This window comes from Oryctolagus cuniculus, chromosome 18, assembly GCF_051225735.1.
Source record: "Oryctolagus cuniculus isolate XC-2025 breed Fujian yellow rabbit chromosome 18, ASM5122573v1, whole genome shotgun sequence".
NCBI classification, from domain to species: Eukaryota; Metazoa; Chordata; class Mammalia; order Lagomorpha; family Leporidae; genus Oryctolagus; species Oryctolagus cuniculus.
The window spans coordinates 5545238-5617326 of NC_142884.1; the positions used below are offsets into that span (position 1 = coordinate 5545238).

A 72089-nucleotide genomic window follows, 5' to 3' on the forward strand; every position below is an offset into this window, starting at 1 on the left:
TAAGTGCACAGTGACTCCTGTTGTTGACTTTACAAATTGACACTCCTGTTCATGGCATCAGTAATCTCCCTATGTACCAGTCATGAGTTTCCAAAGCTATGGAAGCCTTTTGAGTTCACCGACTCTTATCTTTATTAGACAAGGTCATAGTCAAGTGGAAGTTCTCTCCTCCCTTGAGAAAGGTACCTCCATCTTTGAAGACCTGTTCTTTCCACTGGGATCTCACTCACCACTCACAGAGATCTTTCATTTAGTGTTTTTTTTTTTTTTTGCCAGAGTGTCTTGGCTTTCCATGCCTGAAATACTCTCATGGGCTTTTCAGCCAGATTGGAATGCCTTTAGGGCTGATTCTGAGACCAGAGTGCTGTTTACGACATCCGCCATTCTATGAGTCTGCTGAGTATCTCCCTTCTCATGTTGGATCACTCTCCCCTTTATTCTATCAGTTAGTATTAGCAGGTACTAGACTTGTTTATGTGCTCCCTTTGACTCTTAGTCCTTTCATTATGATCAATTGTGAACTGAAATTGATCACTTGGAATAGTGAGATGGCATTGGTACATGCCACCTTGATGGGATTAAATTGGAGTCCCCTGGTATGTTTCTAACTCTACCATTTGGGGCAAGTCAGCTTGAGCATGTCCCAAATTGTACATCTTTTCCCTCTCTTATTCCCACTCTTATGTTTAACAGGGATCACATTTCAGTTAAATTTCAACACTTAAGAATAACTGTGTATTAATTACAGAATTAAACCAGTCATATGAAGTAGAACAGACAAAAAAACTACTAAGAGGGATAATGTATTAAGTTGTTCATTAACAGTCAGGGCTATGCTGATCAAGTCACCGTTTGAAAGAGAGAATTTTAGACAAGCATATGATGATCTGTGGAAACACAGGCTGAATGAATTTATGGCAGACTGTTATATAGTAACAAATATAAGAGAATTACCAGATGCTTACCTTGGGAGGGGAAGCTGAACTGGAGCTAAGAGACAGCTTGGATCCTTTCTCTGAAGGAATCCTGTGCAGTGTTCCACCACCTCAGGAAAGTTGGAAGATCTTCAACCATTCAGCAGGAGAGAAAACACTTCATTCCTTGGCTTTAGAGTTTGCTCTCCATCATTACAAACCCACTCCCCTTTACTTCATGGATGAAACTGATGCAGCCTTTGATTTTAAAAATGTGTCCATTGTTGCATTGTATATATGTGAACAAAAATGCCCAGTTCATCATAATTTCTCTTTGAAACCACATGTTTGAGATTTTGGATAGACTTATTGGCATTTACAGGACATAAAATATAACAAAAAAGTGTTGCTGTCAACCCAAAAGAAATTGCATCTAAAGGACTGTGTTGAATTTGTTCCTACTAAAGACTTCCAATTAAGCTGGGATACATTTATTGTATTCTATTGATTTTCTAATTGTAGTGAATTATATAAAAATACATATTCCTAAACTGTGAACATGGTGCTGCGAGTGGCGTGGAGTGTGCGGGCCGCGACTTGTAGGCTGCTCACGGCCTCAGCGCCCGCTGCACCCTGCTCACCTCTGCCCTGGTGGCTGTGGGTGGGCGCCGTTCCGACACTGGGCACTGGACCCGCTCTGATCTTGGTGTGTAAACTCACAGAGAAACATGAATGGATAACAACAGAAAATGGTAGTGGAACAGTGGGAATCAGCAATTTTGCACAGGAAGCTTTGGGAGATGTTGTTTATTGCAGTCTGCCTGAAGTTGGGACAAAATTGAAAAAACAAGATGAATTTGGTGCCTTGGAAAGTGTGAAAGCTGCTAGCGAACTCTATTCTCCTCTATCAGGAGAAGTAACTGAAATTAATGAAGCCCTTGCAGAAAACCCAGGACTTGTCCACAAATCTTGTTATGAAGATGGTTGGCTGATCAAGATGACGCTGAGTAACCCTTCAGAACTAGATGAACTAATGAGTGAAGAAGCCTATGAGAAATACATAAAATCTATTGAGAAATTAAAGTGGAACCCTTACATGAACTAGTATGGAATAACTTATTCCATCACAGTTTTCTCTTAAATTAGTGGTGGACAGGACTTAAAATTGCAACTTTTAGCAATCTTGATGGAAGAAATACTACTTTCAACTCTGCTACTGGAAGAAAATATACCCTAACTTTGTAATGATTGCAGATAAACTTAATATGCATCTTTTTCACAGTACCTTGTGATATTTATACTAGGCTCTAGGCACTGGTATTCAGAATCCATGAAGTGATCTGTGGTAAAAAGTAGTTTTACAAATAATGTAATTCAGGGGTGGAGCCAAGATGGCGGAATAGTGAAGGCGCGCACCGATAGTCCGGGAAAATTTAGTTTAATAAAAGGGGAGTTACGGTAGCCTCAGAAAAAAGAACCAGGAAAATATTGCAGAGGAAACCCTTCTGGATTGAGTGGTCGTGAATCGGAGGACCTACTGGGAGAACAAGGTCGCCCACCACGCGGAAGCCGAGCCCTGGGACTGAGCTGCGCAAGCCGAGCCATGGGACCGAGCCGCTGGAACGCAAGGTGAGCCGAACCTCAATAGCCCAAGACACCGGCAGGCAAGCGGAGAGAGGAGACTAGAGGGAACGACCCCCGGGGGGGGGAACTTCACCAGGCTAACTGGAAGAGAGAGAGGGTGACTGGCATGGACACGGGTTTCTCTCTCTCCGCTCACCTCTCAAGGGCGAACAAGACAAAGAGCAGGCGCCATCTTGGACATACGTCATAAGCAGAGCGACCTCAGGTCTGCACTGGCCCTGAGCCTAGCAGAAAAACCTGACTCTGGGCGGGGCGAATTAACAGGAGATTAGGACCTAGTAAATTTGTGGTGCTACTGAACTGAGACTGTGAAAAAAGAGACGGTGGGGGAGAGAACTCACGGAATTCACGTGAGCACTCTCCAGAGACGCTATAATTCCGTAACTTTGGCAACCCAGTGGGAGACTGAAGGAGAATTTGAGCCCACTCTGAGGGCCGAACAGATTCCCTGTGTGGTCCTTGGGAAAGAGCTTCTGATCTCTGGCTCCTGTGGGTATATCATTTGCCTGCTAACTACCTCCAACTTCGTTCACCTGTGCAGAATAACGTCCCTTTTGAATCAAAAAAAAAGAAAAAGAAAGAGAGAGAGAGAGAGAGAGGTTTACCACGCCTAACCTGGGAGTGTCACCTTTGGCACACCAAACAGAGCTCTCAGGCCACACCCATCTCAAGCCCTAAGGCTCCATCAAAAACAGATAGTCCACTTAATCTAGAGTCATAGTATAACAAGAAAAAGCACCACAGTGAAGAAACCAAATATCTCCAATATGCCAAATAACAAACGCAAAAACCAAGGTAATAAAAACAAGGAAGTCACCATGAAGCCCTCAAATGAAAAAGACACCCCAATTCAAGATTATGAGGATGATGACATAGAAGAAATGCAAGAAGCAGATCTCAAAAAATTGATAAGAACATTAAGAAGTTCTCAAAAACAAATTCTTGAACTACAGAAATCCTTAATGGACAAGATAGAAAATCTCTCTCGTGAAAATGAAATATTAAGGAGGAATCAAAATGAAACGAAACAACTAGTACAACAGGAAACTGGGATAGTGACTGAAGTGAAGAATTCAATAGATCAAATGAAAAACACACTAGAGAGCCTTACAAACAGAATGGGTGAAGCAGAAGAGAGAATATCGGACTTAGAAGACAGAGAACAGGAAAGGATACAGTCAGACCAAAGAAAAGAAGAGGAAATTAGAAATCTAAAACATATTGTCGGGAATCTTCAGGATACTATTAAAAAACCCAACATTCGGGTTCTAGGAGTTCCTGAAGGCATGGAGAGGGAGAAAGGATTAGAAGGCCTTTTTAGTGAGATATTAGCAGAAAATTTCCCAGGTTTGGGGAAGGACAGAGAAATCCTAGTACAGGAAGCCCACAGAACCCCTAATAAACACGACCAAAAGAGATCCTCACCACGACACGTTGTAATTAAACTCTCCACAGTGAAACATAAAGAAAAGATCCTAAAATGTGCAAGAGAGAAACGTCAGATTACTCTTAGAGGATCTCCAATCAGACTCACAGCTGACTTCTCATCAGAAACTCTACAAGCTAGGAGGGAATGGCGAGATATAGCCCAGGTACTAAGAGAGAACAACTGCCAGCCCAGAATATTATATCCTGCAAAGCTATCATTTGTGAATGAAGGTGAAATAAAGACTTTTCATAGCAAACAGAAATTGAAAGAATTTGTTGCCACTCGTCCAGCCCTGCAAAAGATGCTTAAAGATGTGTTACACACAGAAACAAAGAAACACGGTCATCAATATGAAAGAAGGTAAAGGAAGGAAACCAAGGAAGGAAAGCTCACAGCAAAAGATCACAGGGAATTCAAAGCATATATTAGAACTTATCTTTGGCAAATGGCAGGGCAAAGTTACCACTTATCATTAGTCACATTGAACGTGAATGGCCTGAACTGTCCACTTAAAAGACACCGATTGGCTGATTGGGTTAAGGAACAAAACCCATCTATTTGCTGCTTACAAGAAACTCATGTTTCCAACAAAGATCCATACAGACTGAAAGGGAAAGGCTGGAAAAAGATATACCATGCCAACAGAAATGAAAAAAGAGCAGGCGTAGCCATCTTAATATCAGACACCATAAACTTTACCACAAAAACCGTTAAGAGAGACAAAGAGGGACACTACATAATGATTAAGGGATCAATTCAACAGGAAGATATAACAATTATCAATGTATATGCACCTAACTACAGGGCACCGGTTTATCTAAAAGATTTGTTAACGGACTTAAAGGGAGACTTAGACCCCGATACAATAGTACTGGGGGACTTCAATACTCCACTCTCAGAAATAGACAGATCAATAGGACAGAAGATCAACAAGGATACAGTAGATTTAAACGACACTATAGCCCAAATGGATCTAACAGATATCTACAGAACTTTCAATCCTACAGCTAAAGATTTTACATTCTTCTCAGCAGTACATGGAACCTTCTCTAGGATTGACCACATACTAGGCCATAAAGCAAGTCTCAGCAAATTCAAAAGAATTAGAATCATACCATGCAGCTTCTCAGACCATCAAGGAATGAAGTTGGAAATTAGCAACTCAGGAATCCCTAGAGCATACGCAAACACATGGAGATTGAACAACATGCTCCTGAATGAACAATGGGTCATAGAAGAAATCAAAAGAGAAATCAAAAACTTTCTGGAAGTAAATGAGGGTAACAGCACAACATACCAAATCTTATGGGACGCAGCAAAAGCAGTGTTAAGAGGAAAGTTTATATCAATAGGTGCCTACATCAAGAAATTGGAAAGGCACCAAATAGATGAGCTTTCAATTCACCTCAAGGATCTAGAAAACCTACAGCAAACCAGACCCAAATCTAGTAGGAGAAGAGAAATAATTAAAATCAGAGAAGAAATCAACAGGATTGAATCAAGAAAAACATTCCAAAAAATCAGCCAAACGAGGAGCTGGTTTTTGGAAAAAATAAACAAAATTGACAGGTCATTGGCCCAACTAACTAAAAAAAGAAGAGAAAAGACCCAAATCAATTACATCAGAGATGAAAAAGGAAATGTAACAACAGACACCACAGAAATAAAAAGAATCATCAGAAATTACTACAAGGACTTGTATGCCAGCAAACAGGGAAACCTATCAGAAATGGATAGATTCCTGGACACATGCAACCTGCCTAAATTGAACCAGGAAGACATCGAAAACCTAAACAGACCCATAACTGAGACAGAAATTGAAACAGTAATAAAGGCCCTCCCAACAAAGAAAAGCCCAGGACCAGATGGATTCACTGCTGAATTCTACCAGACATTTAAAGAAGAACTAACTCCAATTCTTCTCAAACTATTCAGAACAATCGAAGAAGAGGGAATCCTCCCAAATTCTTTCTATGAAGCCAGCATCACCTCAATTCCTAAGCCGGAAAAAGATGCAGCACTGAAAGAGAATTACAGACCAATATCCCTGATGAACATAGATGCAAAAATCCTCAATAAAATTCTCGCCAATAGAATACAACAACACATCAGAAAGATCATCCACCCAGACCAAGTGGGATTTATCCCTGGTATGCAGGGATGGTTTAATGTGCGCAAGACAATCAATGTGATACACCACATTAACAGACTGCAGAAGAAAAACCATGTGATTATCTCAATAGATGCCGAGAAAGCATTTGATAAAATACAACACCCGTTCATGATGAAAACTCTAAGCAAACTGGGTTTGGAAGGAACATTCCTCAATACAATCAAAGCAATCTATGAAAAACCCACAGCCAACATCCTATTGAATGGGGAAAAGTTGGAAGCATTTCCACTGAGATCTGGGACCAGACAGGGATGTCCACTCTCACCACTGCTATTCAATATAGTTCTGGAGGTTCTAGCCAGAGCTATTAGGCAAGAAAAAGAAATTAAAGGGATACAAATTGGGAAGGAAGAACTCAAACTATCCCTCTTTGCAGATGACATGATTCTTTATTTAGGGGACCCAAAGAACTCTACTAAGAGACTATTGGAACTCATAGAAGATTTTGGCAAAGTAGCAGGGTATAAAATCAATGCAGAAAAATCAACAGCCTTTGTATACACAGACAATGCCATGGCTGAGGAAGAACTTCTAAGATCAATCCCATTCACAATAGCTACAAAAACAATCAAATACCTTGGAATAAACTTAACCAAGGACGTTCAAGATCTCTACGATGAAAATTACAAAACCTTAAAGAAAGAAATAGAAGAGGATACCAAGAAATGGAAAAATCTTCCATGCTCATGGATTGGAAGAATCAATATCATCAAAATGTCCATTCTCCCAAAAGCAATTTATAAATTCAATGCAATACCAATCAAGATACCGAAGACCTTCTTCTCAGATCTGGAAAAATTGGTGCTGAAATTTATATGGAGGCACAAGAGACCTCGAATAGCTAAAGCAATCTTGTACAACAAAAACAAAGCCGGAGGCATCACAATACCAGATTTCAGGACATACTACAGGGCGGTTGTAATCAAAACAGCATGGTACTGGTACAGAAACAGATGGATAGACCAATGGAACAGAATTGAAACACCAGAAATCAACCCAAACATCTACAGCCAACTTATATTTGATCAAGGATCTAAAACCAATTCCTGGAGCAAGGACAGTCTATTCAATAAATGGTGCTGGGAAAACTGGATTTCCACGTGCAGAATCATGAAGCAAGACCCCTACCTTATGCTTTACACAAAAATCCACTCAACATGGATTAAAGACCTAAATCTACGACCTGACACCATCAAGTTACTAGAGAACATTGGAGAAACCCTTCAAGATATTGGCACAGGCAAAGAGTTTCTGGAAAAGACCCGGGAGGCACAGGCAGTCAAAGTCAAAATCAACTATTGGGATTGCATCAAATTGGGAAGTTTCTGTACTGCAAAAGAAACAGTCAGGAGAGTGAAGAGACAACCGACAGAATGGGAAAAAATATTTGCAAACTATGCAACAGATAAAGGGTTAATAACCAGAATCTACAAAGAGATCAAGAAACTCCACAAAAACAAAACCAACAACCCAATTAAGAGATGGGCCAAGGACCTCAATAGACATTTTTCAAAAGAGGAAATCCAAATGGCCAACAGGCACATGAAAAAATGTTCAAGGTCATTAGTAATCAGGGAAATGCAAATCAAAACCACAATGAGGTTTCACCTCACCCCGGTTAGAATGGCTCACATTCAGAAATCTACCAACAACAGATGCTGGCGAGGATGTGGGGAAAAAGGGACACTAACCCACTGTTGGTGGGAATGCAAACTGGTCAAGCCACTATGGAAGTCAGTCTGGAGATTCCTCAGAAACCTGAAGATAACCCTACTGTTCGACCCAGCCATCCCACTCCTTGGAATTTACCCAAAAGAATTTAAATTGGCAAACAAAAAAGCGGTCTGCACCCTCATGTTTATTGCAGCTCAATTCACAATAGCCAAGACCTGGAACCAACCTAAATGCCCATCAACGGTAGACTGGATAAAGAAATTATGGGATATGTACTCTTTAGAATACTATACCGCAGTAAGAAACAACGAAATCCAGTCATTTGCAACAAAATGGAGGAATCTGGAACACATCATGCTGAGTGAAATAAGCCAGTCCCAAAGGGACAAATACCATATGTTCTCCCTGATCAGTGACAACTGACTGAACACCAAAAAGGAAACCTCCTGAAGTGAAATGGACACTATGGGAAATGGTGACTTGATCAGCATAGCCCTGACTGTTAATGAACAACTTAATACATTATCCCTCTTAGTAGTTTTTTTGTCTGTTCTACTTCATATGACTGGTTTAATTCTGTAATTAATACACAGTTATTCTTAAGTGGTGAAAATTAACTGAAATGTGATCCCTGTTAAACATAAGAGTGGGAATAAGAGAGGGAAGAAATGTATAATTTGGGACATGCTCAAGCTGACTTGCCCCAAATGGTAGAGTTAAAAACATACCAGGGGATTCCAATTCAATCCCATCAAGGTGGCATGTACCAATGCCATCTCACTATTCCAAGTGATCAATTTCAGTTCACAATTGATCATAATGAAAGGACTAAGAGTCAAAGGGAGCACATAAACAAGTCTAGTACCTGCTAACACTAACCGATGGAATAAATAAAGGGGAGAGTGATCCAACATGGGAAGTGAGATACTCAGCAGACTCATAGAATGGCGGATGTCCTAAATAGCACTCTGGCCTCAGAATCAGCCCTAAAGGCATTTGGATCTGGCTGAAAAGCCCATGAGAGTATTTCAGGCATGGAAAGCCAAGACACTCTGGCAAAAGATCTAGATCTCTGCGAGTGAGATCCCAGTGGAAAGAACAGGTCTTCAAAGAAGGAGGTACCTTTCTCTGAAGGGAGGAGAGAACCTCCACTTTGACTATGAGCTTGTCTAAACAAGAGAAGAATCGGAGAACTCAGAGGGCTTCCATAGCCTTGGAAACTCATGACCGGAGCATAGGGAGACTACTGATGCCATAGACAGGAGTGTCAATTTGTAAAGTCAACAACAGGAGTCACTGTGCACTTACTCCTCATGTAGGATCTCTGTCCTTAATGTGCTGTGTATTGAGATTTAATGCTATAATGAGTACTCAAACAATATATTTCACTTTGTGTTTTTATGGGGGTGCAAACTGTTGAAATCTTTACCTAATGTATACTAAACTGATCCTCTGTAAAAAAAAAAACAAATTATCAACTCCCAACTTGACTCTCACTGGGATTAAACATGACAATAGGTCTGATCTGATTTCATAATCATTTAAAAAAAGTCATCTATTATTTTTCACTTTTTGTTTTTGTGTGAGGAAACTGTTGAAATCCTTACTTAATGTATACTAAGCTGATCTTCTGTATATTAAGATAATCGAAAATGAATCTTGATGTGAATGGAAGGGTAGAGGGAGTGGGAAAGGGGAGTGTAGTGGGTGGGAGGGACGGTATGTGGGGGAAGCCATTGTAATCCATAAATCGTACTTTGGAAATTTATATTCATTAAATAAAAGTTAAAAAAAAAACAAATAATGTAATTCAAGGATCACATTGTTATCTTAAGCCTTATGTAATATTGTAACTTGCTTATACTCATCCCTGGATTGGAGTCAAAATATGTAATGATCTTTCCATTGGAAGTAACTGGGAATACACAACAGTTTTTGTTAGTTGTACGGTGCCAGAGAAAGAACAATACTATTTTAATTTTTGCAATATACTGCATTTGCTGGTGCTGTTTTATGCAGTGAAGCAGTAGCTCTACAGCAAAATAAGAAACAGAAATAAAATTTCAACTTCCTCATATCATGTTTTGATGTTAATAGTTGATTAAGTGACTTGGCTAGTATCTATGAAGATGCTAATTTTAACTTATAGAAAGTTATGTTTTAAAAGAAAGTTTAAACTGTAACAATGAAAGGTTCCAAGAAATGTTTCCTTTTAGTTGCAAATTAATCCTGGTAGAATCAAACACTTGTCATCTTTAATATAGGCAAAAAGAAATCACTGATTTTTCATCACGCTAGGTTAGAAATGAGAAGAGGAAAAACAAGGAAATGTGAACCTTTTTTGATCAGCATAGCACATGGTATTCTTAAGAAGGTTAAATTGGCAAACAAAAAAGAGGTCTGCACCCTAATGTTTATTGCAGCTCAATTCACAATAGCTAAGACCTGGAACCAACCTAAATGCCCATCAACGATAGACTGGATAAAGAAATTATGGGATATGTACTCTTTAGAATACTATACCGCAGTAAGAAACAACGAAATCCAGTCATTTGCAACAAAATGGAGGAATCTGGAACACATCATGCTGAGTGAAATAAGTCAGTCCCAAAGGGACAAATACCATATGTTCTCCCTGATCGGTATGCTTTTCAAATAATGATTTCCTTATTTTATATGCTTTGAAGAGCCTTTTTTTTTTAAAAAAAAGGATTTATTTATTTATTTGAAAGACAGAGTTACAGAGAGAAAGAGAGAGAGGGAGAGGGAGAGAGAGAGAGAGAAAGGGAATCTTCCATCTGCTGGTTCATTCCCTAAATGGCTGCAATGGCTAGGGCTGGGCCAGGCCAAAGCCAGGAGGCCAGGAGCTTCTCCCTGGTCTCCTATGTAGGTGCAGCACTTGGGCCAACGTGCTTTACATCTGAAGTCCTCCTTTCATGTTCCTTCTTCCTTACATGAAAACATTGCAAGAAATAATCATCACCAATACTTTTTTGGATATAATGCAATGTTGAAACACCATAGATAATTCACAGCACATTTATTTGTAAGATACTAGAATAAAGCTAATTAAGTGTTCTCATCAATTATCCCTTGCCCAATGCCAGTTTGCTCTCCAGATGGAGTATTCTGCATCATGTTGACATGCAGCCCCATTTCTATGCAATTCAGATATCACATGGTGCTCCATGGTGATGCATACCAACATTCTTTGGAAAATTACTTAACTTCCATCCTCTGGTTTACTCCCCCGATGGCCACAACAATCAGGGCTGGGCCAGGCCAAAGCTAAAAGCCAAATCCTTGGGCCATTTTATACTGCTTTTCTGAGGCCATTATCAGGGTGTGGATCAGAAGTGGAGCAGCTGGGAGCTGAACTGGCACCCATATGGAATGCTGATGTTGCAGTTGGCAGCTGTATCTGCTATGTCACAAAGCCATCTTGAAACCTTTTTCTTTAATTAGAAAAGGTATATAGCATATCCATTCCTAATTTTATAAAACACTATGTTATGAAGATGGTGCTTGTTTTATTCTATAGAGTAAGTAATTAAAAAGGACTATCACATGTAAATAGTGATAATTCCTTTTACGAGCCATCCTGAAATATAAGTAAAACTGTGGTGACAATAATAAAATACAAACAGTTAACAAAATAGAGGGATGCCTTTATGATCAAATTTCCAACAGTCAGAAGCATAATGAGGAATATAATAAACATAATATCATAAGTTCATAATCTCATTTAGTTCAGAGAGAAAACTGACCATTTTGTTTTTTTATTCATTTTTTAAAAGATTTATTTATTTATTTGAACCTCAGAGTTACACAGAGAAGGAGATGCAGAGAGAGAGAGAGAGAGAGAGAGAGAGAGGTCTTCATTCACTTGTTCACTCCCCAGATGGCTGCAACGGCAGGAGGTGCACAAATTTGGAGCCAGGAGCCAGGAGATTCCTCTGGGTATTCCCATGTAGGTGGCAGGGACCCAAGAACTTGAGCCATCTTCCACTGCTTTCCCAGGCCATAGCAGAGAGCTGGATTGGAAGTGGAGCAGCCAGGACTTGATCCGGTGCCCATATGGGATGCCAGCACTGCAGCAGGCAGCTTTCTCTGCTATGCCACAGCACTGGACCCAAACTGTGCATTTTAACTTGCAATCAAGGCCCTATGTCAGGGCCAGCATTGTGGCTCAGCAGGGTTATGCCACCACCTTCAATGCTGAAATCCCATGTGAGCACTGGTATGAGTCCCAGCTGCTCCACTTTCTATCCAGTTCCTGAGTAAGGTGCTTGGGAAAGCAGCAGAAGATGGCCCAAATGCTTGGGCCCCTGCACCCACGTGGGAGACCCGGATGGAGTTCCAACCTCCTGGCTATGGACTGGTCCAGCCCTAGCTGTTGCAGCCATTGGGAGTGCATGGAAGATCTCTCTCTCTCTCTGTAACTCTGCCTTTCAAATAGGTAAATAAATCTTTAAAAAAAAAAGTTATGGCAGAAAGAACAAGCATACTGAACAAATGTCAAGAGGTGCACACGGTAATTAGATAAATCCAATCTCAAATATATGCAGTGTTATTTTAAAACAAACAGACTGACTATTCTTGTTAAACATTGTTTGACTATACTTAATCAGTTATAAATATATGCACCTAAAATATAAGGCTTAAAGTAGAAAAATGAAAAATCAATTTCATGTGACTTAATTAATGACTGTATAAATGTCAAATAAAATAGGCTGTAGATTTAAAACAGTTTATTATTGTGACTAATATTTTTATATTTCTAAGTATATATTATCCTACTATGATTGCTTGATAACAAATGTAATCTAATAGTGTGTATTACACCCTATATACATACACACATGTGTGTAAGCATGAGTACAGGGTCTTGTAATATGGCTACCAAATAACTGTGCCTATACTATTGTACAACAAGTATTATAAAGCAAATACAAGGTACATGTTTCTGATAATGTTGGGGGATTTTGTATTCCTTATCGAGGCAAAGCAGAGCCTGGGTACCCTGGAGTCACAGCTCATGAGAAGATAGGGGCTAAGAGTTGGGAAACAGCCAGCAAATAATGCAGAGATGTTCACTGTCAATCGACTGGGCTTACTAAAATGAGCCAAATACACTTGGAAAGTGGAGGAGACCATGTAAAAAAATACAAATGTGCTCACCAGAGCAAGGATGCTCCGAGTAGCTCTGGATTCAGGGGAAGTCCTGGGGGAAGCATGCGTCCCATGAATGTGCTGCACCTGCTGCTTGTGTCTGTGCAGGATGAACACCATGGAGCTGCTGGCCAGGAGCATGAGCCCCAAGGACACAGCATCAGGCAACAATAGTAGTGCCAAGAAGAGCGAGCCTGTGAAGGTGTCTTGGAAGACAGCGTTACAGTACCCATAGTCTTTTCTCTTTGTGATGCTTGTGTTGATCCACTTACTAGTCACATAGATGGGGGAAATGGTGTTTATTAACATGTTCAGGATCCAGCACAGCATGGAGGAGAGGCCTATGTACCTGGGAGCTTTGACTTTAAGCTCTGCCCACCAAGAGTTCCTGGGGCTGATGGTGATGGCCTGGAAGATACTCAAGAAGCAGGTGCTTTCGATGGACACGGCCCTGGACACTCTCCGTACATAGAAAAGAAGGTTGCACTCAGCATCGCTGGGGAGAAATTTCCCCCTTAAAGCTGTCACTGCCTCTGGCACTCCATAGGAGAGAATGACCAAGCAGTTGGCTACAAGGAGGTGCCTCAGAATCAAATCTGTGCATCTTGCCTTGAATCCAGTCAAGGAAAGGAAGACATGATGGGAAAGAAGAGAGAAGTTCCCCAGAATTCCACATATGACCTGAGCTAAGAAGAGCGTTCCTGTGGCCACCTCCCAGGAAGCCATTCTGCTAGCTCCTGGTGACTGACATGTATCTTCACACCAGGTACCTGCATGAGAAGACCAAGAGTGAGATGCATGTACAGCACCAGCTGAACCCCAACCTTCTCCAGGAACTGTGATTCAGCCACAGAGAAATCCTGAGAGCTCTTCTTCTTTTAAGAGATCTGTCCCTGCCCCCAAAATGAAATCCTCTCTTTCACAATAAAATAGATACAACTGGAAACCATTGCACTTAGGAAAATAAGCTGGTCCTCCAAAAACAAATACCTTATGTTCTCTCTCATCTGTGGTAACTAATAGAGTACCTAAAAGGTAATCTATAGGTGTCAAGTTGACACTCTGTGATGTGATGATTTTGAACAGCCCTTGTCTTGACTGTTGAGGAACAATGCTTTTTTGCTTGTTTGCTTTTTTTGTTTTTTTGTTTTCTTCATACTATTTTTTGAACTATCCACTAAGAATAGGGTTAATTTTATGAATTTAAAGTTAGGTTACAATAGATCTTGTGAAAAATAAGAATAGGAATGAGAGAAGGAGGAGGAAGAAGGGTAGGAATATTGTCTGGAGGGAGGAAGTGTGGGAAGAATCACTATGTTCCTAAATTTGTATATATGAGATGCATGAAGTTTATTTTCCTCAAGTAAGAAAACAAAAGATTTCCAAGAGTTTAGTGTGTAACCTGCAGACAAGACTTACAGTGTATGAATCACTGCAGTGAAGAGCACACACCGGCACCGTCTCTGCTTTCACAAACATGTGAAGCGCTCCCTGCTATTACTTACATTATAAAGAAGTGGGGAACTCAGAGAAGGAAAAGGTCAATGTTTTGTGTGAATTCATAAACACGCTGGGGTACTTGGACAAGTGAGGACTTGAAACTGCCTGGACTGGCACTGAAGACATGAAAGCACCACACAGGTGAAAACCTGGTTAGTGGTGGTCCCCAAAGAGCCTAGATATATGAGGGAACTTTAAAAAAGTCCTTGGACAATTTTAATAATAGATAAGCTTATTATAGTGCAGAGATTTCAAAATCCATGTATCATGTTTTCCATAATATGCATCTCCATGATCTTTTTGAAGAACACTTCATATGCATGAATTTTAAAAAAATGTTTTGGACTAAAATAAACTTACCTTTTAATTCCACTTCCCAGTCACTTCTCTGAAGTATCCTCACACATTTGTTTTTGTTTTCATAACTTGTTATCTTATTTTGGATTGGGGAATACTTTATTTGATGCTATTGGTTGTTAACAAGTCCCTATTTATGTCTGCAGATCAGCAAATAGGCCAAAATCAACGAGGACTGGAAGATGAGAGATTTTCACCAGTGGAGGTGCACTGAGAGCCGTGAAGACCGCAGAAGCCTGCCCCACATCTGGTTGGAGTCAATGAAAGGAAGAAGGCCTCCACAGGAAGAGGGAAAGTTTAACCTGCTGTCATGCTAAAAACACAAATACAAGGACACCTATGATAGGAACTATTAGTCCAGGCAATTCCATAAATTTTGGGATGGGAAACAATATTGCATTACACAGCTTTGTGAAACCCATAGTTATACAATTTATTTTATTTAAATGACATTTCCCCAACTTAAAGAGGGGAAATAATCAACCATAATCCAAAGACCACAGATGCTTTCAGTATAAACATAATCACTGTCTTCATTAGTGGTATCATACACCAAAGTTAGAGAACACATTCCCAACAACTGTCATTCAGTACACAGGAAAATATGATCCATGTTGATTAATCCCATCTTTATTTATATACATGGAGGTATTACAGGCACACCGCTAGGCATCCTAAAATTTGTACCGCAATTCTGTAAAGCTGGTTCAGTAGCAGATTGATCTTGGAAGTACAAATGTACTCCAAAAAGTTCTTGGAACAGTCCTGAAGTACCTTAAAGTCAGATTTTTATTATCATTTATATCAAATGCCAATAGTCACTGCCATTGATTATTATACCAAATTGCTTTAGGAATTACCTAGAATTCCATTTAATTCTTTCATAGCTTAGCTCATACCTCAGGAATTATTCTTCCTCCCTGTGAGGGTTGACTTTGGATGCGGTTCATACATAGACACCCAGGAACATCATCCTTTCCTCTGACATACTCTGCTTCATGACTCTGCCTCTCAAATCAAAATAGAACTCATCCAGCTTCTTCCCAGTGGCATCACATGCGCTCAGTGAGAGGGTCCAGCAGACAGTACAAGTGCAGAGGGAAGGCTGTCAGATCCTGAGATATGGGTTTGTGATTCCATGACCTCACCTCCCCACAGACAGAACATAAATTATTATCCACTTGGAGCAGCAATTAGAGTGTAGAGTTGGGACTGGAGACTGATTATGAAAGTTTTTTCCCAGCTGCTAATTACTACTGCAACCAGTAGAAGTTTCTAGTTAGCTTCTCCAAAGGCAACTTTGATGTGTTTGAAAAGGCTTTTTAGACAGTCATTGCAATAGTGCAATGGGGTAAGAAGGGACAGTGGAGATCTGGCACATGAGGGACTGGCAGCAAAGGATGGGAGTCTCACTGCATTTCTGGATCCACCAGAAGTCACTTTTATAAAAAAAAAAAGTGCAGCTTCCTAATCTGTAGACCATTGAGCTACACTGTAACTTAGGAGCTGAAAAACAAGATGAGACAGAGTAAGTGAGCAGGCTTTTTGAAGATATACAAGAAAAGGTAGAAAATGATGCTAACAATTTAGTTAGAAACCACTGGATGTATTTGTACAACTGTGTTCCATGAATTTCATCTCATAGACAATTCAATGCCAACTGATTCAGAAATGTTGTAGGAAAATAAATTTAACAGTATGGCTTCCACTCAGGATAGGAATTACCAACAGAAATAATATCAATGGAAGTGAGAAGATATAAAAGAGGCACTGAGAAATCAAAGTATGGGGGTCAGATGTTTGAGAGGTATATCCTGGCTTACTTTTGATTTTACAAGAAAAGCTAATACCACTCACCAAATTCTACAGTATGGAATGGTTACCACAGTTCTCCACGTGTTTTTTGGTTATTTTTCATCAATAAGCACTGCTTGGCCTTATAGTTAAGAAATACTGCATTGTAAAATCCACCTTTAAGTTTAAGAGTATGGGGGGAAATTGTACCAGGAAGATAAAGGTATAGCAATATTGTGTTCTGGTGGGATAAGTGGTAGTTGGAGTCATAGGAATGAAGAGAATAATGAGTAGTGAAAGTTAACGTTCAGGGACCATGCTGTGGCATAGTGGGTAAAGATGCTGCCAGTTCCAGTCCTGACTGCTCCAATTCTGATCCAGCTATGGCCTGGGAAAGCAGTGGAAGATGGCCCCATTTAGATGGCTGACATTTAGATTTCAAATTTTAATTACAAAATGACCAGCAGCAGATGTAAGCATTTAAACAACGCTGACAGGTTCCACTCTGCTGACACAGTTATTATTATTCCATGTTCACCAAGTGAGACCTGGCTGAAGAGAGCCTTGCTGTCATCCACACGCCCACTGCTCAGGATCCGTTCACAACTGTGTCTTCCATCTCCTCTTCAGCTTCACGAGTGGGCCCTGACCTGGGTTCTCTGCTAGGTATCTGACTGGACTGCACCTGCTCCTTCAGCCCCTCTGCTCCAGCCAGAGACGATGCATGCACAATAGCGCTCATTATTGCTACTGAGTCTCCTGGAGATGGCCCATCTTCCTTTTTGTCAGTTGGCAACCAGCACCCAGATTAAAAGTGTCACTTCTCCTGGCAATATCCTTTGCAAGCTGTGCACCCCGTTTGCTCTTGAACATTTTCTCTGCTTCCTGACGCTCTTTTAGTTTTTCTTTCTGGAAATCCAGTACTTTGACTTGTGGAGCCCTGTAAATTACACACAGTCTGCAATGCCTTCTGTTTGTTTCAGGATTTCTTAGAATACTTAGGTAAGTCAGAGATCTGAGTGAGGTCAGAGGGTCCTGATCACCCAGTTCCACAAGACTGTTGTTGGTGAGAGTGAGTTCTGTCAGTGTGGAGCCTGGTCAAGCCCCTTACCCATTTGGCATATGCTGTTCACTAATAATGTTATCAGTCTTCTCAATAAAGGGAAACCATGCAGTTTCCTGATCTCATTATCATAGTGGCACCTAGGTTTTCAATGACAGGAATTTTATATCCACAAAGGTCCTGCTCGTGGTCCTGCCCAGCGTTCGTGCACTGCACTGCTGGCTTCATCAGCCCTGCCTCAGCTTCCCCATTCTGCAGCTGGCACCCACCTACTGGGACACAGTTTTTAAAAATAATCTCTTGGCTGGCGCTTGGCTAACTTGGCTAATCCTCTGCCTGTGGCACCGGCACCCCGGGTTCTAGTCCTGGATGGGGTGCCTGATTCTGTCCTGGTTTCTTCTCTCCAGTTCGGCTCTCTGCTGTGGCCTGGGAAGGCAGTGGAGGATGCCCCAAGTGGTTGGGCCCTGCACTTGCATGGGAGTCCAGGAGGAGGCACCTGGCTCCTGGCTTTGGATCGGCGCAGCGTGCCTGCAATAGCAGCCATTTGGGGGGTGAACCAATGGAAAAGGAAGACCTTTCTCTCTGTCTCTCTCTGTCTAACTCTGTCAAAAAAAATCTCTCATGATGCCACTAGCCATTTTTGCCATCACTGAACGGGCCTTAAACCCTTAACAACTTACCCACTTGTATCCTCAACCTAACAATGCCCTTCAATCACATTAAGAAATCTAACAAGGTTTTGAGTTATACTCCGCTCCCTACAATTTTCTCCTCCTCTTTAGTTCCTCAACAACTCAAGGTCTGGATCCCCATCTTGTCCCTGCAGCCTCCTTCTCCTGTGATCCCTTTCTTATCCTCTCCTTACCACAATCTTCCACTTCCCTACCATGGGTCTTATTCTCAGGTGGTAACGCCTATGGCAACATTTAAGGCTATGAATTGTAAATGTTGTTCTGTCTCCTCCTGTCACTAACAGGGCTCCATAACTGTAAAGTCGATTCCCTACAAGGCTTTGCTACTACTTGACACTGAACTGTGCTAGGGAGTCCAGACTGACTGGGATTCACGCAAATGAGTCCAGCCACTTCTAGTGTGAGTGACAAATACCATGCCCTGCCTTTTAGTTGTCTCTCCAAAAAACCTTCCAGACATTTCTCATCCTGTTCTGTAATTACTTCAGTGATGGTGCCACTCAGTGAAATGCAGACCAGGAAAGAGCTAGCTTGGGGACAGAAAACTTCACAGGAATGCAATCAACACAAGCATACAACCCCAGTGCCATCCCCTAGTCACACCTAAGTATTTCCTGACACCCAGTCTGTCTCTAGGATTTAAGGAAAATAAAGAGCTTCTCAATAGTCACTTCAGAGATGCAGGCCAAAGACTTCAACTGTTCTTGATAATCGGCAACTGGGAAATAGGGTTATCAGACACACCCCCAGCACTTCTACAGGTGACATGACGATGGAGGCTCTGAGGGTAGGGGAGGTCTGGCTCCACCATCAACTCACACAGGGAGCATGTTGACCACCACATAGAGCTCACCATCCTGGAAGGGCATGAGCTGGGCAGGTGTTTCCCATTTCAGTTGTAGAGACAGCTGGTAGGGAAATTACATATGAAAGTCTGGGTGAGTGAGCAAAGGAATTCTTCTGGGTGGGATTGGGCAGATTGCCAAAGCTACACAGGAAGAAGAATCAATTCCTGAGGAATGGGCTCAGCTGGCAAAGAGAAACGGGGATCTTAGACCCTCTACCAACTCCTGAAGGTTGTAATTTAATTTGATGTATCCTGCACTAATGTACACAGTAGCTAACTCCTGTAGTTACTGTTGGGGCTTAATCCAAGTACTAATATGACTGATTTTTAAGGTGCTAAGGATGCTGTTCTAACACCCATCTGCCACTCAGCCTACATTACAGGAATTGTACACTCAACTTCCAGGATAGCTAGAGAAGGGTCTGTATTCTCCCCATGTGTGTAGTAAAGAGTAGGAAGAGTCTACAGGAATCTTCTAGTCCTGTGTAGAAGGTGTGTTTGGGTGATAATCGCCAGAACAGAAGGTTTCATCAAACTGTGGACACTTGATGCAAGCAAGAAAGACAGTAATTGTATGAATCCTGAAAACACCAGTAGCCTATGATTATGGTAAGGCTATTTTCTTACACAATTTAGGTAATTAACATTTAAAGCAAACTTAACATAACCATTATGGGTTTTCTAGGAAACATGTCACATATCTCGTTTTTGCCTCTTCAAAAGGTATTCTCTGAAATGAGAATTTGATCATGGAGAAGGCTATGCCTATGCAAGGGTATATGGGAAATCTCTTGAACTGCTGATCAATGAACCTGAAATAGCTCTACACGGTGTGTCTATTTCAGAGATACATTATATGCATATAAACAACAGCCCCAAACTTCCTATTCAATTTCTTCAATGCAGTAAATTTCATGGAATACATGAAATTTACAGGTATACTCTAAAAAGTTCATGAGAAATTGAATTAAAAGATAAATTTATTTTGGTAAAAACACTTTGAAATCCATGCACATGAACACTCCTTAAAAAGTTTACAGAGGGGCTGGCTCTGTAGCATAGTAGGAAGCCTCCCCATGTAGCACCAGCATCCAGCTGCTGCGCTTCCAATCCAGCTCTCTGCTGTGGCCTGGGGGGGGGCAGTGGAGGATGGCCCAGGTCCTTGGGCCTCTGTATTTCTGTGGGAGACCCAGAGGAGGCTCCTAGCTCCTTGCTTCAGATGTGCACAGCTCTGGCCATTGTGGTCAATTGGGGAGTGAACCAGCGGATGAAAGATCCCTTCCTCCTCACCCTGCCTTCCTTCTCTGTGTAACTCTTTCAAATAAATAAATGGATCTACAAAAACAGAAATTCTTTTTCTAGGTGGATGTTAAAGAACACAAATAAGTGCTGGAAAACTACATTTACAATAAATAACTTTTAGTTCATGGCTGCTTTCACTTTGATTAAAACATAAAATGTGATCAGTTACAACCATAGGTAGGACTGTCTTATTAACATGTGTGATCAGCTGTAAGTGTAGGCAAAACTGACTTGCATGTGTGCTGGCTGTAATTGTAGGCAAGGCTGACTTACACATGTGTCAGCTCTACTCACGGGCAAGGGTGACCTACACCTTTATTTCGAGTGAAATCCAGCTGTTCCAGTGTCAAGGAAGAGCTGCCACTGGGAACATGGAATGAAACAGGCACTTGCACAGTTGTTCTGGAGACAGTGAGAGAAACAGAGAGAAAGGTCTTTCTTTGTCGTTGGTTCACCCTCCAGTGGCCGCCGCGGCTGGTACGCTGTGGCCGGCTCATCACGTTGATCTGAAGGCAGGAGCCAGGTGCTTCTCCTGGTCTCCCATGCAGGTGCAGGGTCCAAAGACTTGGGCCATCATCCACTGCATGGAGTGCATTTCTTAAAATCTAATTTCCTTGTAAGTACCGAACACAGCCACAACTCCGTGAACATTTCTTATGCACAGCCAGGTGAGGCTCTAGTGAGTGGAAGGTGGAGGAACCTTTTCTGCCAATGGGAGCAGGGCACACCCATCTATGAGCTCATATAGGGAGGCCACTCAAATCAAACTGCATGGTCTACAAGCTGAGCTTCCAGATTACATCTGGGGCAGGTGACCCAGATCCCCCCTGTTACTCCCTTCAGTACTCAGCAGACTAGCCCTCCTTCTTCTTACCTGAAACTTAAGAGAGGTGTTCCAATGGAGAAGAACTGAGGAAAAAGGCAAGTCATTTCACATTCCACTGAGAGCCAAATCCACACGTAAGGTAGGGAATTGGGCTGTTCGTCTGGACACTGGAAGGAGGGTTGTGATTAGGAATGCCAAGTCAGTTGTATTTCATTGTGTTGTATTTATGCGTGGGGGAGGCAAATGGGTTTTAGATCCCAGAGAGGTTTTTTTTTTAAGTTTTATTTAATGAATATAGATTTCCAAAGTACAGCTTATGGATTACATTGGCTCCCCCCTCAATGACTTCCCTCCCACCCCCAACCCTCCCCTTTCCCTCTCCCTCCCCCTTCCATATATATCAAGATTCATTTTCAATTTTCTTTATATACAGAAGATCAGTTTAGCATACATTAAGTAAAGATTTCAACAGTTTGTACCCACATAGAAACACAAAGTGAAAAATACAGTTTGAGTACTAGTTATAGCATTAAATCTCAATGTACAGCACATTAAGGACAGAGATCCTACATGAGGAGTAAGTGCACAGTGACTCCTGTTGTTGACTTTACCAATTGACACTCCTGTTTATGGCTTCAGTAGTCTCCCTATGCTCCAGTCATGAGTTGCCAAGGCTATGGAAGCCTTTTGAGTTCACTGACTCTTATCTTATTTAGACAAGGTCATAGTCAAAGTGGAGGTTCTCTCCTCCCTTCAGAGAAAGGTACCTCCTTCTTTGAAGACCTGTTCTTTCCACTGGGATCTCACTCACAGAGATCTTTCATTTAGGTGGTTTTTTTTTTTTTTTTTTGCCAGAGTGTATTGGCTTTCCATGCCTGAAATACTCTCATGGGCTTTTCAGCCAGATCCGAATGCCTTTAGGGCTGATTCTGAGGTCAGAGTGCTGTTTAGGACATCTGCCATTCTATGGGTCTGCTGTGTATCTCGCTTCCCATGTTGGATCGCTCTCCCCTTTATTTATTCTATCGGTTAGTATTAGCAGGCACTAGACTTGTTTATGTGCTCCCTTTGACTCTTAATCCTTTTATTATGATCAATTGTGAACTGAAATTGATCACTTGGACTAGTGAGATGGCATTGGTACATGCCACCTTGATGGGATTGAATTGGAATCCCCTGGTATGTTTCTAACTCTACCATTTGGGGCAAGTCAGCTTGAGCATGTCCCAAATTGTACATCTCTTCCCACTCTTAATCCCACTCTTATATTTAACAGGGATCACAATTCAGTTAAATTTCACCACTTAAGAATAACTGTGTGATAATTACAGAATTAAACCAGTAGTATTAAGTAGAACAGACAAAAAAAATACTAAGAGGGATAATGTATTAATTTGTTCATTAACAGTCAGGGCTATGCTGATCAAGTCACCGTTTCTCATAGTGTCCATTTCACTTCAGGAGGTTTCCTTTTTGGTGTTCAGTCAGTAGTCACCTATCAGGGAGAACATATGATATTTGTCCCTTTGGGACTGGCTTATTTCACTCAGCATGATGTGTTCCAGATTCCTCCATTTTGTTGCAAATGACTGGATTTCATTTTTTTTTTTTTACTGTGGTATAGTATTCTAAAGAGTACATATCCCATAATTTCTTTTTTTTAATAAACCATAGGATATCCATTTTATTTTTATATTTTTTGTATTCTGTATAAATTACCACATATCAGAGAAAACATACAATATTTGTCTTTCGGGGATTGGCTTATTTCACTTTTTTATTTTTTTAATTTTTTTTAATTTTTGACAGGCAGAGTGGACAGTGAGATAGAGAGAGAGAGACAGAGAGAAAGGTCTTCCTTTGCCGTTGGTTCACCCTCCAATGGCCGCCGCGGCCAATGGGCTGCAGCCGGCGCGCTGCAGCCGGTGCATCGCGCTGATCTGAAGGCAGGAGCCAGGTGCTTCTTCTGGTCCCCCATGGGGTGCAGGACTCTAGCACTTGGGCTATCCTCCACTGCACTCCCGGGCCATAGCAGAGAGCTGGCCTGGAAAAGGGGCAACCGGGACAGAATCCGGCACCCCGACTGGGACTAGAACCCGGTGTGCCGGCGCCCCAAGGCGGAGGATTAGCCTATTGAGCCACGGCGCTGGCCCTTATTTCAATATTATGCTTAGTAAAGTAAATATATATATATATATTTATATACACACATATATATGTGTGTGTGACTTTTTTTTAACTTTTATTTAATGAATATAAATTTCCAAAGTACGATTTATGGATTACAATGGCTTCCCCCACATACCGTCCCTCCCACCCACAACCCTTCCTTTTCCCACTCCCTCTCCCCTTCCATTCACATCAAGATTCATTTTCGATTATCTTAATATACAGAAGATCAGCTTAGTATACATTAAGTAAGGATTTCAACAGTTTGCTCCCACACCGAAACATAAAGTGAAAAATAATAGATGATTTTTTTTAAATGATGATGAAATCAGATCAGACCTATTGTCATGTTTAATCCCAGTGAGAGTCAAGTTGAGAGTTGATAATTTCTTTTTCTTTTTACAGAGGATCAGTTTAGTATACATTAAGTAAAGATTTCAACAGTTTGTACCCACATAGAAACACAAAGTGAAATATATTGTTTGAGTACTCATTATAGCATTAAATCTCAATACACAGCACATTAAGGACAGAGATCCCACATGAGGAGTAAGTGCACAGTGACTCCTGTTGTTGACTTTACCAATTGACACTCCTGTCTATGGCATCAGTAGTCTCCCTATGCTCCGGTCATGAGTTTCCAAGGCTATGGAAGCCCTCTGAGTTCTCCGATTCTTCTCTTGTTTAGACAAGCTCATAGTCAAAGTGGAGGTTCTCTCCTCCCTTCAGAGAAAGGTACCTCCTTCTTTGAAGACCTGTTCTTTCCACTGGGATCTCACTCGCAGAGATCTAGATCTTTTGCCAGAGTGTCTTGGCTTTCCATGCCTGAAATACTCTCATGGGCTTTTCAGCCAGATCCGAATGCCTTTAGGGCTGATTCTGAGGCCAGAGTGCTATTTAGGACATCCGCCATTCTATGAGTCTGCTGAGTATCTCACTTCCCATGTTGGATCACTCTCCCCTTTATTTATTCCATCGGTTAGTGTTAGCAGGTACTAGACTTGTTTATGTGCTCCCTTTGACTCTTAGTCCTTTCATTATGATCAATTGTGAACTGAAATTGATCACTTGGACTAGTGAGATGGCATTGGTACATGCCACCTTGATGGGATTGAATTGGAATCCTCTGGTATGTTTTTAACTCTATCATTTGGGGCAAGTCAGCTTGAGCATGTCCCAAATTATACATCTCTTCCCTCTCTTATTCCCACTCTTATGTTTAACAGGGATCACATTTCAGTTAATTTTCACCACTTAAGAATAACTGTGTGATAATTACAGAATTAAACCAGTAGTATTAAGTAGAACAGACAAAAAAACTACTAAGAGGGATAATGTATTAATTTGTTCATTAACAGTCAGGGCTATGCTGATCAAGTCACCGTTTCTCATAGTGTCCATTTCACTTCAGGAGGTTTCCTTTTTGGTGTTCAGTCAGTTGTTCTGCACGTGGAAATTCAATTTTCCCAGCACCATTTATTGAATAGACTGTCCTTGCTCCAGGAATTAGTTTTAGATCCTTGATCAAATATAAGTTGGCTGTAGATGTTTGGGTTGATTTCTGGTGTTTCAATTCTGTTCCATTGGTCTATCCATCTGTTTCTGTACCAGTACCATGCTGTTTTGATTACAACTGCCCTGTAGTATGTCCTGAAATCTGGTATTGTGATGCCTCCGGCTTTGTTTTTGTTGTACAAGATTGCTTTAGCTATTCGAGGTCTCTTGTGCCTCCATATGAATTTCAGCACCAATTTTTCCAGATCTGAGAAGAAGGTCTTCGGTATCTTGATTGGTATTGCATTGAATTTATAAATTGCTTTTGGGAGAATGGACATTTTGATGATATTGATTCTTCCAATCCATGAGCATGGAAGATTTTTCCATTTCTTGGTATCCTCTTCTATTTCTTTCTTTAAGGTTTTGTAATTTTCATCGTAGAGATCTTGAACGTCCTTGGTTAAGTTTATTCCAAGGTATTTGATTGTTTTTGTAGCTATTGTGAATGGGATTGATCTTAGAAGTTCTTCCTCAGCCATGGCATTGTCTGTGTATACAAAGGCTGTTGATTTTTCTGCATTGATTTTATACCCTGCTACTTTGCCAAACTCTTCTATGAGTTCCAATAGTCTCTTAGTAGAGTTCTTTGGGTCCCCTAAATAAAGAATCATGTCATCTGCAAAGAGGGATAGTTTGAGTTCTTCCTTCCCAATTTGTATCCCTTTAATTTCTTTTTCTTGCCTAATAGCTCTGGCTAGAACCTCCAGAACTATATTGAATAGCAGTGGTGAGAGTGGACATCCCTGTCTGTTACCAGATCTCAGTGGAAATGCTTCCAACTTTTCCCCATTCAATAGGATGTTGGCTGTGGGTTTTTCATAGATTGCTTTGATTGTATTGAGGAATGTTCCTTCCAAACCCAGTTTGCTTAGAGTTTTCATCATGAACGGGTGTTGAATTTTATCAAATGCTTTCTCGGCATCTATTGAGATAATCATATGTTTTTTCTTCTGCAGTCTGTTAATGTGGTGTATCACATTGATTGTCTTGCGCACATTAAACCATCCCTGCATACCAGGGATAAATCCCACTTGGTCTGGGTGGATGATCTTTCTGATGTGTTGTTGCATTCTATTGGCGAGAATTTTATTGAGGATTTTTGCATCTATGTTCATCAGGGATATTGGTCTGTAATTCTCTTTCAGTGCTGCATCTTTTTCTGGCTTAGGAATTGAGGTGATGCTGGCTTCATAGAAAGAATTTGGGAGGATTCCCTCTTCTTCGATTGTTCTGAATAGTTTGAGAAGAATTGGAGTTAGTTCTTCTTTAAATGTCTGGTAGAATTCAGCAGTGAATCCATCTGGTCCTGGGCTTTTCTTTGTTGGGAGGGCCTTTATTACTGTTTCAATTTCTGTCTCAGTTATGGGTCTATTTAGGTTTTCGATGTCTTCCTGGTTCAATTTAGGCAGGTTGCCTGTGTCCAGGAATCTATCCATTTCTGATAGGTTTCCCTGTTTGCTGGCATACAAGTCCTTGTAGTAATTTCTGATGATTCTTTTTATTTCTGTGGTGTCTGTTGTTACGTTTCCTTTTTCATCTCTGATTTTATTGATTTGGGTCATTTCTCTTCTTTTTTTATTTGGTTTGGCCAATGGGGTGTCAATTTTGTTTATTTTTTCAAAAAACCAGCTCCTCGTTTGGCTGATTTTTTGTAATGTTTTTTCTTGATTCAATCCTGTTGATTTCTTCTCTGATTTTAATTATTTCTCTTCTCCTACTAGATTTGGGTCTGGTGTGCTGTAGGTTTTCTAGATCCTTGAGGTGAATTGAAAGCTCATCTATTTGGTGCCTTTCCAATTTCTTGATGTAGGCACCTATTGATATAAACTTTCCTCTTAACACTGCTTTTGCTGCGTCCCATAAGTTTTGGTATGTTGTGCTGTTATCCTCATTTACTTCCAGAAAGTTTTTGATTTCTCTTTTGATTTCTTCTATGACCCATTGTTCATTCAGGAGCATGTTGTTCAATCTCCATGTGTTTGCGTATGCTCTAGGGATTCCTGAGTTGCTAATTTCCAACTTCATTCCTTGATGGTCTGAGAAGCTGCATGGTATGATTCTAATTCTTTTGAATTTGCTGAGACTTGCTTTATGGCCTAGTATGTGGTCAATCCTAGAGAAGGTTCCATGTACTGCTGAGAAGAATGTAAAATCTTTAGCTGTAGGATTGAAAGTTCTGTATATATCTGTTAGATCCATTTGGGCTATAGTGTCGTTTAAATCTACTGTATCCTTGTTGATCTTCTGTCCTATTGATCTGTCTATTTCTGAGAGTGGAGTATTGAAGTCCCCCAGTACTATTGTATCGGGGTCTAAGTCTCCCTTTAAGTCCGTTAACAAATCTTTTAGATAAACCGGTGCCCTGTAGTTAGGTGCATATACATTGATAATTGTTATATCTTCCTGTTGAATTGATCCCTTAATCATTATGTAGTGTCCCTCTTTGTCTCTCTTAACGGTTTTTGTGGTAAAGTTTATGGTGTCTGATATTAAGATGGCTACGCCTGCTCTTTTTTCATTTCTGTTGGCATGGTATATCTTTTTCCAGCCTTTCCCTTTCAGTCTGTATGGATCTTTGTTGGAAAGGTGTGTTTCTTGTAAGCAGCAAATAGATGGGTTTTGTTCCTTAACCCAATCAGCCAATCGGTGTCTTTTAAGTGGACAGTTCAGGCCATTCACGTTCAATGTGACTAATGATAAGTGGTAACTTTGCCCTGCCATTTGCCAAAGATAAGTTCTAATATATGCTTTGAATTCCCTGTGATCTTTTGCTGTGAGCTTTCCTTCCTTGGTTTCCTTCCTTTACCTTCTTTCATATTGATGACCGTGTTTCTTTGTTTCTGTGTGTAACACATCTTTAAGCATCTTTTGCAGGGCTGGACGAGTGGCAACAAATTCTTTCAATTTCTGTTTGCTATGAAAAGTCTTTATTTCACCTTCATTCACAAATGATAGCTTTGCAGGATATAATATTCTGGGCTGGCAGTTGTTCTCTCTTAGTACCTGGGCTATATCTCGCCATTCCCTCCTAGCTTGTAGAGTTTCTGATGAGAAGTCAGCTGTGAGTCTGATTGGAGATCCTCTGAGAGTAATCTGACGTTTCTCTCTTGCACATTTGAGGATCTTTTCTTTATGTTTCACCGTGGAGAGTTTAATTACAACGTGTCGTGGTGAGGATCTCTTTTGGTCGTGTTTATTAGGGGTTCTGTGGGCTTCCTGTACTAGGATTTCTCTGTCCTTCCCCAAACCTGGGAAATTTTCTGCTAATATCTCACTAAAAAGGCCTTCTAATCCTTTCTCCCTCTCCATGCCTTCAGGAACTCCTAGAACCCGAATGTTGGGTTTTTTAATAGTATCCTGAAGATTCCCGACAATATGTTTTAGATTTCTAATTTCCTCTTCTTTTCTTTGGTCTGACTGTATCTTTTCCTGTTCTCTGTCTTCTAAGTCCGATATTCTCTCTTCTGCTTCACCCATTCTGTTTGTAAGGCTCTCTATTGTGTTTTTCATTTGATCTATTGAATTCTTCACTTCAGTCACTATCCCAGTTTCCTGTTGTACTAGTTGTTTTGTTTCATTTTGATTCCTCCTTAATATTTCATTTTCACGAGAGAGATTTTCTGTTTTTTTTTTTTTTTTTTTTTTTTTTTTTTTTTTTTTTCCTGACAGGCAGAGTGGACAGTGAGAGAGAGAGACAGAGAGAAAGGTCTTCCTTTGCCGTTGGTTCACCCTCCAATGGCCGCCGCGGCCGGCGCGCTGCGGCCGGCGCACCGCGCTGATCCGAAAGCAGGAGCCAGGTGCTTTTCCTGGTCTCCCATGGGGTGCAGAGCCCAAGCACTTGGGCCATCCTCCACTGCACTCCCTGGCCACAGCAGAGGGCTGGCCTGGAAGAGGGGCAACCGGGACAGAATCCGGCGCCCCGACCGGGACTAGAACCCGGTGTGCCGGCGCCGCTAGGCGGAGGATTAGCCTAGTGAGCCGCGGCGCCGGCTAACGAGAGAGATTTTCTATCTTGTCCATTAAGGATTTCTGTAGATCAAGAATTTGTTTTTGAGAACTTCTTAATGTTCTTATCAATTTTTTGAGATCTGCTTCTTGCATTTCTTCTATATCATCATCCTCATAATCTTGAATTGGGGTGTCTTTTTCATTTGAGGGCTTCATGGTGACTTCCTTGTTTTTATTACCTTGGTTTTTGCGTTTGTTATTTGTCATATTGGAGATATTTGGTTTCTTCACTGTGTTGCTTTTTCTTGTTATACTATGACTCTAGATTAAGTGGACTATCTGTTTTTGATGGAGCCTTAGGGCTTGAGATGGGTGTGGCCTGAGAGCTCTGTTTGGTGTGCCAAAGGTGACACTCCCAGGTTAGGCGTGGTAAACCTCTCTCTCTCTCTCTTTCTTTTTTTTGATTCAAAAGGGAAGTTATTCTGCACAGCTGAACAAAGTTGGAGGTAGTTAGCAGGCAAATGATATACCCGCACGAGCCAGAGATCAGAAGCTCTTTCCCAAGGACCACACAGGGAATCTGTTCGGCCCTCAGAGTGGGCTCAAATTCTCCTTCAGTCTCCCACTGGGTTGCCAAAGTTACAGAATTGTAGCGTCTCTGGAGAGTGCTCACGTGAATTCCGTGAGTTCTCTCCCCCACTGTCTCTTTTTTCACAGTCTCAGTTCAGTAGCACCACAAATTTACTAGGTCCTAATCTCCTGTTAATTTGCCCCGCCCAGAGTCAGGTTTTTCTGCTAGGCTCAGGGCCGGTGCAGACCTGAGGTCGCTCTGCTTATGACGTATGTCCAAGATGGCGCCTGCTCTTTGTCTTGCTCGCCCTTGAGAGGTGAGCGGAGAGGGAGAAACCCGTGTCCGTACCAGTCACTTTTTTTTTTCCTCTCTCTCTCTTCCAGTTAGCCTGGTGAAGTTCCCCCCCCCCCCCGGGGGTTGTTCCCTCTAGTCTCCTCTCTCCACTTGCCTGCTGGTGTCTCGGGCTATTGAGGTTCGGCTCACCTCGCGTTCCAGCGCTGGTGTGTTGAGTCTGCCGCTGGTGTCCCGAACTGTGGGCTCCCACGCTCTCCACGCAGGTCCACTCCCCTTCCAGCGCCGATGTGTGGACTTGGAGCCCTGGACATCCCAAGTCTTTCCGCTGTTGTCTGTGTGGCACGCACTCCCCTTCAAGCACTGGCGTGCAGAGCCTGCGGCTTGCACAGCTCGGTCCCGTGGCTTGGCTTCCACGCGGTGGGCGACCTTGTTCTCCCAGTAGGTCCTCCGATTCACGGCCACTCAATCCAGAAGAGTTTCCTCTGCAATATTTTCTTGGTTCTTTTTTCTGAGACTACCGTAACTCTCCTTTTATTAAACTAAATTTTCCCAGACTATCGGTGCACGCCCTCATTATTCCGCCATTTCATCATGAAAGGGTGTTGAATTTTATCGAATGCTTTCTCTGCATCTATTGAGATAATCATATGGTTTTTCTTCTGCAGTCTGTTAATGTGGTGAATCAGATTGATTTGCGAATGTTGAACCATCCCTGCATACCAGGGATAAATCCCACTTGGTCTGGGTGGATGATTTTCCTGATGTGTTGTTGTATTCTTTTTTTTTTTTTTTTTTTTTGGACAGGCAGAGTGGACAGTGAGAGAGAGAGACAGAGAGAAAGGTCTTCCTTTTGCCGTTGGTTCACCCTCCAATGGCCGCCGCGGTCGGCGCGCTGCGGCCGGCGCACCGCGCTGATCCGATGGCAGGAGCCAGGAGCCAGGTGCTTTTCCTGGTCTCCCATGGGGTGCAGGGCCCAAGCACCTGGGCCATCCTCCACTGCACTCCCTGGCCACAGCAGAGAGCTGGCCTGGAAGAGGGGCAACCGGGACAGAATCCGGCGCCCCGACCGGGACTAGAACCCGGTGTGCCGGCGCCGCAAGGCGGAGGATTAGCCTAGTGAGCCGCGGCGCCGGCCTGTTGTTGTATTCTATTGGCAAGAATTTTATTGAGGATTTTTTGTCTATGTTCATCAGTGATATTGGTCTATAATTTTCTTTCAATGCTGCATCTTTCTCTGGCTTACGGATTAAGGTGATGCTGGCTTCATAGAAAGAATTTGGGAGGATTCCATCCTTTTTGATTGTTCTGAATAGTTTGAGAAGAATTGGAGTTAGTTCTTCTTTAAATGTCTGGTAGAATTCAGCAGTGAATCCATCTGGTCCTGGGCTTTTCTTTGTTGGGAGAGCCTTTAATACTGTTTCAATTTCTGTTTCAGTTATGGGTCTATTTAGGTTTTCTATGTCTTCATGGTTCAATTTAGGTAGATTGCATGTGTCCAGGAATCTATCCATTTCTGATAGATTTTCCTGTTTGCTGGCATACAAATCCTTGTAGTAATTTCTGATGATTCTTTTTATTTCTGTGGTGTCTGTTGTTACGTTCCCTTTTTTCATCTCTGATTTTATTGATTTGTGTCTTTTCTCTTCTTTGTTTAGTTAGTTGGGCCAATGGGGTGTCAATTTTTTAATTTTTCAAAAAACTAGCTTCTTGCTTGGCTGATTTTTTGTAGTTTTTTTTTTTTTTTGGATTCGATCCTGTTAATTTCTTCTCTGATTTTAATTATTTCTTTTCTCCTACTGGATTTGGGTTTGGTTTGCTGCAGTTTTTCTAGGTCCTTGAGATGCGCTGAAAGCTCATTTATTGGGTACCTTTCCAATTTCTTGATATAGGCACCTATTGCTATAAACTTGCCTCTCAATACTGCTTTTGCCGTATCCCATAAGTTTTGATATGTTGTGTTGTTATCCTCATTTACTTCCAGAAAGTTTTTGATTTCTCTTTTGATTTCTTGAATGATCCAGTGTTCATTCACGAGCATGTTGTTTAGTCTCCATGTGTTTGCATACTTTCTATGGTTTCCTGAGTTGCTGATTTCCAGCTTTATTCCACTGTGGTCTGAGAAGCTGCATGGTATGATTCTAATTCTTTTAAATTATCTGAGACTTGCTTTATGGCCTAGTATGTGATGAATCCTAGAGAAGGTTCCATGCACTGCTGAGAAGCATGTGAAGTCTTTAGATGTAGGATCGAAAGTTCTGTAGATACCTGTTCGATCCATTTGAGCAATATTGTCGATTAAATCTCCTGATTCCTTGTTGATCTTCTGTTCTGATGATCTGTCTGTTTCTGAGAGTGGAGTATTGAAGTCCCCCAGTACTATTGTATTGGAATCTAAGTCTCTCTTTAAGTCCCTTAACATATCTTTTAAATAGACCGGTGCCCTGTAATCAGGTGCATCTACATTTATAATAGTTACATCTTCCTGTTGAATTGAACCCTTAATCATTATATAGTGTCTCTCTTAACAGTTTTTGTGTTAAAGTTTATTTTGTCTGATATTAATATGGGTACACCTGCTTTTTTTGGTTTCTGTTGGCATGGAATATCTCTTTCCAACCTTTCACTTTCAGTCTGCATGCCTCTTTGTTAGAGAGATGTGTTTCTTGTAGGCAGCAAATAGTTGGGTTTTGTTCCTTAAGCCAATCAGCCAATCGGTGTCTTTTAACTGAAGAGTTAAGTCCATGAATGTTTAATGTGACTATTGATACATAGTGACTTTGCCCTGCTATTTTCCCAGAGATATTTTCTAGTATATGCTTTGAGCTTCCTGTGCTCTTTTACTGGTAGGGTTTCTTCCTTTACCTTCTTTCATATTGATGGCCGTGTTTCTGTGTTTCTGAGTGTAGCACATCTTTAAGTATCTTTTGCAGGGCCAGATGAGTGGCAGCAAACTCTTTTAATTTCTCTTTGCTGTGAAAGGTCTTTATTTCACCTTCATTCACAAATGAGAGCTTAGCAGGATATAATATTCTGGGCTGGCAATTTTTCTCTCTTAGCACCTGTGCTATGTCTCGCCATTCCCTCCTAGCCTGTAGTGTTTCTAATGAGAAGTCTGCTGTGAGTCTGATTGGAGATCCTCTGAGAGTAATCTGACGTTTCTCTCTTGCACATTTTAGGATCTTTTCTTTATGTTTCACTGTGGTGAGTTTAATTGCAACGTGCTGTGGTGAGGATCTCTTTTGGTCATGTTTACTAGGGGTTCTATGAGCTTCCTGTACTAGGATGTCTCTGTCCTTCTCCAAACCCGGGAAGTTCTCTGCTAGTATCTCACTAAAAAGGCCTTCTAATCCTTTCTCCCTCTCCATGCCTTCAGGAACTCTGAGAATTCGAATATTGTTTTTTTTTTTTTAATAATATCCTGTAGATTCCCAACGATATTTTTTGGATTTCTAATTTCCTCTGCTTTTCTTTGGTTTGACTGTATCTTTTCCTGTGCTCTGTCTTCTAAGTCTGATATTCTCTCTTCTGTTTCACTGACTCTGTTTTTTGGACTTTCTAATGTGTTTGTCATTTGATCTATTGAGCTCTTCATTTCGTTTTGATTTCTCTTCACTATCACACTTTCCTATTCTACTAGTTTCTGCCTTTCATTCTGATTCTTCCTTAAAATTTCATTTTCATGAGAGAGATTTTCAATCCTGTCCAATAAGGATTTCTGTAGTTCAAGGATTTGCTTTTGAAAACTTCTAAATGTTTTTATCATAAATTTTTTTAAATCCATATTTTGCCTTTCTTCTATCTCATCATCTTCATAATCTTGGCTTGGGGTGTTTTGTTTATTTGGAGGCGTCATAGTGTCATTGTTGATCTTGTTCCCTCAATTTTTGTGTTTGTTGCTTGGCATTGTTAATTCTTCTTCCCTCACTGTGAGTTTTTTTTATACTATGTCTGTGTTAAGTGGACTGTCTGCTGTTGGAGGAGCCTTGGAGGCTTGAGATGGGTGTGGCCTGAGAGCTCTGCTTGGTTCTTCCTGGTTACGGGTGTGCAAATGTGACACCCTTAGGTTATGCATGGTAAATCTCTCTCTCTCTCTCTCTCTATTTATTTATTTATTCATTTATTTATTTTATTCAGGAGGTAAGTAATACTGCACGGCTGAGCAGAATTGATGGTATTTAGCTTCCAATCTCTGGTTTCTACCCAAAGAGTCTGTGCAGGCTCACTTTCTCCTGTGGACTCCCTCTGGGTTGCCTAGGCTACTGAATTGTAGCGCCTCAGTTCCTTAGCTCTCTCCTTTTGTCATGTATATCCAGAGTGGGGCCTGCTCTTTGTCCCTTGCTCCCCTTTGCAAGGTTGGCAGAGAGAGAAACTCATCTGTACCAGTACCCCCCCCACCTATTTATTTTCCTTCTCTCCTGTATTCAGTCTGGTGAACCTTCCCACCTCAAGCCCGCTTCCCTCTAGATTCTGACCGCCATTTCCCAGCCAATGTCTTTGGTTACTGAGCTCACCTCCCCTTCCAGCGCCGATGTGTGGACTCGGAGCCCTGGGCATCCCTGCTCTCCCCGCTGGTCATTTGTCGATCCCAGAGAGGTTTAAGAAATATGATTCTATATTGAATGGGGGAAGAGTTGGAAGCATTTCCACTAAGATCTGGAACCAGACAAAGATGTTGTCCACTTTCACCATTGCTATTCAGTATACTTCTACACTTTTGGCCAGAGCCATTAGACAAGAAAAAGAAATCAAAGGGATATAAATTGGAAAGGAGGAAGTCAAATTATCCCTGTTTGCAGATGACGTGATTCTATAGATATGGAAACCAGGGTTCATGGGGTGTGGTTCAAAACATTATCTTAAACTCTGTCTACAGAATCAGAACGCCACTGAAATGGAAAGGACTCTAGAAAGAGGAAATCAGTTTCCATGACATAAAAAGGAGGATTTTTTTGTCTTTGCTTTTGTTTTTGTTTTGTAACTTTTTTTTTTTTTTTGGTCCCAAGTGAATCATCAAATCGGTAACTGATTGATTAAGGGAATGGAAGGAACTGCTTAATGGATTAAAAGTGTTTGTGGAGCCTAAAATCCAGGGCTAATTTGGTGGAGGGCGACTGGGCATGGCCATATCTACTAGAAGATATTAAGGATCTTAGATGGGAGAGAAAGTGATCAAGTTCATGAGAAGGTCATGGTGACAGCCCCTGTGGTCCTTGGGAGCTGCTTTGGGAGTTTCTCACTCATATGCTTCATCTGCAGGATCCTCACGTAGCAGAGAGTGCAAAATTAAGTTTAGAAAATGAAATGAAGTCACTTGATACTAAAGATATACTGAGACTTACGAAGCCTGCTAGCGGGGACCTAGGCAGGACCCCTGTGAGGGCAGCCAGCAATACACGTTCTAGTCTCCCGGGCAGGAGGCTCCATCCTTTCCAAACTCAGGACATGTTCTAGGGCAGTCCTAGAAGGTACATTGCTCCTCTGGCCCGAGAGCAGCTGTTGGATTTCACTCATGTCCTTGGGCCCCAGGGTACCACGGTATGGACTTTCTACCCATGACCACTCAGGCAGGCTGGGTGATTTGCTAGTATTTTGTTGATGATTTTTCATCTGTGTTCATCAGGATTATTTTGTGTTTTTTTTTTCCCTTGTTTAGTTGTGGTATCAGGATGATGCTGATTTCATCGAAAGCACTGGGAATAATTCCTTCTTCTTCCACTTTCTGGAATACACTGAAGACAGCTGGTATTAGTTTTTCTTCAAATGTTTTGTGAAGATTGGTAGAGAAATAGCCCCCAGGATTTTCTTTGATGTGTGTATTAGTCAGCTTTTTATTTTTTTAAGATTTATTTATTTATTTGAAAAGCAGTTGTAGAGAGGTAGAGAGGTAGAGAGGTAGAGAGGTAGAGAGAGAGAGAGAGAGAGAGACAGGATGGTCTTCATTCCACTGGTTCACTCCCCAGATGGCTGCGATGGCCAGAGCTGTGCTGATCCAAAGCCAGGAGCCAGGAGCTTCTTTTGGATCTCCCACACAAGTGCAAGGGCCCAAGGACTTGGGTCATCTTCTACTGCTTTCCCAGGCCACAGCAGAGAGCTGGATCAGAGGTGGAGCACCTGGGAATCAAATTGGCACCCACTTTGGATGCTGGATCTGTAGGTGGCGGCTTTACCTGCTATGACATAGCACCGGCCTGTCTGCTTTTCACTACTATGACAAGTTTCTTATGAAAGAGCGAGGTCTATTTGGCTCATGGTTTTGGAGGTTTACAGTGCAGTATCATCTGGGCCTATTGGTTTGGCCACCTGGTAAGCTTGGGGTCTGGTAATGGCAAGAAGGTGTGCAAAGGAAAGAGAGGCTTGGTTCTACTAGGCTTTTATAACCAATACTCTCAGGAGAACTGTCTTCTGAGGGCATGGTCCCCCTCAGGGACCAGGGACCTTCCATCCAACTGAAGTCACCTCCACAACACCATAATTGGATTAAGTTTCCAGTTGTTATGTCTGTATTTGCTCAGAAGTCATATCCTATTCAAATCATAGGATTCTCCCCCTGGCTCCCCTTACATGCCTCATACAGTCATTCCATGCCCCATAGTTACTAAGTTTCAAATCAGTCCAGCATTAATTCAAAAGTCCAAAGTCTCAGTTGAGATCCAAGACAAACTCCTCCAGTTGTGAACCTGTAACAATTGCAAGGTACATACTTTCAAGATAAAGTGGGGGTCAGGCACAAAGTGTACATTTCCATGCCCAAAGGGAGCTAACAGGCAAGTATAAAGGTTTAATAGACCAAAGAAAGCCCAAACACTAGCAGGGCAAGCATTAAGTTCTAACGTTCTGTGTGATAGCCTGTGGTGGGTGAGTTTCCAGAGGCTTGGGCAGCTCTGCCCCTGTGGCTTTGCCAGTCACTCCTCATGCTGCAGGTCTTGCAGGTGGGTATTTTATCTCTGCAATTCCTCTAGGTGCTGCCCTGGAAGAGTCTTGGCAGCATCCCTGACCCATATTTCCACTTCGGGGCTACCTTCAGTGGCTCCATCCCTGGGACAGGTCTCTGCCTGTAGCCTCAGCTTGTCTGAGTTACCTTTGAAATCTGGGTGGAGAACTCCATGCATCTGGGGCTCTTTATCTGATCCTACACCTGTTCCAATCTCTGCCTGTATACTGATGCTGGTGGCTTTCCCAGGTTGCACAGCACACTGCTTTCAGCTTTCCTGGGTGGTCATCTCATTGTGCCCCTAGCTCTCCCTCCCTGTGGTTGGTACTGCAGCTTTACTCCCACAGTTTGCTAAGTGCTACTCCATCAGGGGCTCCCATCTTGTGGCCATGCTTTCATTTGACAACTCAGTGGAAGGTGCTATGACATCATAACTCTTGTATTCTGAGTACCTTCAAAACCAGCACCATATGGATGCCAAAGGCAATGCATCTCACAGTCACACCCGGCCCCCTGATTGAATGAGGCTCAGCCCTGGAGTGTTTCACTGACTTCCAAATAGAATGAAAAATCACTGTTAAAAGGAGAAGGAAAAAGTTTGACTCAAGGACAAGAAGTAAACAAGATAAGGATATGAGACTGTACAACCTTGGGTGAACACAGAGGCTGTTTGGGGGAATAGAGGGCACCCTCTGTTCTTCAAACAATGTTCTAATCAAATCATGTGGGAATATGGCCCTGGCCAGGGCAGTTCACGGACAATTTTAAAAACATCTGCCTCTGGCTGATTGGCAAGTACTGCTAAGGTTAAGGTCAGGTAAGGGATTACATAAGGAAAGATATAAAAGTAAGAAGAAAAACAAATGAAGGTGGTATGATTGCTTCCCAAATGCTACATGCATTGCCCATGATGCCTTATTCCGGTGCAAGATGGGAGTCTTTGTAAATAAATCTTATCTTTCTACTTTCATGGGTATGTGGATGTTTATTTGTGAATTGAGCCTCTAATATTGAAGTCTGTGCATAGCTCTTGGCCATATCACTATCTTTAAAAACATGACTGCAGGGATAAAAACCTGAGGCAGTTTTGGGAGAGCTCTCAGAAAGTGTCTGGGGGTTTAACAAAACAAGTGAGACTTTCCAGGCTTCTGGGCCTATGATGTGGGGGGAAACTTGAAGGTCTTTCTACCTTTGTTTTTGCAGATTAGCAAATAGCTTCCTTTTATTTCTGCTCATCTCTTTATTTTTTATTTATTTTCTTAGCTTTTATTTATTAATTTATTTGAGAGGTAGAGTTATAGACAGTGAGGGGAAGAGACAGAGAGAAAGGTCTTCCTTCCATTGGTTCACTCCACAGTTGGCCACAATGGCTGGAACTTCGCTGATCTGAAGCCAGGAGCCAGGAGCTTCTTCCCAGTCTCTCATGTGGGTGCAGGGGCCCAAGGACTTGGGCCATCTTCTACTGCTTTCCCAGGCCTGAGCAGAGAGCTGGATTGGAAGAGGAGCAGCCGGGACTAGAACCGGTGCCCATATGGGATGCCGGTGTTGCAGGCAGAGGATTAACCTATCGTGCCACAGGTGCCGGCCCCCTCTGCTCATCTGTTCAAGAAGTAGTTTCTGCACCTCACTTCCTGACCCAAGGTTTTTCTTCCTTTGCTGACTTCCTTCCTTTGTCTCTCTCTCTCTCCTTCCTTTTCCTTAAAAATTTAAAGGTTTATTTATTTATTTGAAAGACAGAGTTACACAGAGAGACAGAGAGAGAGAGAGAGAGAGAGAGAGAGAGAGAGAGAGAGATTTTTCTGTCACTGGTTCACAATCCCAAAATAGCTGCAATGGCTGGGGCTGGGCCAGGCTGAACCCAGGAGGCTGGAAGTCCATCCAGGTCTCCCACGTGGGTAGCAGCCAGGTACTTGGGCCATTTTCTGCTGCCTTTCAGGCACATTAGCAGGAACGGAAGTGGAGCCGCTGGGACTCAACATAGCACTTGCTGTAGACAGTGGCTTAACCCTCTGAGCCAAAATGCTGGCCTGAGGCTGCAAATTTTCCAATCCTGTCTGTTCTGCTGTATTTTCTGATTCTAACTGTAAGACAGACTGAAGGCAGCCAATAACAACCATGGTGCAGACTGAATACATTGCTGTTTTGAAATCTCATGTGCTGGGGCTGGCGCTGTGGTGTAGCAGGTAAAGCTGTTGCCTGCAGTGATGGCATCCCATATGGGCGCTGGTTCGAGTCCCGGCTGCTGCACTTCCAATACAGCTCTCTGCTATGGCCTGGGAAAGCAGTAGAAGATGGCCCAAGTCCTTGGGCCCCTGCACCTGCATGGGTGACCTGGAAGAAGCTCCTGGCTTCAGATTGGTGCAGTTCCGGACTTTGCAGCCATCTGCAGGGTGTACCAGCGGATAAAAGTCCTCTCTGTCTCTCTGTCTGTGCCTCTGTGTAGCTCTGACTTTCAAATAAAATAAATTTTTTAAAAGAAATATCATCTGCCAAATAAACCAGTCCACCATTTTTAAGTACAGTCTTCCATATAGTCTAAGGACAGGGACACAAGGCTCTGCCACAGCATTAAAAGGGTGTTAAGACTGAGTTTTTAAACTTCCATGTATGAGGCAGAACATACGGTATTTGTTTTACTCCTACTGGCTTACTTCACTTAACATTCTATCCTCAGATTCCACTCATTTTGCTGCAAATGTCAGGGTTTCATTTTTTATGGCTGAATAATATTCCCTTGTGTCTATGAACAACACATTTTCTTTACCTGTTCATCTGATGAGGGGCAGCTTGGCTGAGTCCACATCCTGACCCCTGTGAACAGTGCTGCACTGGGAGCACTACACACATTTACATGTATGTGCACTGGGTGTGCTGTGCAGACTGCAGCCTTTTGCTCCCCATGGTGAGTTGCCCTCACTAAGGCGTCCAGTAAAGTGTTCAACAGTAGAGGACATATGGGTCCCCAGTACTTTTTCTGACTTTACAATGTATCCATTTCAACTAGACTTTTGCAGTTTGCACAACGTATCACACATTATCTCCAATGAGTTTTAAGTATCAGTTCTTGCTCTTCCTTTCCCTTGTCACTCTCTCTTCATAGCACTCTTGGTGGTGCAGTTTAGGAGTCTGTGAATGAGGCTTGTGAGACAAATAACTTCTCAGGGCAGTGCAGAATCCACTGGGACTGTCAGTCTCAGTCCCTTCAGGCTCAGACCTCAGTGTTCCTGTCTCACCCATGGGAGCCCCTTTCTGCCCCAGGGATGATGGGGAAGGGGGTGCCTCCACTAACACTCCACCTGTCTCTTTGGAGATGCTGACTCTGAACCAGAAACTTTTAATTGTTTAAGGGAATTTGGAACTGGTAAAACTTTTTCAGACATACTAAAGCTCTTTAGCCTGCCATGTCATTGTCACTACAGGAGAACTTGGTGACTGTAGTCCTGTGGGAGGTGAGGTTACAGAATCACCAATGATATTTCTGGGACTTCTGGCCAGTATCCTCCTACATTCATGATAGCTAAGGTGCCTGTCAACCTGAGGTCCCCATCCCAGCAGAAGGAAGGATACCAGGCAGTATTTCCTCCCTCAGCCAGAGGGGCAGCATCTGTCAGGGCAGCAGGAGCAGGATTCTTGGTAAGTACTCTTGCATGGAAATGGGAAGCTTCTGAGGCAGTACATGATGTAGTGTCTAAGTCACAGACAGGAGGAAGAATTCCCGAGGTGCTGGCAGATTGCAGGCACAGACCGGACACACAGCCCCTATACTGAACACTTAATGTTTGCTCTTCTAACTCAACATAAACTTTACTGATAATTATTGCTGGAATTAGAGCCAATCTGTAAAGATATCTGCTTTTCCTGATGTGAAGGGCTCTAATTTGAAGATTAGTCTGATTTGACATTATCATAAAGAAAGTACAGAGAAATTTTCATGATTAATGCAGTTTCTCTATGAAATTCTGTGCATCTGCTAATGAATATGCTAGATATAACTTAATCACCCAGCTCTGCATAAAATATCAAGTAATTGGTAGTTTATGAGATAAAATGATCTTTCTCGAACAAGGATGTGTTGAAATTCACTGAATCAGTTTAATTATAGCTCTACATGAAAACCTTGGTGGTCTGTTGACATTGGTGGCAATTTTTCTTCTTGAAATTACTGAAAGAGCCTTTCTGACAATTAAGCTCCCTCTTGAAGGTAGAGGATGGCAGGAAAAAATATTTAGCCTTTTCCAGTGTTAAATACACGGGATATTCAAAATGTTCATGGAAAAAAGCACATTATCTTTCAATCAATTTTTCATAAATTTTTTGAAGTCACCCCATAAATCATGTAATGTTTTTGCTTGTTTAAAAATGCTCTAAGGTCTTTTGTATCATTTTTCCACTTTAAATTATTCCATGAACATGTCTCCAGTATCCACTTGAATACTTAAATTGTATTTTATTATCATTACTAAACCACACATTGAGCAGAGAGTCAGTGTTTTTCTAAAATATTGAACATAACTATATGCTTTCTAAAGAATATTAATTGATTTTCTCTTCAGTATCTTTTCACTTACTTATATCTCATGTCACATAGCTTAGGACAAATCCCACTATGGTATAACTTAAATGGTTGCAATAATTGGCAACAAATGAAACATTAACTTTTACTGTTACCCTAATGTGGATCCATTCTCAAAATTATTCAGTGTATCTGAATTTTATTAGAACATCATAATAATTCATGTTATACTTTTCTGTAGAATAAGACATAGATGACAATAAAGTTAAAATGATAAAATATGTAAAATAAAATAAATTTAAGACAAGGTACACATATATTTGCATTATTTAAAGTCCCCAGACTGGGAACCAGGGTAACAAAGTGATGGTAATGTCAACTTTACAACATTAAAAAATGTTACAATGTTACAACTAAAGGCTATGTTAGTTCAAAGCCAGACTCTACCAAAATTTACATAAGCCATAAATATCTCAGTGAGTACAACCTCCTGTAGTTTAAAAGACAAAACCATAGCAGTGCTTAAGTCACACAGTTATGAAAGTTACATTAATAGGGATATATATATATATATATATGTATGTATATATGCATCAGTGACACAGACCTCCACACTGTAAGTGGTATTTAAAGATATGAATTAGTCTTGGGAATGATCTTAACACTAGAGAACAACTATGAGAAAAAAGTTCTTATGGGAAAATAATGTGGTATTTTCTCATTTAATCCTCTATGAGGAAATATTCACATCTCGTGTTTTTATAGAGAATCCTCTATAAAATATTCATATTCATATTCTTAATAGAATATGAATATTGAGCCTAGAAAATAACTGAATGTCTTAATGAAAGTTGGAATAATCTACCTTTTCCATATTACCATTAGGACACCAGTAAATTTCTCCTTAATTCACTACTCAGTGGATACATGATAGCATTTAGGTGACTTCTTGAATCCAAAGATGCACAGAACCTCACAGTTCTTCCACTCTCCATCTTCCTTCTTTTCTCATTTTTTCATAATATGCACTTTCCATTAACTTTTAGAAACCCCTTATATACATTTAACTGAATGCTCAGCTCTATTTGACAATATGTAATTTTAATGAAACATCTTATGAAATTTAGTAAAATCACACACACATATATATACATACATATATATTATCCAGCTGTTCATATTATATAACCCATGCTTTCATACTTCAGCAAAATGTATGAGAGTGCTTCAAGATGTTCACAGAAAACTAAATTAAAAGATAAACTGTGCAGTGGGCATTTACCCTAGTGTTAATGATTATATCCCACCATCAGAGTCCTGGGCTTAATTTCTGGTTCTGGCTCCTGGCTCCAGCTTCTCACCATTACAGAACCTGGAAGGCAGCAGGTGATGGTTCAAGACTTGGGTCCCTGCTACCTACATGGGAGAGCTGCCTGCCTGGCTCCCCACACTGCTCCTGGCCACCAACCTCATTATTTATTGCTTTAAATCTAAGTTTTCTGTTCAAGTAATCCTTGGTCATTTTCCCTCAAAAAGACCTTTCACACTTGTTATTTATTTATATTTTTTAAATATTTATTTTATTTATTTGAAAGACAGACTTACAGAGACAGGTAGAGACAGACAGGGAGGTCTTCCATCTGCTGGTGCACTCCCCAGATGGTTGCAATGGCCAGAGCTGCATCGATCTGAAGCCAGGAGTGGGGAGCTTTTTCCGGGTCTCCCACATGGGTGCAGGGGCCCAAGGACTTGGGCAATCTTCTACTGTTTTTCCAGGCCATAGCAGAGAGCTGGATTGGAAGAGGAATAGCCAGGACTAGAACCAGCACCCATTCAGGATGCTGGTGCTTCAGGCCAGGGCTTTAACCCGCTGCACCACAGTGCACGCTCCATACACTTCTTATTTTTATTTCTATTTCATTTTTTTAAAGATTTATTCATTTTTTATTTGAAAGTCAGAGTTACACAGAGAGAAGAGAGGCAGGGAGAGAGAGAGGTGTCTTCCATCCAATGGTTCACTCCCCAATTGGCCGCAATGGCTGGAGCTGTGCAGATCCGAAGCCAGGAGCCAGGAGCTTCTTCCAGGTCTCCCACGTGGGTGCAGGAACCCAAGGACTTGGGCGATCTTCTACTGCTTTCCCAGGTCACAGCAGAGAGCTGGATCGGAAGTGAACTGGCACCCATATGGGATGCTGGTGCTTCAGGCCAGGCATTAACCCACTGTGCCGCAGCACTCGTCCATCTATTTAATTTTATGCATGTTGTTTGTGATCTTCCCTTCATTGTGAAGTATAATACAGTTTTTATGTATTGATGCCATGTTCTGCATGCTAATGATATTTTCCCTTTAGTTTTACCTACTGTCATATGTTTTTTATTCATTACTTAGGTTTTACACGTATTGTACATCTTTACTCTGTGGTGAGTTGCCCTTACTAAGACATCAAGAAAGTGTTAAACATTCAATGCCCCTTGTGTTCTTTGTGACTTTAGAACTCCATTTCATCTGGACTTTTCAATTGACTTGTACACAGTTGAACAAATGGTCTCTTAGAATTTTTGGTATCAGTTTTTAAAATTATGTTTTCTTTGTACTCTTCCCTTGTCAGGTTCTGTGTGTCCTGCAGTTCTCATAACATTCTTGATGGTGCAGTTTAGGAATCTGGAGAAAGGCAGAGAAAGATTTGTGGGGGAAATAACTTCTCAGAGAAGTGAAAGACCCACTGGACAAGGGGCTTTTACTGTCAATCTCTCCAGATTTAGACCTCAATTATCACTGGTTCCTCCATGTGAAAACCCTGACTGCCCCAGGGATGATGGAAAAAGGAGACATCCCCACTAAAGACTCCTTCTGTCTCTTTGGAGCTGTTCACTGTGAACCAGAAACTTCTATGTGTTTCTGGCAATTTGGAACTGGGAAAATGTTTTCTCAGACATACCAAGGCTCCGAAGCCCACACTGTCATGCACCCTACAAGTGAACTGGTAATATTGGTCTTGTGGGAGGTGAGGTCACAGAATCATCAACATATCAGAGTCTGGCCATGCATGATGGCTGATGTGTCTGTCATCCTGAGACCACCACCATGGTAGCAGGAAGAACACATGAAGAAACACCCCCAACTCACGTTTTCATGCAGAATCCTCTACTTAGGAATACTGAGCCTAGAAACAATAGGATGGCCACAATGGATTTGAGAATTGGAATAATCTCCCTTTTCCTGGTTATCCTTGGAATTCTGGGGAATTTCTCACTCGCAAGTCACTATTTGTTCCTCTACTTCCATGGGCACAGGTTAAGGCCCATAGATTTGATTCTCAAGCACCTGACTGTGGCTAACTTTTTGGGTATTATTTTGAGAGGAATCCCAGAGACCATGGCAGCTTTAGGGATGGAGTATTTTCTCAGTGATTTTGGGTGCAAACTCATTTTCTACATCCACAGGGTGGGCAGGGGTGTATCCTATGGCTGTGTTTGCCTCTTGAGTATTTTCCAGGCCATTACAATTAGTCCCAGGAACTCCAAGTGGGCAAAGCTTAAAGAAAAAACTCCTAGATATATTAACATCTCCACTATCCTCTGCTGGACCCTGCACTTGCTGGTAAATGCCGTTTTTCCTATACGTATTTCTGGCAAATGGAAAAATACAAATGCCACAGAGAGGTTGGATAATGGAGTCTGTTCTTCTCCACCTTATGACAAAGTCATAAACTCAATCTTTGCAGCATTGTTTTCCATTTCTGATGTCCTATGTTTGGGGCTCATGCTCTGGGCCAGTGGTTCCATGGTTTTCATCCTGTACAGGCACAAGCAGCAGGTGCAGCACATTCAAAGATCTGACATCTCTTCCAGGTCCTCTGCTGAGACCAGAGCCACCCACAGCATCCTTGCCCTGGTAAGCACCTTTATGTGTTTCTATGCGATCACTAGTGTCATCCAAGTGTTGCTGGCTGTTTTTCATAGTCCCAGTGTGTGGCTCTTCTCTCTTGCTACTTTAATGGATATATTTTTTCCGACTGTGTGTCCATTTGTGATCATGACCCGTAAATACAATACTTCCAGAATCTACTCTACCTGTTGTGGAAGCAATATAAAGTCACCAACTATCATCAGAGAAAAGACCCATGTGTTGTCTGTTTTGTGCTGTATCGAGTAACTGGTTCATTCAACTCTTGCCATATTCCACCCAAATGAGGAGGAATCTGACTCAACTGCATTCTGGGCTCCCTAAATCTCTCCTTTCACTCTTGTGCACTTCCTCCAATCCACCAGCACTGTATGTATTTTAAGGTATAACCTTCCTGTTCTTTACCAAGGCCTTTATAAAAGGGCTCACTTTCATGAAATTGCTCCATTCCAATAGGTCTTTGTGACCAACTCCTTATGAATTTTGTCCATGAATAAGAGCATGACCTGAAGCTATCAATGAAATTCTCCCATATGTGCACCATCTCTGGATGAACAATGAGAACACTTTTCAGTTAACTAAAACAAACAGGCACCTGACACATGAGCCAATGAGAGCTTCTGACCTTTAATTTGAAAACTGAGAGGTTCAATTCTAGGAGGTGCATGTGGAAGGTCTTTCTGCATAAAAGCTCCCTCTGCCTAACTGAGTGGATCTGAGATCTTTTTGCAGTTTGTCCTTGAGTCTCCCTTGCTGTCCATGCTTTCCTTCATTTCCAATGTCCAGACTTCCAACTCTTGTCTTTGGAAGATGGTGCCCAAGCTGACCCAATTTCCAGGACAGCAGTGTCCTTTATACTGTATGTCTAAGGCAGCCTCCTTTCCTTCTGAGGTGGACCTGTCCTGAGGTCCATTTCATTTTGCAGTGGGATAAGAGGAAAATGGTGCTGAGTTCTTCAGAAATCTGCACCAGGACAGGAAGGAGCAAGGGAGTATTTAGCAGGCAGACAGGAAGTGCCCAGGGACGTGTCTTTGGTGGAGCAAGGAAATCTTATTTTCAAAATTCAAAATTTTATACTTTTCAGGTGTGTTTTCAAACTTATGACTATTTCTTTGTTTACATCATTTTCATTTAAATTACTTAATTTGTTCAGTTGTCTTATGTTTAATTTTGTTAACTTCTTAAAATGCAATTTTAGTTTTCTTTGTTTTAGCTTTACTTCCAAATAATATATAATGTGTACAGTTTACTAAGCATACAATTTTGACATTATAGATTTTTATTGAAATATTTTGTGGGTTAGTGAATGACACATATCACATGTGTGAATGGAAATATGATATCCTGTTAGTGTTCACATTATTTAGCTCATAACTTCACACATATGTGAAGTGTACATATTGGACTTTTAAAAAATTAGCATATGGTATGAAACTCAGGTAGGAACAATTGCTCTGGGAATGCCACAACATGTAAGCCATAGCAGCACAGAAGAGGTAAACAATAGCTCTTCAAGTCAGCAATAAAAAATGTATCCAGCCAGCGCCGCGGCTCACTAGGCTAATCCTCCACCTTGCGGCGCCGGCACACCGGGTTCTAGTCCCGGTCGGGGTGCCGGATTCTGTCCCAGTTGCCCCTCTTCCAGGCCAGCTCTCTGCTGTGGCCCAGGAGTGCAGTGGAGGATGGCCCAAGTGCTTGGGCCCTGCACCCCATGGGAGACCAGGAAAAGCACCTGGCTCCTGCCATTGGATCAGCGCGGTGCGCCGGCTGCCGTGCGCCAGCTGTGGCGGCCATTGGAGGGTGAACCTTCCATTGGTTCACTCTCCAATTGTCTGCAATGGCTGGAGCTGTGCCAACCCGAAGTCAGGAGCTTCTTCTGGGTCTCCCACGCCGGTGCAGGGGCACAAGGTCTTGGGCCATCTTCCATCTTGTTGCAACTTCATCAGGCCATCTTCAGCTGTTTTCTCAGGTGCATTAACAGGGAGCTGGACTGGAAGTGTAGCAGCCAGGACTTGAACTGGTACCCATATGGGATGCTGGTTTCATGGGCAATGACTTAACCTTCTGTGGCACAATGCAGGCCCCTCTTTTAAAAATTTTTTAGATTTTAAATGATTTATTTGAAAGAGTGACAGGTAGGGAGGGAGGAGGAGAGAAAGGGCATGAGTGAAAGTGAGCTAACTAGCTTCCATCTGCTGGTTCAGTCCCTGAAAGGCCTCAGTGGTTGGGGCTGGGCCAGGCTGAAGCCAGGAGCCTGGAATTCCAACCAGGTTTCCCATGTGGATGGCAGGGACCCAACCACTTGGGTCATCTTCTGCCGCTTTCCCAGACACATTAGCAGGAAGCTGGATGGGGAGTAGAGCAACTGGGACTTGAAATGGCATTCATATGGATTTTGGCATTGCAGGTAGCACTTCAACTACTGCATCACAGTCAGCCCCTGGTTTTCTTTTCTCTCTCTCTCTTAAGATCTATTTATTTATTTGAAAGGCAGAGTTAGAAGGATAGGGAGAGGGAGAGGGAGAGGGAGAGAGAGAGAGAGAAAGAGAGAGAGACACCTTTCATCCACTGGTTCACTCCCCAGTTGGCTGCAATGGCCATAGCTGCACCAGTCCGAAGCCTGGAGCCAGGAGCTTCTTCCAGGTCTCCCATGAGGGTGCAGGGGCCTTCTTTACTGCTTTCCCAGGCCATAGCAGAGAGCTGGATTGGAAGTAGAGCAGCTGGGACTCCAACAGGTGTGCATATGGGATGCCAGCACTGCAGGTGGTGGCTTTACCAGCTACACCATAGCACTGGCCCCTTCTGTTTGTTTTTAAACAGTCAACAAAGGAGAAACCATGGGGAAACCCATTTTTCTGAGCACAACATTAAGTAATAAACATTTCAAGTTAAACTGAAAACATCCTGAAGCCATCACATTTCAAATTAAATAATAATTCTGTGTTTAGCTGGGCACTCAAATTGGGTAAGTGAAAAGAGCCATGTCAGTACCCACATTTCTACCTATCCTTATATAAGTGCAATGGTTTGTTTTCCAAATTACTAAACAGAAATATCTGATTGTTACCAATAACTTCCCCATACAAATGAGAAGAAGAGACACATTCAGATCTCTGTATAAAGCCAAGCAAGCTGTATATAAGCAAACATTTAAAGAGTCTTCTAGTGAAATATTCCTTTACAAAAAAGGTGAAATCCCTGTGCTGTGTTGACTAAAATGTTATGACTCCTCGAATGTCTAAGGCTGGCTCATGGAAACCCAATCAGCTGGTTGGAGCTGCTGGCAGTTGAGAAGCTGCTGGCACCAATGCGTGGATAAACTATTGTAATATTTCTTCTTTACCCCACCTCATTCCTCACATGCAGACTTGAACTTTCCAGTATTTGGGTTACTGGTTTAGCATATGCCAGGAAAAACAACTTTGTAGTCATCAGGATGTTAGCCAAATGCATATCATTTACTTGATCATAATTACTGGTGAACAGTGGTCAATAAACAGTTCTGCATTCCTCTAAATAAAGAAACATCAACAGGGCAGGTTTTCTGGCACAATAGGTAAAGCTGCTACTTTCAATGCCAGCATCCCATACTGGAGCACTAGTTCGAGTACGGGCTGCTCTGTGTCCAATCCAGCTTCCAGTTAATGTGCCTGTTAAGGCAGTGGAAGATGGCCCAAGTGCTTCAGTCCCTGTCACTCACATGGGAAACCAGGGAGGAGTCCCTGGCTCTGAGCTTCAGCTTGGCCCAGACCTGGCTGTTGTGGCCATTTGGGTAGTGAGCAAGGGGATGAAGATTCTCTCTCTGTCTTCCTCTGTTATTCTTTCAAATAAATAAGTAAATAAATCCTTTTTAAGAAGAGGTCACTGGGTTTTAATAATAATGAACATTATACAAGTGTTAAACTTACAGGTATTTGTAAAGTTTTATTACATTAAGTATCTTCATTATAATTTACTATGTATATAATGCTCACTATAATTTATTATATATAATGCTCTTCTTATATTTAGAATTAATCCATTTTAGACTTTTTTTGCTCATTTTCTACAATGAAGGTCTCAAAGTATTGAATGTGTGGGCTATGTATGTGCTTATATCTATGTGTGCACTGACACAAGGGTGTATTTGCATGTTTATTTCTGTGTGCACATGAAGATGGATGTGCACTGGCATTTGTGTGTCTCTGTGTAGGTGCCCACTTGTACACTTGCGTGTGCACTTTTCCCTCTGGCCCTCAGTTTCTGCATATATGGATTTTGCCTTGTTCACACAGGAGTGCATAAAGCATTCCCTTTTGAAGGGTATCTGATCCTACAGAAACTGAGTGAAAGCACTATTTAGTTAAAGCTTAATTAATTTCTATTTATTTAAAATTTTGTTTAGTACTTTGTAGATTAAGCTGACATGTGTGAAGAAATTTTTGGATGCTTACTTTTGGAGCTCTTTTCAGGAATGAGAAAACAGCTGATATGTAATGAACACAGGCAAAAATGAACAATAGCGAAGCAGTGCATTATGAGACGACTAAACAAAGAGAAGGAATAAAATAGAGAGCAGCAAGTAAAAGGAGAGGGGGTGGAGAAGAGCTAGGACAAAAGAGGCCAAGAATGAGCAGGAGGTGGGAGCTGGAGGGGAAAGTGGACAGAAGACACCTGTGGCCACTGCATTTAAAGAGGGAACATCAGAGTGAGAGAGGAAGCAAGATGTGGAGTTGGAGAAAGAGGAGGACTGGGAGAAAGGTATAAAGCAGAAAAAAGGGAGAAAGATGGAAAATAAGAATGGAGATTGTATACATTAGCAAAAAGATGGATGAGTGTGTGTGTGTGTGAGAGACGGAGAGAGAGAGGGAGGGAGGGAGGGAGAGAGAGAGAGGGAGGGAGGGAGGGAGGGAGGGAGAGAGAGAGGGAGGGAGGGAGGGAAGGAGGGAAAGAGGGAGCGATAGGAGGAGAAAAACAGTAGTAGAAAAAGAGAGTAAATGGGGAGAGAGTGGAAAAAGGTGGAGTGAACAAAGAGTGTTTGCAGCTGCAGTGTTGAGAAGCCTAGACGGAGAACACCTGGAATCAGGAGAAACTGGGGAGGAGGGGGATGAGAAGGGAAGGTGTGGTAAATGAAGTCAAAGGTAGAACTTGACATAAACAGAGTGGAGACAAGACAGGGAGAGAATGGGCTGAGGAAAAGAGAGGGGAGAAGGCTGGGGGAGAGGGAAGAAGAAGGAGAAGGGGAGGGAGGAGAGAGGGAAGACGATGGAGGACAAGATGTGGGGGTTTGAAATGGCAGAGAAATAAGAGAGAAGGAAAAAGTGCATCATTAAAGGAGATGGGATTAGAGTTAGGAGAATGCAAGGAGAAACATGGGTGAGACACAGGGAGAAAACGACAGAAGACTGAAAGTTGACTGGAAGAGAATGAAAGTGATTCCCAGGGCTTGTTGTTCATTGATTCACTCTAATGGATGGGAATATATATGATATAAAGATCAACTTTAAACTGTGATTTCTCTGTGCTACATTTTCTGACTTACTGCAGAATTATAATTACTTAAAATATTTTCCAATTTCTTTCTTTCTTTTTTTTGAAAGCCAGAGTTAGACAGTGAGAGAGACAGAGAGAAAGGTCTTCCCTTCATTGGTTCACCCCCAAAATGGCCACTACAGCTGGCGCGCTGCGCCGATCCAAAGCCAGGAGCCAGGTGCCTCCTCCTCGTCTCCCAAAATATTTTCCAATTTATCTTTGGGGTTACTATTCAGCCTGGAGTTATTTCAGTAGGGGTTTTTGTTAATATGTAGACCCATCTCACTGAATTCAGAAAATAGAGTGTCATGGGTCAAAGAGTATGCTCTCAAAACTCAACTGTTGAATTCCTAATTCCAGTACTTCACAATGTTCTTCTATATGGAAATAATGTCCTTGCAGATAAAATTAGTGAAGATGAGGGGTTGGCACTGTGGTGCAGTAGTTAAGCTCTGATTTTGAGGCTGGCATCCCATATTGGAGTACTGGTTCTAGTTCCAGCTCCTTCACTTCTGATCCAGCTTCCTGCTAATACACTGGGAAAAGCAGTGGATGACAGTTCAAGTGCTTGGATCCCTGCCACATAGTGGGAGACCTGGGTGAAGTTTCTGGCTCCTGGCGCTGACTTGGGCCAGCCCTGGCTGTTAACTCTGTCACTTTGCTGTTCAAACAAATCTCTGAAAAAGACAAGGTTATCATGACACCATATTGGATTTGAGTAGTTCCCTCCCCACCCCCACCGTGACCCCTGAATATTACTGTCAGTCTCATAAAAAAAGAAAAACTTGGACAGAGACATTCCCAGAGAAGGTCATGTGAAAAGGAAGGCACCAAGGCCTGCCAGCAGGGAATTGGCCCTCTTCCACACCACTCAGAGAATGCCACCATGCTGACCTAGGGCATCTAGCTTTCAGACTGTGAGGCAACAACTTTGTTGTTCCAGGTCCCCACCTGTGGCACAACTAGGGCAGCCCCTCCAGGGAATATGTGCATTCTGAATGACTTAAAATATGTGGAATATCCAAGATGATGCTTTGTTATGGCCTGGGACGTGGTCATTTACAGGCGGGAATTATGATGAAAGCACTTGGAAATCCCATTAGGGGTAGGGGGTGGCAGAGATGTCTATGCCTCCATGGGGCTAAGACTACTGAAGGATTAATTCTCACATTCTTCATTCTGATCAAATTTTTATTTCCTTGTTACATTACACTTCCCCACTACTTCTGAGAAGGGATCTGCTTCTCCTGGCAGTTCTGTCAACTGCTGTGCTGTATGTTTCACAGCCAGAGCATGGATTGAAGTGCAGCTGTAATACATTACCAAGTTAGTCCCAATCACTGGAAAGATAAACTGCTATCTCCCAACTATAAAAGCTGCTGATTCTAAAGAGGTCAGGTGGAGAAGAAGAAATGAAAACAGTTCTGTAAACCATACATGCAGAAACAAGTTTCATATGGTTGAGATACCTAGAAGTATAAAATTTTGGAAAAACACAAATACTGATTTCAGCACTGTATTATGAAATGATAAATCAAAGGACAAAATGATCCCCAAATTCTTTTACTTCTCCTAAATAAAAATTATATATGCATTTATACATTGAAAGAGTCCACGATCCCTCTGAAACACAGAGAATGTGTCAAGTAAATATGTCAATATGTAAAATACATCTATGAGATTTAAAGTCCTTCAATTCAACAAAGCACATTTAGACCTATGAAACAGGATAAAGGTGCCAAATGGAATCAGACAATTGACTGAAAAGATAAATGTAATGATCGATAACCATTTAATTCCTGTTTCTGAGTAAAGGATGTCAAAGATCAAGTATGGATGACACATTCATTTCACACTTCAAATCACAAAACATAAACCTGCCTTGAGGCTGGCACTGTGGCATGGTGGTAAAGCCCCCCACCTGCAGTGCTAGCATCCCATATGGGCACCAGTTCGAGTCCAGGCTACTCCACTTCCCATCCAGCTCTCTGTTGTGGCCTGGGAAAGCAATAGAAGATGGCCCAAGTCTTTGGGCCCCTGCACCCGAGGAAGCTCCTGGTTCCTGGCTTCAGATCGGTGCAAATTTGGCCATTGCGGCCAATTGGGGAGTGAACCAGCAGATGAAAGACCTCTCTTTGCCTCTCCTTCTCTCTGTGTAACTCCGACTTTCAAATAAATAAATAAATCAATAAATCTAAAAAACCCTCAAAAAAACAAAAAACCATAAACCTCTCTTGGCACAGATGTTACTAAGGGCTTGTAGCTGTAGAGCTGCCAGCTTTCCAGAATTAAAGGGGGAGAAAGTAAATACATATAAATGTAGCTGCACCCACAGTCCTGTGGACTGAAATGGTGACTGGAGGCCTAAGTCACTGGAATGCTAGCCCTGTTGTAAACACACCTGCAGCCAGTTCCTAGGTAACAGGACCTTCCAATGAACCTCAACCATGGATAGAGAAACATCTCCTGTACCTGCCACTGCAGGAGGAGTGACTAGCAGCCCACTGTTTGCCTCCCTGTGCAGACAGTAACAGCCCATGTGGGAGTGAGTACAGGGAGGTACTCTATCTCCTTAGTCTGTTAGCAATTGCCAAATTGTTCCTATTTTCAATGAGACACTCTTCAATTTTCAACGTGATTGAGATCCACACATAAACCTGTTTGGCACAGGTATTCACCCTGTGACAAGTTTAAAACCTGTAACCAAACTCAGTCTCTCTGAGCAGGGCCAACTCAGGTGGTTGATCCATTGATTTCTGGGTTTAAATCCTTCATTTGATGAGCTGAATAAACTTCAACTACTGATTTTTCAACCAGATGAAGATTATTTAACAGTATACACACATGGGAATGACTGCACATTGATATTTGTTCTGATTATAAACAAATACATGGTTTTTATTATACTTACAGAACATATTAAAGGTCTAGCTTAGCATTCAATATCTGTAATGTTTATGTTCAGTGAAACTTGAATTCACAACTCAGTATATTTTCCAAGTTACTTTCCTGTGGCTGTCTTGGGGTTTGGTCACTTACTAACACAGCAGGTTTACAATCACCCCTGATTGTGGTCAGCAGGAACCTGAGAAGTTGCAGGTCTGTCTTCTCCCTCTCAGAGCTGTGGGAGGAAGGTGTGCTGGCTGAAGACTCCCACTTTGTCCCATCCTGGGGAGGAATGGGCTTCTGTCCTTCCTTGGACAAGCTTTGAGTTTCTCCTTGGTTACAGGATGGGCTCTGGGTACCTGGCACTGTGGCAGTGATGAGCCAGCGCTTCGCAGGGCAGCCACAGCTGCCTGGGTGGCCATGGGCAGAAGGCACACCGTGGGGCACAGAGGCCCCTGGACAGATGCTCCCAGTCGGGAGGGTCTGCTCCTGGACCACGAACTGATCAGTGGCCCCAGAAATAGGTCTCAGGGTGGTCAGTCTGCTGAGGATTCACCCAGAAGGGCTCTCCCAGGGCCGCTATGGCCACCATCACTATTCTCATTGTTCTTGCAGTGATCAATGTCAGAGATGCTTCCTGTCTTCGTTTCTGACTGAATTCTGTGTTCAGCTCTAGCTGAAGCATGTGGGTGAGAAACGCACCAAAGCAGCTCCCCAGAACCCCAGCCCAGGGTCTCACTGGGAGCCTTCCTCAAACCCCACCTGGGCACATGGGAGTGAGTGGAGACCTGCCTTCCTGGAAGCAGAGATGAATCCAACTGTCCCCACCCCTGGGCTTGTCCCTGACTGAGTGCCTTTCCTTCCAGACTGAAGAGGCTAGAAACCTGGAAATCTTCCACTACCGATCAAGCTAACATTGCTAGCAACATGTTATGTTAGTCACATGAATTCTCCAATATGGCATAGGCTGATAACATATGAAAGTCTCCCAAAACAAACCTGTTAAGTCCAGTCTAGTCATCAGAAAGATATCAGGCAAACCCAACTCCAGAGATAATCTGCACATCACCCTGGACAAGCCAAATTCATGGAAAACTAGGCAAAATGGAACACGGACCAGGGGCAAGGGAGCCTGGCAAAATGTGAAGACCAAACATAACCTGACATCTTGGCAAAAGCATTGCCAAACACAGTGTGCACTCTGCTTAATGGGATAGGACCAGTGTCCCAGTTCTGCCAACTGTGCCACCGTGAAGCTATTAACTTACTGAAAACAGATTGAGTGGTATGTAGAAGTCTCCACATAATCTTTGTAACTTTCTGTGAATCTAAAATAATTCCCAAGTAGCAATCTACACTAAAACTGCAATCAATTATAATTTAACAACAAATACGTTGTATTAAGCTATTTTCTATATTTGAAATACCCATTTTGCTCCCTTGTTTCCAAAACAATAAAATTCCTCATTAAATAAAATGGATTAATTTCTTTTCCTTCCAAACTGCCACTCCTCTCTTGCTCCAACCTTGATGAATGATAACTGTCTGTGTTTGGAACTCTTATTGATAATGCCATTTTCGTCAAAGGTTATGCAGCACTATCACCTTCTTACAAAGATCCAAAATGCCATTTAATTTTATCCTTATCTCATATATGAATATCTCTTTAGTGTTTGCTGCCTACCTGCACTTAAATATACAGGTACCATATACCACCTTTTCTTTGTCCATGCATTTGATGATGGACACCTTGGTTGATTCCATATTTTGGCTGTTGTGAGCAATGGAATATTATTCAGCTATAAAAAGAATAAAATTCAGGGCCAGTGCTGTGGCATAGTGGGTAAAGTCACTGCCTGTGGTGCTGGCACCCATATAGATGCCGGTTCAAGTCCCGCTTGCTCCATTTCCCATCTAGCTCTCTGCTATGGAATGAGAAAGCAGTGGAAGATGGCCCAAGTTCTTGTGCCTCTGCACCCGTGTGGTTTCTGGCTTTGGATCGGCACAGCTCTGGCTGTTGCAGCCATCTGGGGAGTGAACCAGTGAATGGAAGACCTCTCTCTCTGTCTCTGCCTCTCCTTCTCTCTCTAACTCTTTAAAATACAATAAATATTTAAAAAAGAATAAAATTCTGTCATTTACAACAAGATGGTTGCAACTAGAGGACATTATGTTGAGTGAAGTAAGCACACAGAAATAAACACTTTATGTTTTCTCTTTTTTTTAAAGCTTTTTTTTTTTGACAGGCAGAGTGGATAGTGAGAGAGAGAACAGAGAGAAAGGTCTTCCTTTTTGCCGTTGGTTCACCCTCCAATGGCTGCCACAGCTGGCGCGCTGCGGCCAGTGCACCGCGCTGATCCAAAGGCAGGAGCCAGGTATGTTTTCTCTTTTGTGAGGGCTCAAATTAAAAAAAAAATCTAAACACAAAAACAAAGTGTGTATGTTTTGCTGCAAATAGTGTTTTGTTAAACTTTAAGATCTTTGTCAAATTGTTAAGTATCTACTATAGTTTAAATCATCCGTGACTATTTTAAAACTTACTATATGAGTGAAATGGACATCCTTTCATTTGATTGTTGTTTATAGCCCTTACCTATATTCTTGCTGAATTATGATCTTTTTACTTTTTATTTTTGACTGTTTATTGACTGGGGCATTAAGACTTTGTTTTAGAGGAGCATTAATATATTATTTCAAAAAATAAAAAATATATATACTAGATGACTCTGTCTCCTGCAGTTCATTATTTTGACATGGAAAGATCATCTATTTCCATAAGCCTTGTCATCTTAAATGACCATAATTACTCTTAGAAAACTCAATATTCACAGCGTGGTTTCTAATGCCTCCAGTAACTAAAACAGTAGTACCCACACCCTGTGGGGAGCAACTGAGACTAGACTAAGTTACTGGAATTAAGACTTATTCTATGCATCTGCTCTCCCACAATATGGCGCTGAGAGAGAGACCAAACAACTTCTACACAGCTGCCTCTCGCCAATTTGACAAGCTGCAGGAGCTGATCCTGCTCCTGATTGGAGGAGAGCAGCGTGCTGGGCGTGTGGGCAGCAGAGTTGGGATTGGTGGAAGAGGTCTATAAAGGAGGAGAGAGACAACATGCACCAGGAACATCTAAGGGGAACATCTGAAGGAACACCTGAGCAGCCCCCGAGAGAGCCGGCCGGTGGTGTGCCGCTCCTCCACGGAAGCGGGCAAAGTGGCAGGGGGAGCTGCCCCTCCACGGAGGTGGAGGGGTCAGCAGCCAACCCGGGAAGGGCCGAGCAGACAAAAGAACAGCACAGGGTTTAGTGTTGTTCCTCTGCGAATGGGGGAGCGACAACCCCCTAATGCCCCAGACTCAGGCCACTTAAATTATAATCCAGGGCCACTTTTTTTTTGAATCAAACATGGTATTTATTCTGTGCAAATTTTTTAGAAATTCATGCAGTTTTTTCATATGATTTTCTGTAATTTTTTTAAAGTTTTATTTAGTAAATATAAATTTCCAAAGTACAACTTTTGGATTATAGTGGATTTCCCCCCCATAACCTCCCTCCCACCCACAACCATCTCCTCTCCCACTCCCTCTCCCATCCCATTCATATCAAGATTCATTTTCAATTATATTTATGTACAGAAGATCAATTTAGTATATACTAAGTAAAGATTTCAACAGTTTGCACCCACACAGAAATACAAAGTATAAAGTACTATTTGCATACTAGTTATACCATTAATTCACATAGTACAATACATTAAAGACAGAGATCCTACATGGGAAGTAAGTGCACAGTGACTCCTGTTGTTGATTTAACAATTGACACTCTTATTTATGACATCAGTAATCAGCCGAGGCTCTTGTCATGAGTTGCCAAGGCTATGGAAGCCTCTTCAGTTCACCAACTCTGATCTTATTTAGACAAGGTCATACAGGGCCACTTTTTCCCACACAGATTTTTGAAAAAACAACTTGCATGCTATCTCATTTCATGAAATTGTCCTTATAACCCTATGCCCAGATAAGCCATGGTGAAATAAGCAATTTAAAAATTTCCATTCTCTGCCTGTTTTCTCACAACTTTTTTCCTTACTAACTGCACTTTGAACTTATCTACTCATTCGTAAAATGGTGTTACATATGCTTTGACCTAATATGCAAGATGGCTACTGTTATTGGAACAGAACCCCTTTCAACTTTCTGTGCAACTGGATTGGTAATAACAGTGCTTAAGATTTTGTGATGGGTGAGTAGACAAATGACTGAATGTGGTGAAAATTCAATTCAAGTTTTTCTGATGAGATGGAGAAAACATGTTTCTTCTACAGCAGACACAGCAAAGCCTGGATATACTGGGGTTACAACTTATGAGAATAAAAGGGCTGGCAGCTGGAAAACAAGAATTGACTACAGCAAAGGTTTTTAGCAGCCACCAACTGTGATTATGAAAAGCTGAGAAATGAATATAAATAATAGAAGAGAGGGAATAAAAAGATACAAATGTGCTCACCAGTGTGGGGAGCAACCCGGACTGGACTGAGTTACTGGAATTAACTTATTCTATGCATCTGCTCTCCCACAATATGGCACTGGGAGAGAAGAAAACAGCTTCTACACAGCTGCCTCCAGTTCAGCCAATAAACAGCAGGACCTGCTCCTGATTGGAGGAGAGCAGCGTACTCGGCGTGTGGGCAGCCGAGTTGGGATTGGCAGAGGAGGACTATAAAGGAGGAGAGAGATGGCATGCACCAGGAACATCTAAGGGGAACACCTGTGCAGCCCCCGAGTGAGCCGGCCGGCGGTGTGCCGCTCCCCTGCGGAAGTGGGGAATGTGGCCAGGGGGAACTGCCCTTCCACGGAGGTGGAAGGGACAGTAGCCAACCCGGGAAGAACCAGCAGCAAACCCGGGGAGGGCCGAGCAGACAAAAGAACAGTGCAGGGTCCTGTGTCGTTCCTCCACGAAGAGGGGGAGCGACATAATGGTGCCATGACTCGGATATGAAGCCTAGGCAGGGCTTAGTGTCGTTCCTCCACGAAGAGGGGGAGCGACACACCAGGGCAAAGATACTTTTGGTAGCTCTGGCTTCAGGAGAGGGTCTATGAGAGGCAGTATTTCCATGAATGTGTTGCACCTGCTGCTTGTGTCCATGAATCCACTGGACAAGATCATGAGCCCCAAACACAGAACATCAGGCAAGGATGTCAATACTATATATAGGGTGTCTATCATGTTTTCAAAGTTTGTAACAAAACAGTACCCTAAATCTCTAGTCCCTGTGATGTTTTTGTGGCTCCCTTTGCCAACTATATATACAGGGACTCGGATACTTAGCAGCATGTGCAGGATCCAGCACAAGACATTGGAGGAACCAACGTACTTTAGGGTTGTTACTTTAAGCTCAGCATATCTGAAGTTCCTGGGGCTGATGGTGATGGCCTGGAAGACACTCAAGAGGCAGACAGTGCCAATGGACACCCCTCTGGATACTCTGTGGACATAGAAAACAAATTTGCATCCAAAATCACTGAAAAAATATTTCATCCCAAAAGCTGCCAAGGTCTCTGGGATTCCTTTAGAGATAAGGACCAAAGAGTTGGCTACAGCCAAGTGTATGAGAATCAAATATGTTGATTTTGCCCTGCATCCACTTAAGTAGAGTAAAATATAATGATATAAGAGGGATAAATTCCCCAGGATTCCAACGACAACCTGGAAGAAGATCATTCCGAATTTCAAATCCATAGAGGTTATTCTGTTATTTTAGAGTTCAATAATCACATCACAAAGGTTCTGTGTAGAAATATGAGTTGTAAGTTACATTGTCATGAAAGAGCTAATAAAAATTTCTCCATTTAGCATTACTTCCTCCTAGAAATACATCTCTAAGATAGATGTTTATTTGATCAACACTTGTATATCTCCAAAAAATTTGGTGTGCTTCTTGATATACAATGTACAGTCTACCAATTATAACCTATTTAATATTTATAGCTCTCTGAGTTAGAAACCAGTATCAATCTCCTTTTGCTGATCAAGGTATCTTAGCTAGAAGAGGTATAAGTGGCTGTTTTCAATAGCAATGGCATCAGAATTTAACCCTGGTTGCAATGGCACTAGTGTTAACCATTGTGGTATAGTCTCAATAATAATCTGCTATTTAAAAAAACCCAAATACATGTATATTCTATATTTGAAATTTACATTTCAAATTTATGGTAATTTCTAATCTTGTAAAATATTTGTACTGTGAGCCAGTTTCATTAGTGAAGGAGTATCATGGGTCTTAACAAAACAAAAATGTACTAAAAATTTTCCCTTCATGAAATATGATTTACCAAATACAGATCATTATCAATAGAAATACTGTTTTGCCAATGGCACCCATAAAAGAAATCATTATATAATAATGAGTTTTGCCTTAAACTAGGGAAAAGGAAATTTAAAAAGCTAATATTTAATGTAGAATCAAATAAAATAATTTTTTATTAGAATACAATTATCTACTTACTATTTTAAAAAACAACTGAAATATAACTCACATGTGATTTCAGAAAGATAACAATAGGGAAAATATGCAAAATTGAATTTGGAGACTGACATGGAAGAAATGGGAGAGTAAGCCTGAAAATGTCATCAAGACTTTTTTTTTTTTAATGAGATAAAACATCATAGGACATTCTTGTGCCTGAAAAATGCTGAAGTCCTGAATTTTTTTCTGCTGCCTGAATCCCTCAACTTTTCTTAAAGGTCCTTCCTTAACTTCACAAAGGAAAATTGTCTCACATTGACTCACAAATATTTTTAGGAGATGTAGCTGATACATCTTTTAATCACATCAAACCTAAGAGAGAGGAAAATAATCATCATTTAGCAAATGCTGCTGGGTCCCACTGTTTATACAGACAGATGGACATTTCAACTGGTTCTGTCAAACTCAGTATCACAGGCATTCAGAAACTGTACTGAAGGAAATAACTGCAGTAATTTATCAGTAATTGTGGCATGAGAGAATGAGTAGCAAAATAACTTCTGAATGACACTCCTAAGAAGTAGAAATATTATTTTTAAAAGAAGATTTATTTTTTTTGAAAGGCAGTCACAGGGAGAGAGGAAGACATTCTCTCTCTCTCTCTCTCACACACACACAGAGAGAGAGAGAGAGAGAGAGAATTTCACCTACTGGTTCACTCCCCAAATAGCCGCTATGGCCAGGGTTGTGCCAGGCTGAAGCCAAGAGCTTCATCTGAGAGGTCTCCCATGTGGGTGCAGGGGCCCAAGCACTTGGGCCATCTTCTGCTGTTTTCCTAGGCCATAAGCAGAGAGCTCAATTGAAAGTGGAGCAGCAGGGGCTTGAAGAGGTGCCCATATGGGATTCCAGCCTCACAGGTGCAGCTTAACCTGCTATGCCATGATGCTGGCCCTGAAATATTACTAATAGCACTTTTAGAAGATTGCAACAGTTCTCATAAGTGAGGATTGTGTTACAAAATGAACACACTGGGAGTAGGGAAGAGATTGGTTTTAGACCTGTTTCTCTCCACATGTCCCAGGGATTACTCCTCTTTCCTGTGTGACTTTGGTACTGAACCAATTTCTACCTCAGAAGAATCTTTTTTCATGACATGAGGACTTAGTTGGGCACAAACACTACACACATCATTCCCTAACAGGCTCTGCCTCTTGTACTCAATTAGAAACTGCTCACTACTGCTGCTGCCAGGACAGTCGTCTCCATGCAGTCATGCTGACTCCATCTGCATGTGTGAGGGAAGCAGCTGAGCCCTAAGAAATGGGGTTGCAGCTCTGTGACCTCAGCTCCCCACAGAAATGCAATCATCACTTCACCTGTTGTTTCATGACGCTGCACAGTGGGGCAGGAAAGGCTCTCATAAAAACTTCTCCCAGGTTCCAATTCCCCAGCATAGTTAGAAGTTTCTAGTGAGCATCTCCAAAGACACAGGTGAGTGCCTGGTTGAAGCTCTTTCTTTTCCGTAAAACCTGGAGACAGGCAAGGGCTCACATGGAAAAAGTAGAGAACATCCAGATATGACAGATGAGGGACCTGCAGTGAAGTACAGGCACAGACACCTAAGTGGATCCCGAGATTCTCTATGAAGTTCATTGTTCCCCACATATCACCATCTGCTCTGAACTGCAAAATAAGGAAGGTTATGAGCAGACACAGGGGGAGATACAAAGGGTCTGGAAGCAGTTCTAAAGAGGGAAAGGAAGAATGGAATGCCATGGAAATATTTTTAGAAGTATGATATGACTTGTGTAGCTTAGATAAAATTAATTGGAAAGTCTAATGCAGACTATATAGAGAGTAAGACTATCTATTTTTAGTATTGACCCAGAAGAGGTGCAGATTTTGAACTTACCAATACCCATATGTGAAACAGCATTCTCTATTGAAAGATCTGTCACAAAAACCTCGCTGGGAATGTGCTGTCAGTGACTTATTGCAATTCTCAAGCATCAGAGAAGCCATTCTTAGTCACTCAAAAAAATTAACAATACTGCTTCCAAGTGATGTATCCAAATGTCATAGAAATTTTCACTATCAAGTATTTGATACATCTCACATATAACACCCTAGGTATTTAAATGTGTTAAATGGGGCGGGCGCTGTGGTGTAGTGGGTAAAGCTGCCACCTGCAGTGCTGGTATCCCATATGGGCACTGGTTCGAGTCCTGGCTACTCCACTTCTGATCTCTGCTATGGCCTGGGAAAGCAGTAGAAGATGGCCCAAGTCCTTGGACCCCTGTATCCATGTGGGAGACCTGAAAAAGCTCCTGGCTCCTGGCTTTGGATTGGTCCAGCTCCAGCTGACACAGCCATTTGAGGAGTGAACCAGTGGATGGAAAATCTCTCCTTCCCCACACCCCCTGCCTCTCTGTAACTCTGCCTTTTGGATAAATCTTTAAAAAAAAGTGTCACATATAATATCAAATATGGTCAACTTTAAATGATTATGAGATCAAGTGCAGTTTATACAAGGTCTTCAATTGTTTCATAGTTAAGAAATACATAAATATAGTGATTCACTGTGTACATTTAAGGATGGAGGTAGATGATCCAATAGATTGATGTAATCAGCACAGGCAGACTCTACAGCCACATCCAGAAGTCAGGGAGCAGAGATTCTGAGACGACTGAAGAGGGAGAAGGTATGCTGATTCTGACCAAGGGAAGACAGCAGGAAAAAAGTGGAGAAAGTGTATTCCAGGGGAGAGCTGGAGAGAAGTTCACAGTGGGAACTCTATTAGAAGGAAGAGGAAGGCAGCATGGGAAGTGCAGACGTGCAGCAGTGAGCGGTGACACCATGCCTGAGTCCGGCAGCTGGAGGCTGGAGGAGATGCTAGGTTCTGAGAGTGATATTGCCTGAAGCACAGCCTTGCAAACGGCATTGAGTCCTGCCTGGAGCCCCAGCAGGGGGTAGGGTACCACCTAATCCAGCAAAGGAAAAGCACCTTTCTTTCTCCCCATCCCCCCACCAAGTGGAGGGGAGAAGGCGCCATCTTGACACAGTAGAGGCTGCAGTGGCTCTCATGTGTGCAACCATGCCACGTTAGCAGAGGGAGATATCTGCGTTTCCCACTGCCTTTCAGTTTGGCTGGAGGGCAGACAGGGTGCTGGGTACCCACTTAGGATTGTGAGGTGTCCCAATCCTTTCAATTTACCACAGGCTATGGGACTCAAATTGCCACAGCAGAGCACCCACAGGAAGCTGGCTCCAGAAACGACTCTGCTCTCTCCATAGACAGGTCAGGCTCATGGGGTAGAGAGGGGATCCCTTGTACTTCATGACTGTGGGAAGGCTATGACTGCATGATAGAGTGGGGGGTGTATCCGGGTCTCTGGGCAATCACAATGCTGTCAGAGGGTCTGAGCTCCCTGACGACCTGGGGTGGTTCATTATGAGGGTTCCATGATTACCCTGAGGACTGCACAGATCCTTTATGTGGTTCATGCCCCAGTGTGTGGGTGAAGGTTGTGCCAACTATGGGCTAACTCTGGACATCGATTGTGGTGGAATGAGAAGGTGATGCCAAGATGGCAACTGGCATGTGAGTGTCAGTTACTCAGGAATGGCTTCGAAACCCACCTGGCAATGGAGCCTGCCTGGCAACAGGCCATGATTGGATGGCTTTGGAAAACACAAAGCAATAGAGCCTGCCTGGCAACCGGCTGTGATTGGATGGCTTCATAAACTGACTGGCAACAGGCTGTGATTGGATGGCTTTGGAAACTTCCTGGCAACAGGCTGTGATTGGTTAGGGCATAGACTGCCCCTTCACCAGATTGGCTGCCTTGGCTATTCAAGCTGCTATACCAACTGAAATAAATGAGTCTGGAGGCTGCTCTCCTCTGGCCCACTTTCACCTGACTCCCAGGGTCTGTGTGGTGACTCCACACTTCTTGCCCCCACCACATTCCTCCTCTCAGAATGAATCCACAGCAACGTCTGGCGCCCAACGTGACTGAGAGAGAGCCTGTCAGACTCAGCGAGGTCCCGCCTTGATTTTAGCAAGTAGGCCCCTCGGTGTTGTGTGTGCTGTTCAGTTCTGTGAGGGTGAGCACAGGACCCCTTCCTATGCCCCTTTCCTTGTCCTTGTCCTCAGTCTAAGTGACCCCAGGTTAGGCACACACCACCCAGAAGCATAACGCTGCTTCTCAGCTCCTCCTTTTACTTTCGATTCACCCAGCATATTCACATAAGGGACTGATCATCCCAGAATTTGGAACCAAGTCATCTTCCCTCACTCAAGAGGTGACACTCCGGAGACACTGTGTGGGCACACGACCTTGACCTAATGAATCAAGGAAGTCCCCCACTAAGCACAGGACATACATATGATCTGATACACCACTGTCTGTTCATCTAATGTAGGGAAACCCCTGCATAATGTCATCAGCCGCTGAGGTGCTAGGAATTTGTTTTGTTATGGCAGCAGTGCTGTGGGTGTCTTTCCTTTGGCTAGAATTGGCATGATGTGCTTCTCTTAAACACTCAAACATGGGAAAGATACCCCCCTCTCAGAAGCACACAGATTACCAAACATAATGAATCTGTGAGTGCTAAGAGCCTGTCATTCCAGGCCTCTGCCTCACAGGCAACAGTTGATGACTTAGGGAGAGAGAGCTCCGACAAACAAAATGACATGCAGTAATGCTTAGTCAGCCACCCCCCAAATACCCATGGGATTGGCTAAAATATAGGGTCCAAGCTGCTAGGGTGTACATGCCAAACTGCAGGATTTTGGGATGTTATCAGTCACCTTACCTGTCTGATAAGACACCTGGAACTTTGGATATTTCCCTGCTATCTGCTAATTGGCTGTTGTTAGGGGACTTTTATCACAAGGGGAGTTTATTATTTTTTTTAGGAGCTTTTGGCTTAGAGTTCAGGGCCCAGTCAGGCCCAAGTTACAAGATGGAGGCCTAATCTAAAATAGCTGCTCCTTGATCCAGCCTCAGGTCTCTCAAGGTCACCATCCCAGCAGAGGGGAGGAAACTAAGACTTTTCCTTTCTGTCTCAGGGGCAGCTGAACTCTTGCTAAGTGCTCTTGCATGGAAATGGGGTGCTTGTGGGGTAGAACCCAGTATAGTGCCCAGGCCACACAAAAAGGAGGAATAATTCCTAAGGCACCAGCAGAAACTGCAGACAGACTGGATGACTTAGACCCTACTGAACACTAGTATTTGCTCTTAGAATTTAGTGGAACTATCATTGATGATGAGTGCTGAAGTTAGAGCCAATCTGAAAAGAAATACGATTTCATGATGTGCATGACTCTAGTTGGGAAATTAACCTGACTGACCATAAATGTACCTTGGAGAAAGCACAGAGAAATTTTCATGGTTAGTGCAGTTTATGAAATTCTGCACATCTGCTGATGAATATGATAGAATTAGTCACCCACCTAGTTCTGAGTGTAAAATATCGAGTGGTAGTTGATGAGATGAAATTTATCTTTTTTTAAAACTAGGACGTTGCTGTATTGTTTTGAGTCAGTTTATTTCTATCTATACATGAAAACACAGCTGTTCTGTTGACATTGGGGTACAGTTTTTCTCCTTGAGGTTAGGAAAGAGACATTAATGAAGATAAACTCATACTTGATGGTAGAGGAGGGCAGAAAACATTATTCAGCTTTGCCAGTGTTATATATGAGGATTCCCCAAAATATTCATGGAAAATCCACATTATCCTTTAATTCCATTTTTCCTTGGACTTTCTGAAGTACTTTAGTATACCATGTAATGTTTTGTTCAGTTAAAAAATGCTCTAGTGTAATTTGTACCTTTCTTCTACTTCAGATTATTTCATGCACATAACAATATGTTTCCAATATCCATTTTTCATACTTGGGTTGTATTTTAATAACTTTCTTAAGCCATACATTAAGCAGAGTAGAAGCAGATATTCTCTAAATTGAAAACAGATAATTATTTGCCTCTGGGGACAGTTTTAGGGTTTTTTCGCTGAATTTCTTTACACTTATATTTCACATCATGTAGCTTAGGACAATCTCCAGTGTTCTACAATAATTTATTGGTTGGTACCATTGCCAGTAAATTGAATGCATATTTTGTTGTCATCCTAATGTTGATCCATATTCAATAAAGCTGACTTTGAGATAGGAAATTACTCAGTGTATCTTCTTTTTAGTAAAACATCAAATAATCTTTATTTACATTATGTTTTCCTATAGGATAAAATGTAGACAACAGTGGGAAGTTAACACGATTCTAAGTACAAAGTAAAGTAAATTTAATGTATCACACTGTGAGTATATTGCAGCATTCAGTGTTCACAGTCTGGGAACAAGAATAGCACAACACAATGTAACATCAGAGTCATTGTCACCAGGCTCCTTTAGGTCAAAGCTAGACTCTGCCAGTATGTAAATGACCCCATATATCCCTCTGACTAAATTCTCTTGCAGTGTTAAAGATAAAAATTAGCAATGCCTAAATCATATGATTATGATGATTATATTGCTAGGAGTACATAAAGCATTAATAACAGTGGCCACTACATGGTAAATACTGTGGAAAGAAATGTTTCAACCTTGGAAATTATGATACCAAATGAAAAATCTTTGAGACAACTCTTAAAGAAAAGTAATGGTTACTGAATAACTTTGTATTAATTGTCCATGAAGAAATATTCATACCTCATGTGTTTATACAGAATCCTTTATTAAAAATATGAATATTGGGGCTGGGGCCATGGCGCAGGAGGTTAACCCTCCACGTGCAGTGCTGGCATCCCATATGGGCACCAGTTCTAGTCCCGGCTGCTCCTCTTCCAATCCAGCTCTCTGCTGTGGCCTGGAAAAGCAGCAGATGATGGCCCAAGCCTGTCTCTCCCTCTCACAGTCAGTAATTCTACCTCTAAAATAAACAATAAAATCTTAAAAAAATTAAAATATGAATATTAATGCTAGGAAATAACAGAATGTCCACGTGGATTTGAAAATTGGGATTATGTTCCTTTTCCAAATTGTCACTAGTAACCTGTGGAACTTCTCTTGCTTAAGTCAGTTTCTTTCTTCTTTTTTTTTTGACAGGCAGAGTCACACAGTGAGAAAGAGACAGAGAGTGCCTGTTGTGGAAGGAGCACACAGTACCTTCACCCATGTTTTTCACTGTGTTAGATTGACTCAGCCCTCACTAGATTCCCCCAAAAGGCATAGGCCACAGGCTCAACTCACTGCCCTTCTAAGTCTTTCCTGACTTGACTAAAAGGAGATCCCCCTCCATCCTCTTCACTCTCCCCAGACAGCATAGCCCATAAACCCCATAAACTCTCCTTTGGTCCTCTCAGATCTTTATAAACATTTGGTGAAGTGCATTTTTATATTTCAGTGCCTGAGTGTAACCATCTCCTTATAAATGTTCATCTGTGTAAAGAATATCAAGCTAGAGACATCACACTTGATTTAAAATCTCTATATTACAAGTGCATAAAAATAAAACAGTATGGATGGTATAGTGTGAAAACACACACCAGGACCACTTGAACAAACGGTGATCCCAGAAATGACTGGAGTATATATGCTCAACCAGTCTCAACAAGGGCACCTTGAACACATCACAGATAAAGGGTAGCCTCTTCAATATGTGTTTGGAAAAAACTGGATATTCATGGCCAAAAGAGTGAGTCATTAGATACACAAAAATCCATGAAAATAAGTTAAAAGACTAAACCTGAGACCCAAAATTTATTAGAAGAAAACACAGAAGGCAATCTCCTAGACACTGACCTTGGCAGTGATTTCATGAATATGACACCAAAAATTCAGGAAACAAAAAATAAAGAAGTGGCACCATGTCAAACTAAAACATGTTAACAGCAAAGGAAAAGATCAACAAAATGAAAGCATAATATAGAGATTAAGTTTTTGCAAACTGCTTACAGGGGTTAATATGTGAAATATATAAATAACACACACCACAATTTAAAAAAAATAAAAAAGAATCTGAAGTTTCAAGTGGGCAACAGATGTGAATAGACATTTTTCTAAAGGAAATGTATAGTTGCTAAAGCATATAGAACAAAGTGCTCATCAAGGAACTGCACATAACACCAGAATGAAACACTGCCTTTCACCTGTTAGGATGCTTTTATCAAAATATAAAAGATAGCAACTACTGTGTAGTGAAGGCATCCACACTGTTGGTAGAAATGTGCTTTAATATAGTCATTAACAGGGGCCAGTGCTGTGGCATAGTGGAGACAAGCTGCACCTGCAGTGCCAGCATCCCCTATGGGCACCAGTTCGAGTCCTGGTTTCTCCAATTCTGATACAGCTCTCTGCTATGTCCTGGGAAAGCAGTAGAAGATGGCCCAAGTGCTTGGGCCCCTGCATCTGTGTGGGAGGCCTGGAAGAAGCTCCTGGCTCCTGGCTTCAGATTGGTGCAGCTCTGACCTGTGGTGGAATGAGAAGGCCATGCCAAGGTGGCCGCTGGCAACAGAAACTTCCTGGAAACATGCTGTGATTGGATGGCTTTGGAAACCACATGGCAAAGGAGCCAGACTGGCAACAGGCTGTGATTGGATGGCTTTGGAAACCATAAGCAACGGAGCCTGCCTGGCAACAGGCCGTGATTGGATGGCTTTGGAAACAAAGCAATGGAGCCTGACTGGCAACAGGCTGTGATTGGATGGCTTCATAAACTGCCTGGCAACAGGCTGTGATGGGTTAGAGCATAGACCACCCCATGACCAGATTGGCTGCCTTGGCTATATAAGCTGCTGTACCAACTGAAATAAATGAGTCTGCAGGCTGCTTGCCTCTGAACTTGTTTGTTCAACTGTATTAAAAACCCTAATGACCTTACTGTAGGGCTGCTGATGCAGCCCAGCTGCACCTGGTGAGGACACTGGACCAAACTTGAGTTTAAAATAAAACTCTGTGCTTGCATCAGCCTCAGCTCCTGGTGGTTTTAACTGGTGGGACCTGGATTTTTCAGGTACAATAACCTTAGGTTGACTATCAGCCATTGTGTGTGTGGGAGGATGGTGGTCAGCCCCAGAGGTAGGCACTAGTGATGCTGTGTTTACACATGACTGCAATCATCAAGCTCTCCAGTAGTGACAATGACAGTGCAGGCTTCAGAGCTTCAGCAGGTCTCAGAACTTTTCCCACTTCTAAATTCCAGGAAACAATTAGAACTTTCTAATTAATATTGAACATTTCCAAAGGGACAGAGGTATGTTTAGTGGAGGTGTTCCTTTTTCATCACACACTGGGGTAGTCAGGACCCTAATATGGAGATCACAGGGAAAGTTCATGTCTGCTTTGGAAGGACTGATGGTAACTGATGTGTGTTGCAGTGGATTCTGTGCTTCTCTGAGATGCTATTTGTTCTGCATGTTCTCTCTCTTTCTACTACTAACCTTCAATGTTATAGTTAGAGATGTGGAAACACAGGGCCTGAGAAGGGAAGAGTGAAAAGAAGAGCAACAATTGCTATTAAAAAATAAAGGGGCAGGTTTTTCACCAGGAAGATGCATGTGTCCCAGACAGAGTACTGGGTTCAATTCCTGGATTGGCTTCTTATTCCAACTTCATTAAATATGGACCCTGGAGAAATAGTGGTGATGGTTCCACTAGCTGGGAAATCTGGATTGAGTCCTTTGCTCTCATCTTTAACCTCCCTCCCTTGCATCCACTGCATGCATTTGGGGAATGAACTGGCAGATGGGAGGTCTCTCTCTCTCTCTCTTTCAAATAAATAAATAAATTAAAAGTTTTAAAACCACTGGAGACTATTTTGCTATTCTGCATAAATTGGAAAGTGTAGATGGAATTTATCTGTTCCTTTTAGGTTTTCCAATTTGTTGGTGTACAGTGTTCATAATATTCCTTAAGCATCCATTGTATTTGTTTGCTATCAGTTGTAAATCTATTTATCTCAGACTATATATTAAGTCTTCCCTCTTTTTTTCTTAATTACACTAGTTAAAATTCTGTTTTAGGCCACCCCCTTCCTTTGGAATCTCCAAATTTACCATGAGAATGCACTCACAGCTTCTTGTGAAAACAAGTTACCTATCCCACCTTAGCATGCCAGACAGGATGGAGAACTGTACATGAGGTCTTTTGATGGCTTTTGTCCCTGCCTGGTAACTGAATGCCAATCTGTCGTTTATTTTTTTTCCTTCAAAATTGTACGTAAAAAGTCCACTTCCACCAGTCCCTTTGGGTTTTCCTCTTTTCGAAGCCCCCCTTCATGCCGCTCTGGCTGGAGTCCTTTGATTCTAATACTTTTAAAATCTCAAAACAAAAAAAAAAGTTCTGTTTTATCAACACTTGTCATTTTATTAATTCTTGTATTTTCTTAGTTTTTGTTCCATTTGTTTCTGCTTTGATATTTGTCATTTCATTCCTTCTACTGTTTTGGGGTTTGGTTTCTTCTTATTTTTCTGGGTCCTTGGGATGCATTGATAAGTTGCTTATTTGATATTTTTCTGTTTTTTTTTTGTTGTTGTTGTTGATGTAGGTGATTATTGTTAAAAACTTTTTAGTACTACTTTGCTGCATGAGTTTTGCTGTGTTATATTTTCATTTTCATTAGTTTTGAGGAATCATATAATTTCTCTTTTGATTCAATTATTGACCAAGAATGAGGATGTGGCCAATTAGTTATCAGAAAATTCAAAATGGTGTGGTCCTGTTCACAGCAAGGATGACTGGTAATGAGCCAGGGTTTGAGCACTGGGCAAACACCTGGATGGATACGACATGAAACAGGGAGTCCACTTACCCCTCAGATTATCTGAATCCACCAGTGTTGGGGACAAAAGCCAGGGAAACCTTTGCAGAGTGGACAACCGAGGTTTGGACATCAACTCTCAATGTTCAAACCCACTCTCTGCAATCCAGGAAGCCCTCCTGTCTGCCCTGGGATTTTCCTTTTTCATGGGGAAGCCCTCCTCCCAGTGGACCCTTCTGTTGCTCCATCAGGTTCTGGGCTTCCCGGGTCTTTGGGGCTAACTTTGTGTGGATGGCCTCAAGCACTGATTGTTTTTGATTTCCAAGAGTGCAAAAACAACCACGTAGACAGAGATGTGGGATGTAGATATGGTATTTACCACTATACCACACCAGCACCCACTTACTCTTCTCACCACCTGATATCCACTCTGTGCCAATCTGCCACTCTCTGCTCTGCTCTGCATTCCTTCTTCAGAATAAGGCACCGCCTAAGACAAGGACACATGATTCACAATGAGAAATCCTACATTCACCCTTGAATGTTCAATATAATGCACAGTCTGTCAATGCCAAGTATAGCTCCAGTACAGCTATTTCCTGAGAACCTGAAGGTTATAGAGCCTCGTGTGCCAAAGTGTAGACACACCATCTGGCTTTTAAAGCCCCCTGTAACATTTTCCAAAGACAACACATAGGCAGCTACACCACTGAATTTACTTAATTCTGGAAAAACTAGTTTCATGCAGTAACTTTTTTTAAAAATAAGATTTATTTATTGGGGTGGCATAGTGGGTTGAATGACCGACAGCCTGCAACACTAGAGACCCATATGGGTGCTGCATTGAATTCTGGCTGCTCCACTTCCGATCTAGCTCCCGGTGAATTGCCTGGGAAAGGTGCTTCGGCCCCTGCACCTCTGTGGCAGACCCATAGGAAGCTCCTGCCTCCTGGCTTTGGCTTGGCTCAGGCCTAACAACTGTGGTCATTTGGGGAATGACCCAGTAGATGGAAGATCTACCCTCTCCCACCTGACTCTCTCTGTAACTCTTTCAAATAAATAAATCTTTAAGAAAACTTTAAGAATGTTTGTTTATTTGAAAGGCAGAGTTAAGAGAGACAGGGAGAGACAGATCTTCAATTTGCTGCTTCACACCCTAATGCCTACAATGTCCAGAGATGGG

The 72089-nt window shown here is 42.0% G+C and overlaps 2 protein-coding genes and 3 pseudogenes across 2 annotated transcripts; 2 read left to right on the forward strand and 3 right to left on the reverse strand.

The window, feature by feature from the left end:
* The first annotated feature begins 1473 nt into the window (after nucleotides 1-1473).
* LOC100338787 (glycine cleavage system H protein, mitochondrial pseudogene) lies at nucleotides 1474-2142 on the forward strand (annotated as a pseudogene).
* Nucleotides 2143-12772: 10630 nt separating this feature from the next.
* Nucleotides 12773-13732, reverse strand: ORYCUNV1R1527 (vomeronasal 1 receptor oryCunV1R1527). The gene has a single exon (NM_001167216.1). The coding sequence runs from the start codon at nucleotides 13730-13732 to the stop codon at nucleotides 12773-12775; it is 960 nt and encodes a 319-aa protein (NP_001160688.1).
* A 3514-nt stretch (nucleotides 13733-17246) lies between these two features.
* On the reverse strand, nucleotides 17247-17948 carry LOC100340293 (U2 small nuclear ribonucleoprotein A' pseudogene; annotated as a pseudogene).
* Nucleotides 17949-44548: 26600 nt separating this feature from the next.
* On the forward strand, nucleotides 44549-45526 carry ORYCUNV1R1633 (vomeronasal 1 receptor oryCunV1R1633). The gene has a single exon (NM_001167318.1). The coding sequence runs from the start codon at nucleotides 44549-44551 to the stop codon at nucleotides 45524-45526; it is 978 nt and encodes a 325-aa protein (NP_001160790.1).
* On the reverse strand, nucleotides 58724-59415 carry ORYCUNV1R-PS1572 (vomeronasal 1 receptor oryCunV1R-ps1572 pseudogene; annotated as a pseudogene).

Excerpts from the sequence above, each read along its gene's own strand:
- ORYCUNV1R1527 (NM_001167216.1), bottom strand. The coding sequence starts at position 13,732 with ATGGCTTCCTGGGAGGTGGCCACAGGAACGCTCTTCTTAGCTCAGGTC.
- ORYCUNV1R1633 (NM_001167318.1), top strand. The coding sequence starts at position 44,549 with ATGGCCACAATGGATTTGAGAATTGGAATAATCTCCCTTTTCCTGGTT.